The sequence below is a fragment of the Hippopotamus amphibius genome, chromosome X (assembly GCF_030028045.1).
Source record: "Hippopotamus amphibius kiboko isolate mHipAmp2 chromosome X, mHipAmp2.hap2, whole genome shotgun sequence".
Taxonomy (NCBI): Eukaryota; Metazoa; Chordata; class Mammalia; order Artiodactyla; family Hippopotamidae; genus Hippopotamus; species Hippopotamus amphibius.
In genome coordinates, this window is record NC_080203.1 from 15451849 (window position 1) to 15523937 (window position 72089).

General features: G+C 39.0%; 1 protein-coding gene and 1 long non-coding RNA gene across 2 annotated transcripts; one reads left to right on the forward strand and one right to left on the reverse strand.

The window, feature by feature from the left end:
• Nucleotides 1–5383: 5383 nt before the first annotated feature.
• LOC130841296 (uncharacterized) lies at nucleotides 5384–24474 on the forward strand. Its single transcript, XR_009050217.1, has 3 exons — nucleotides 5384–5579; nucleotides 6267–6414; nucleotides 24345–24474. It is a non-coding gene; the product is annotated as an uncharacterized LOC130841296 (long non-coding RNA).
• Nucleotides 24475–34788: 10314 nt separating this feature from the next.
• On the reverse strand, nucleotides 34789–35817 carry LOC130841374 (putative MAGE domain-containing protein MAGEA13P). The gene has a single exon (XM_057717557.1). The coding sequence runs from the start codon at nucleotides 35815–35817 to the stop codon at nucleotides 34789–34791; it is 1029 nt and encodes a 342-aa protein (XP_057573540.1).
• Between the last annotated feature and the right edge of the window lie 36272 nt (nucleotides 35818–72089).

The following is a 72089-nucleotide window of genomic DNA, read 5'->3' on the forward strand; positions in this document are numbered from 1 at the left end:
GTTCTGTGGGCCACTCTAGCAAATTAATCAAACCAAACCCAAGAAGGAGGCTGTGGGAACCTCTTATTTATAGCCAGTCAGTCAGAAGTACAGGTAACAACTTGGATTTGAGGCTAGGGTCTGAAACCCAAGGTGGGGGGTTGTTGGAACCCCCAGTTTGTAGTCAGTTGTTCAGAAACACAGGTGATAACTGGACTTGTGACTGTTGTCTAAAGTTGGGGGGGTGGAGGGCGTTTTGTAGGACTGAGCTCTTAACCTGTGGCGTCTAATGCTATCTCTGGTAGAAATGGTGTCAGAGTTAAGTTAAATTCTCAGACACCCTGGTGGTGTCGCTTCTTTGGTGTGGGGGGAAACCCCCTCCTCTCCCCCCGCCACATTGGAAATTGAGCCTTAGAACACCAAAAGAATACTTCTTGGCCTTAATAAATGTATTAAGGGCAGGGAACCAAGCATATGACTTTGGTTCACCTGAGTAAAGATTCCCAGACATCAGGGATTCATTAAGGATGAACTGAAGCCCTGTTATCTGCACTTGTAGGATGCTGCAGTTTATCAATGACTTCTTGAGCATTTGGGCTCCTATGGTGGTTCTTTTGAAGAAATGTACCTTGTTTCATTAAAATCTAGCAATTCAAATGATTATTGATCAATTTTTTTTACCACTCTATTTTGGTTTATTTTTGTGGGGGCTAAGACCTTCAAAGTAGACCTTGCTTCACCCATACATTTGAATATGCCATTTAATTAAAAGTTGCAGCCTTATATAATTATCTCTATTTTGACAGATGCAGCAAAGGCTCAGGAAATTTAAATAACTTGCCTAAAGTCCACACAGGTGTGTGAGTGTGTGTATACTGATCTTCCTGAAATTGATTACTTGCCTGCCCAGATGACTATCACAGGCATGACCGTGTTGGATTCCAAGTCCTAGTCTCCTAAGAAGCTTCGCTCATTGCTAGATCATTAAATAGCGATGATAAGGAGATTTTAATCTTTATTTTCCTTATTTTTAAGTTTTTACATAGGTCTTTTTTGTAAAAGTAATACATTATCATAAGGATAAAAATTCCTACAGTGTAGACTATTATACAACGAAATGTAAGTCTTCCTCTAATCCTAATCCCTACGCCTTGAGATAGCCACAACACAACCACCATTAATGCTTTCTTATCTATCCTTTGAAAATAGTTTATGCATAGAATACCAGGAACTACACACACACACACACACACACACACACACACACACATTATATACGTGTTCCACAAATGGAAGTATCTGTACTTTGATGTTTTTTCACTCAATGATATATCTTGGAGGCAATTCCTTATCATTATAAACATACATATTTACTCCTGTTTGTTTGATTTTTACCAACATTTTACAATTAAATCTTTGAAGCACAACACAAAAAATTGAAAGAATTATACAGTGAGTGTGAATATACACATTATATAGATTTTAGAATTAACAGTTTACAATACCTGTTTTATCACATATCACATATCCATAAATCATCTTATTTTCTTTACTGCACTTCAAAATGAGTGGCAGACATCAGTTCACTTCATCAAGAAACACTATAGAATGCATATCATCAACCACAATTAAATGTTTGTTTATAGCTCTTTTCTTAAGGTGAAATTCACATAAAATGAAATGCAGAAATTCAATTAGTGTTGATAAAGGAATACACCATGTAATTCAAAATTCTATCAAAATATAGAAATATTACCATCACTCCAGAAATTTCCCTAATGCCTCATTTCCTGTTGCATGCCACCCACACCCCCACCAGAGGCAATGTTCTGATTTTTTTTCACAGTAGATTAGTTTTGTCTGTGCTAGAACTTCATGTAAGTGGAATCATATGGTATGTAATGTACCTTCTTGTGTAAGGCTTTTTTCATTCTGCATAATATTTTTGAGTTTCATTTACATTGTGTGTATCAGTAGTATGTTTCCTTTTCTTGTTAAGTCCTACTCCATTGTATAAATATGCAGTATACATTATTTTACATTTATGTCAATGACCTATCTCAAATTAACTTTTGTTTACAATGTGAGGTAGGGATTGAATTTCATTGTTTTTCCATACAGATACCTAGTTTTCTCACTACCATTTGTTGAAAAGATGTTCCTTTCAACATTGGATTGCTTTAGTGACTTTTTGAAAAATTAAATAATGTTATAAGTGTGGGTCTTTTTCTGGACTCTGTTTCATTAGTCTTTATGACAGTACTATACTGTCTTGAGTAATGTTACTTTACAATAATCTTTGAAATAAGGTAGTGTACATCTCCAAATTTGTTGTTCTTTTTCCAGCTGCTTTCACTGTTCTAGATCCTTTTAATGCATTATACATTTAGGGAATTGTTATCATTTTCTACAACAAAAAGCATGGTGGAATTATGTTTGAGATTGTATTGAACCTGTAGATCCATTTTCAGATTACTGAGATCTTTAAAATATTGTCTTCCAATTCATGAGCATAGCAGATGTCTCCATTTATTTAGGTCTTAATTTCTCTCATCACTGGTTTGTAGTTTTCAGTATAGAGGTCTTGTACATCTGTTGTTAGATTTACTCCTAGGAATATAATGTTTTTTGTTGCTGTTGTAAATTGCATTGCTTTAATTTTAATTTGCAATTGAAGCTGTTTCATATGAAAATATAATTGATTTTATATGTTAACCTTGTATACTGCCACCTTGCTAAATGATATAAATTAGTTCTGGTAATTTTACTTATACATTCTTTGTGATATTTTATATATACCCTAATGAGATCTAAACCTAAGATTTTTTCTTCTTCCTTGCTGATCTTTGTGCCTTTCTTTTCTTTCTTTCTTTTTTTCTTGCTTTATTGTAGGGGCTAGTACCTCTAGGAAAGTGTTGAATAGATGGTGAAAGTGGCTATTCTCCTCTTGTTCTAAGGGGAAAAGCATTCAATATTTCACTATTAAATGTGATGCTGAGTCTAGGTGTTTTGTAAATGTCTTTTATCTGAATAAGAAATTCCCTTCTATATCTAGTTTCCTGAAGGTCCTTATACTGGGTGGGTGTTGAATTATGCCACAGGTGGTTATTTCCTTTATTCAATACATATAGCAAATTACATTGATTAATTTTTGAAATAAATCAATCCTATATTCCTAGAATAAGTGTTCTATGGTTATGATATATCTTTCTATGTTTTTGAATTTTATTTTCTCAAATTGTCTTAAGAGTTTTGTGCCTGTATTCATGAGGGATACTGGTCTATTAGTTTCTTCTTTTGTAGTGACTCTCTCAAATTTTAAAATTAGGTTTATGCTTTACCTTACAAAATAAGTTGTGAATTGATCCTCTATTTTTTGAAAGAATTTAAGATTCATGCTATTTCCTCCTTAAATGCTTGATAAGATTTATCAGTGAAACTATAAATGCCTGAAGTTTCCTTGTGGGGTAATTTTTAAAATATAACAAATTCAATTTCCTTAAGATTTATTGTGTAATTTAGATTTTCTGTTTTTTTTTGTAATACTCCTTTATTGAAGTTTATCTTATCTGATATTAATATTGTGACTCCTGCTTTCCTATGCATACTTTTTTTTTACTGCAATTAACCTATGCAGACTTCTATAGCATGTGTCTTTTTTCCATCCACATTATTTCAATCAATTTTTGTCTGTAAATTTAAAGCGTATCTCTAGTTGATATCACATACTTGGTCTCAGTTTTTATCCATTCTGACAACTTCTGCTTTTTAATTGGAGTGTTTATGTGCCATCAGCACTTACTGTAAAATTTGATAGAGTTAGATTTAGGTCTATCATTTTACTGTTTATTTTCTGAAGTCTCCATTGCCGTTTATTCTACCAATCTTCCTTCCCTTCCCCCATATTGGGATTAATTGAATAGTTATTTCTAAAAATCCCCTTTTATTTTATCTTTTGGCTCTGTAGCTATATCTCTTTTATATTTTTATTTTAGTGTTTCCTCTAGAGATTACAGTATACATCCTTAAATTTTAACAGTCTGCTTAGAGTTAATATTTTATTGCTTCATAGAATATATAGAAACTTAGAGCTGTATAGGTCCATCTCCTTTTCTCATCCTTTATGCTACTTTTTGTCATATTCAGTGTATATTTCTACTCAAGACAATGTATCATCTGTAAGAAAAGTTGATTTTGAAATAATTTTTCTTTACATCCTAAAGAAAAATCATTTCAAAATCATTTGAAAAGTGACTTTATAGGTTCCAAATGTTAGTAGATTACATATGAGCATAGTGAATCTAAGAGAGGCAGTATCATAGGATCATAGAATGCCAGAGCTGGAAGGGATCTTAAAAATCCAGTCCTCTCTTTTCCCAGAGGAGCACTACTGGTATTTTGAGGGAGACAATTTTTGCTCATGCACTTGCCTGCTAAATGCCAAAAAATGCCACCATACATTTCCCAAGTCCCAAATGGGGGTATTGTATAACCCTTAGTTAAGAACCATTGCTCTGTCATGACCTATATGGGAAAAGAATCTCAAAAAACGAGTAGATACATGTATATGTATAACTGATTCACTTTGCTGTACACCTGAAACTAACACAACATTGTAAATCAGCTATATTCCAATAAAAATTAAAATAAAAAGAACCATTGTTACTAAATAACCACATTGTCCAGATGGAGAAACTGAGATTCAGGGAGGCTAGGTAACTGGCTTAAAGTTGAACACCATTTTTTTTTGTAAAAGAACTGTAACTAAACCTTGGTTCTCATTTCCATTCTCTTTTAATTGTACCATGCTCTATCTGAGATCGGGCATGAAAAATATCTTAACTCTAACTAAAATGTAAAATAAACCAGGAAATATTTTTATTTCTTGTGTCCTAAATTAGTACCATCATCTGTTGGAAAAATCACCCTAAAGAAATTAAGAGTTGGGGATTCTGGATGTGACTCTAGTATAAATTTCATGGATTTTCCATAGCTATTTAACCATTGCCTAAGAGTTGCATTTCCTGTTATTCTCTCTGCTAGACTGATTCAGCCACATTTATAAAATGCTCCACGTAAAACCTTCACAAGCAAAAGGCCCAATATAATTTCAGTAGGACAATTAGTATTTTATTTTGGTTCTGTATAAATATGTATACATTTCTATTTTTAAATTCTGAAAAACTCAGTTCTTAGTATTGTTTTCTAGAGTTTAGTGAGCATGACTACCGTCCTCTGCTGTGTACTGTCATAAGTATAACAACTCAAACAGCTCCTAAAAGCAGCTTGAAAACTCGTTCCCACGATTGTACCGCCTACACACAACTCAGCTTGTCTGTACATTCCCAGTAGGAGGCAGGTACTTAACTCAGTCCGTGCAAGATCGGAACCTGTTTCAGATCAGCAATGTGGTGAGCAGGGCAGGGGGCGTGGCTGTATAATAACCACAAAGAAGATGAGGCTGTGTTTCAGAATGCCTGGGAAAAGATAGAATACCAAATCTCGAATGGGAAAAGGCTAAATATGTACCAGACACTGAGACTGTGCTTCTTCCTTTGGACAAGACAAAGTTTAGATGGGACTGAAAACAAAGCCACAAGGTAAATATATGAATCGAAACATTTAGCAGATGGATGGGGCAAAGGGGGTTCTGAGTGGGTGTTGGCAAAGATTTTCATAGTTCCTGGATTCTATCCAACCAAATTGACGCTGCTTAAATAGGTAAGACTTTCTTTGTTAGCATTTGTTAGTAATGAACAGGAAATTTTTTCACTAGGGTATTTCATCACTAGGCTGCATTGGATTATTCTTTTTTTTCATATAACAAATATTTATTGAATACCTACTATAAGTCTGGTATTGCTCTAAAATGCTGTAGTGAGAATGACAAACACCATATGATCTCACTTATATGTGGAATCTAAAACAAAAACCAAACTCATAGATACAGAGAACAGATTGGTGGTTGCCAGAGGCACGGTGTGGGAGGGTGGGCTAAATGGGTGATGGGGTCAAAAGGTACGAACTTCCAGTTATAAAATAAGTAAGTCATGCGGATGTAATGTACAGCATGATGACTCTAATTGATAATACTGTACTGCATATTTGAAAGTTAAGAGAGTAGATCTTAAAAGTTCTCATCGCAAGAAAAAAAAATGTAACCGTGTATGGGTGATGGATGTTAACTAAATGTTTATCGTGGTGATCATTTTGCAATGTATACAAGTATTGAATCATGTTGTACACCTGAAACTAATATAATGTTGTATGTCAATTATATCCATTAGAGAAAATGCTGTAGATACCACAAGGAAGAAAATGAAAAGAAAAAGGAAAAGAAAAAGAAAGAAGACCTTACTCCTCTGAGGCTAACACTCCCCCCCACCCCAGCCACAACTGGGGGTACAAAGACAATAGGAGGGATAATAAGTACAGGTAGGAGAAGTTAGGGAATCTTCTCTGATAGAAAATTGTCTGAGCGGAGACATGAAGGGAGTGGGGAGTGGTAAGAGGTGAGGAGCGCTACCATTACCACGGCTCCTGTCTAGTTACAAATGTATGGTGAGATTGATTGTGTGATTTTGCAAGAGGACGGAGGAGGCTATGGGTAAAACAATTTCTCATTGTTTTAGATCATCTTATGTGTCCCTTTCTTTTCCAGTACTGACCCTCTGTTCTCTTTATCCCTGTCTTCCCCCACATCTCGCTGTTCAATCTCTTCCCTTTTCTAGAAAATTGAATTTAGCAGACATAGCTGAATCAATCCAGAAGCTAAAGCAGACATTTGTAGAAAATAGATGCCAGTTCAGGGTACTGAGCTTTTAAGGTGGCCAAGTTGCATCCTCAAAGGCAGGGTCAGGATTGTTATAAGAGTTATAGGTTTCTCATTTCTCCCCAGAAAATGAATCCAGGCTTCTCAGCTCCTGAAGCCTACCTCCTATAGACTCTACGAATCTTTTCGTATCAGCTGTGATCTTAGACTGTTCTACAGAGAGATGGATGTCTTTCACAACAGTCTGCTTAAAAATGATCATCTCTTCTTCCACAATTCCAGACACTGACCTCTGACCATGATCCCCTGATTTTACTCCGCTCCAGTGGCTTGAGAACTGCTGAGTTGAGCAGCTCCTTAGGGCGCCATTAACATTATATTCTATATATGCTGTGTGGAAAGTAAATTACAGTAGTCCAGGGAAAACAGGCTGATGGCTTAGACTAGGGGAAAAGCTGTAGAAAGGGAGAAATATGGAGAGAGTCAAGAAATATTTAGCTGGGGATATTGACAGGACTTGAGGATAGATTAGATAACAGATGTTGAGGGAGAAGGAGATATTGTAGATGACACCTAGGTTTCTGACTTACCGAACTGAATGGAAACTCTTCAATGAGGCAGGGCATGTTGAAAGAGGACCTAGCTGGTGGGGGAAGATTATAAGGAAAAATTGAGTTTGAAATGCCTTTGAAAAATCGAATATCAAATAGAGGAAGAGATGGGTTTCTGGGGGTCAGAAGAGAGATTTGCCTTGGAACTATAAATTTTTGGAGTTGTCAACATATAGACATTTAACGGATTTTTAGACATCAAGGGAAGTCCCTAAACAAAGAATATAGTGTGAGAAGAGATGTCCCCGTAACTGAACTGCAAAGCACACCATTATTTTGAAGTCAGGTTGTGGAGGAAGGCCAACAGAAAACACTGAGTGGGATGGAAGGAAAACCAGGAGAACATGTGGTCACTCTCAATCTCTTATATTCTGATTTGCTTTCTTGAATGAGAAGAAAAGGGATGCAGTTATGACTGGGGAGTGTATGGGGACTTGCTCAGAGGAACGGAGTAAGTATGGAAGAAGCAAGTCGAGAACTGCTGCATTGTCATACTATCTTTCAGTACGCAGATAAATATGAAGTCTTTTTAAAAAATCTCTTTAACTATAGCCAGGAAATTTTAAGAATATTGAGACAAAAATGTTTTTTTCCAAGTTAAAGAGGAGTAACTTTGGAGGATGAGTTGGTGGTGGGAGGGACTATGGGATTTAAAGGGATGGACTATATAGTATTTTAATGACATTGCTGAAACATGAAAACTAAATGGTTTTAAAACAACTTGTCCCTGTAAACTATCTCATTAATATTTTAACCTGATTCCATGTTGACTGGTTAATATTTTGAATTAATTATGTTAAATAATATAATTTTTTAAAAAACCCAACTTATTCTTAAGTCCCTTTAATTCCTGGAAATATTCTAGCCCATAGAGGAAAAATATTCTGCAGTTTGATCTCAGCCATAACTGGCCAATATGTGTCATGGCAGGAGCTGTAGGTAACAGCTTGCAGGGAAGACAGTACTATTGAGCCAAATGCAGTAGTCAGGGTGGGGGCAGTGAAGAGGCTTTTATAGCTCACACTTAGTGGGAAGTAATGGGCTAATATCATTAAAAAATTGCTGAGAATGCATTTCTTTTGTGCTTTTGGCTGCTAATCAGCTGGGGCAGCCAGTTGTCTTTGATATATAGCCACTCTGATCTCTGTGGTAGCTGTGACTACAGATACTTTGGAATGAAGAAAATTACCAGTTCCTGTTCCTAAGGACAAAGTAGTGCCAAAGATGGAAGTTTTGTTTTGTATCCAAGAAAGGAAGGTGAGAAGGGAAGGGAGAGTGATTGGTTTCCTGGTGCATGGCCAAGAAATAGTTCATTCCTGACATGAGTATCATGTACAGAAATTGCCTAGGATAATGTCCGGTTCTCACTGAATGTTCAATACATGTTGGCTGGAGTTGATCTTCTCTTTAACTCTTTCCGTCACATGGAATAATTATAATTAACTCATTATTTGCATTGGTATCTGGCATACTGATACCAGATCATTAAATGAAACAAACAGCAACTGAAGAAGTGGTTAAATATTAACCTTTAAGTCCATTATTCTGCATTACATTGTGTGTTTGTGATTTATCTTACACCAATAACTTAGGTCCTCACAAGTCTTCCGACAATCCTTCAATACTTCTTAGTAGGCAATTGAGTCGGAGGGTTCTGCAAGGATAATAATATTGACCGGGTGGTGTCGAGAAGCTGTTTATCTTTACTGAGACAAGGGCAAGAGAAAATGGATTTCAATTGTATAAATTAAACACCTCCTGTGATATCAGATAAGACTTATTTATATAGATTGTTTGAAACTGACACAATATAGCGAGATTAAACTTCCAAAAGCGTAGCTCTGATTTTATAATTCGTACTCAGTAACCTTCAGTGGCTCCCCATTGGCTGGAGAATGAAATTAATCCTTTAATCTGGCACTCTGCGATTTAGTCTACCTTTCAAGGTTACAGATGCTGATACTTGACTGAAGCTATTCTTCACATGTTTCCTTGTCTTTCCATCCTGGGATTTTCCCTCCTGCTATGCCTTCTAATGTGTATGTCTTCCCTCACACTCTGGTCCATTCAAATTTTATCCATTCTTTATGTTAGACTGGGTTCAAATGTTACTTTCTTCAGTAAGTCATCCTTGATTCTTTCAGAATAATCACATTCTCTTTCTCCAGAAACTTTGATGGGTCTTTATGGTGCTAATACAGATACGTTGACCATCTCTTTCTGGCAATTCTCAAACCCCTAAAGCTATGAAAATAGAGAAATTTTCAAAATCATTAAAAAATGAGATCTGACCTGAACTTATTTGGTAGTAAAATTTAACCTGAAGTGATGTGAGAGTCTCTCTAGTCTTTATTTATCTCAGTTTAGTGTTAATAAACATTTATTTCGGTTCAGAAATGTGTTTGATAATGGGCTACTCTCCAAAATCCCTCTCATTGTGTTATTTAATATGCAGTATATGGGTCTTATTACTGTTCTAAATCTGAAAATGTATGAATCCTGAAATACAACTGTTTCCAAGGCTTTTGGGTAGGGATTGTAAACTTGTTTATATTTATATACAGCTACCTTTTTTTGTTTTTGCTACCCAATATCTAGACAGCCACTCTCTTCTGAGAGAACCTGCCATTGTGTGAGTCTTGGTGGGAATTAGGGCTCCATCTCCATCGTGGATTTTGAAGTTACCTGGTACTTCAACCTCTTCTTTCCTGGCACTTGGTCGTGGATGTATAACCTAGGTTTTGCCAATTGAATGCTCCCTCTTGGGACTTGGAATTCTGAGAGTGATGCAAGGAAACAGAGAAAGTTAGAGATTATTCATGGAGGCGGTAGTCAAGTGACCTATGGCAGTGCTGCCAACACCAGCTATTCCTGTGGAGTGACTTGGGCTATATATCTTGCTGCCTAGTTACCTTTGGTTCTTGACTATTTTGAACGTACTTTGCCAGATTTCCTGTTGATTCTGTGAACTGCCCAGTATCCTTTCAATAAACTTTTCTCCTTAAGTTAGCCAGAGTTAGTTTCTGTTATTTGTATTCAAAAACCTTAACTGATTACAGACTATCTTTTCCTTCTACCTTCATCTGTCTTAGTCAATTCAGGCTTCTATTAACAAAGCACCATAGACTGGGTAGTTTATAAACACAACAGAAATTTATTTCTCATATTTCTGAAGACTGGAAGTTCAACGTCAGGGTGCCAGCATGGTCAGGTTCTGATGAGGACTCTCTTTCAGGCTATAGATTGTTGACTTCTCCTTGTATCCTCACATGTTGGAAAGAGAGCTAGCTAGATCTCTGGCCTCTTTTTATATGGGCACTAATCCCATTCATGAGATCTCCACCCTCATGACTTCATCTAAACCTATTACCTCCCAAAGACACCACCTAATAAATGCCATCACATTGGGACTGGGGTTTCTACATATGAATTAGGGGGGGGCACAAATATTCAGTCCATAACACCACCCTCATCTAGATTTGTATCTTTGTGTACTCAAAGCACCTAGTAATAATAGACAATTGATCACTTTTACATATGGCAGTGACAAGATCATACTGGTATTTTAGAAAGATCACTCTCTTTGATGTACAGGAAACGGGGTAGAAGAGGAAAGATTGGAATATTCCAGTTGGGAGCTGAGAGTGTCATGATTAACGTAGTGAAAGTGGAGATGGGGAGAAGTTTCACAAATTTGAGAGATGTTTTAGAAAATAGGTCAGGATTTGATGATTGATTGACCATGGTGGAAAATGAATAGGGAGGAGGAGAATGACTCCCAAATATCTGGCTTGAGTCACTGGTTGGATAAGTGTGCTGTTCAAAGACCTAGGAACAGTAGCAGTTTGGGGGTGGTGAGGAAGAGAACTGGGTCAGCTGGCAAAGTATTGAGTTTCAGGACCAACGGACAGGTCCTGTAGACAATGACTGATAGGTCTAAAGCTCAGTCAGAGTCAGAGATTAGGCACCATCACAATATTGATCCATGGGAGTAGATGAAACCTCCCAAGAGGTTAGTATAGATTGAGAAGAGTATAGGACCTAGGACAGAGTACTGAAGAACATGGAAGTGATCAGCTAAAGCCGAGGAACCTTCAGAGAGGGAGCAAGAGAGGTAGGACCACTTCACTATGTGTTGCGACTATAACAACCAATGACACATGATCTTTGTCTTCAAAGGTTGGAGAAAGGGGAGGGACAAGCACATCGACGAATGCAACAAAATATGCTGAATATTACATCAGGGGTATATTCGTGCAGGAGAGACGAGTATAAGGAGAAGAATAGTAATGCATGGGACACGTCCATTATTTTGAGGTCTAGTTCACCAGTTATCTCTATGGCATAGTATATTCATGGGTATGTGTGTAATGTCACATGACCAACATAAGACTACATACTTAATATTAAGATTCCTTTGGTTGGATTTCCTTTCAGCATCTCTTTGCCTGTTAAGCAAGATTTTCTTTCTCTACTATTTCTTTTAAATTGCTTTGTGGTGGTAACTTCTTTCAGGTCAATAGAGACTTTTTCTTTTCTTTTTTGCCAGTGAAAGAAATCCATGGGTCTAGTTAAAAATAGTCAAATATCTGATAATTTCTCCAAAAAGTTTCTGGATACTTTATTTATTATCATTACAATCTGAAGAGAGAGATTTTTATTTCATCTGGACGTGCCTGAAAGTGGCTGAGCATGAAGTAAGTCGACCATCTTCGTCTTCTTGGCTTGCTCTTGGCTGTTGATTTTTTTCTTTTCAGCAGGAAAGATTTTAAAGCACAAAGAACTCAGGAGTGAAAAGAGGCACTCTGGTTTCTAATTCTATCTCTGCCACTAGTTAAATTTGTAACCTAGAAAAGTTACTTTTGCCCTCTGGGCCTTGGTTGCTACTTCTTTACAAAGGAGCTACTGTCTGTTCCAGATACCTCACAGATTTGTTGTGGGAATCAAGTGATAAATAGGTGTAAGACTCCTTGGATAACATAAAGGTGTTTGTGGCAGACACTGGTGCTCTCCCAGTTTTCCACGTGATCCCATATATAGCCTAGCATCTTTTTAGTTGTGTTGGAACCATATGAAAACTGGCTAATGGGCTGCGAGTGGGTGTGACACATGTAACTAACTGCTAATTCAAAGCATTAAGAGTTGGTAAGCCATGTCCAAGCTCTCTCTTCCCTTTCTTTAGTAGCCAGGGAGCAGATACATGGTAAGGACAGAAGGAGCATCAATCTGTGAATCACTAAATGGCGGAAAACCCCACCTCCTAAATGACCCCCAACTGACTTTGGATGAGTGAGAAATAAATTTTTGTGTCCTCAGTCTCTGAGATTTGGGAGCTATGTGTTACTGAAACATATCTAAACCTCTTCCTGGTGAACAGTGTCACAAGCAGAAGGCATGGTTACTAGAGATTTTCTGTGGAAGTCTGTGGGAAACTAGAGATATGGAACTCTAAACAGCTTTTGATGGTGCTCCCTGCAAGAGGCATTACAGGCTTTATTGTTTGTTTAGCAAAGACTCTTCATTTCCCATTGTCTTTTCAAACCATCTCAAAATTCAGTACTCCAGCCAAGTACCCAGCTCGGCAATGGGTCCTCTTTTGATGCTAAGGCTAAGAGCTCACCCCTGCCATTGCTTTCTGTCTTTCAGATTGTTCAGACCAACCAAAAGAATGACAATTAAGGTAGAGACTAGCAGCCTGGTAGCTGCTCCACTAGGGCCAGTGGAACAGAGACAGACTGGGACAGGATTGGGAGATCTCACTCCGTTTTGCATAGAAAATCCCCCTTTCATTTCCTCTTTGATTATTTTCTCCTCTTCTTGTCTGCTTCCTATTATTCTGCCTTCTATTTACTCTTTTTTTTAAATCTTTATAAGGAGTCAACTTCTTTTTTTAAAAATTTATTTTATTTATTTATTGGCTGTGCTGGGTCTTCGTTGCTGCACACGGGCTTTCTCTAGTTGCTGCGAGCGGGGGCTACTCTTCATTGTGGTGCGCAGGCTCCTCATTGTAGTGGCTTCTCTTGTTGTGGAGCACGGGCCCTAGGCACGTGGGCTTCAATAGTTGTGGCACATGGGCTCAGTAGTTGTGGCTCACGGGTTTAGTTGCTCCGTGGCATGTGGAATCTTCCCAGGGCAGGGCTTGAACCCATGTCCCCTGCATTGGCAGGTGGATTCTTTACCACTGCGCCACCTAGGAAGTCCTCTATTTACTCTTTACTCATAAGATTTCCTTATTTATGTGAGTGGCCACTCTGTGCTCAAGGCTGTAAGAAATACGGAGCAGTTTAAGGTATCATGCATCCCTTTAAGGGGTTTATAATACATGGGGGAAACGAGCTTTCCACACAGCAGTGAAGACCAGTGTGAAATTATGGAATTCAGTGCTAAACTGAGAGACACAAATTAGAAGTGCTGTAGGCGACAGCAGAGACAGAAAAATGCAGATAATTTGGGGTGAGGGAGAACTTGGAACCTGAGGGCTGGGCTAGCAGGCTGTTGCAGTAATTCAAGGGTGAGGGGATAAATATTTGGAAATGGGCATAGAGAAGGGAAATAATTTGGATGAAAATGACAGTCATTTTGAAAGAAAATGGATAGGGTCGGTGACTGATTGAAATGAGAGCTCTGTGAGTAGAAACTGCCAAAGATGATTCAAAGTTTTAAGCCTGAATAGCTTAAGAGAATAAAAGTGTTATTAATGGTTACAAAGTTATTTGGAATAGAACTGAATTTGATTGGAAGAGGTAACTATGGAAAAGGGTGTTCGCTTGTGGATATAATTGCTTGGGGAGGAAAGTGCTCACAGTTCAGGAAGACACGTCTAGTATCTGGGCAGAGCTATTAGCCCTGAGACTCAAATAAAAAGATCCAGTGGGAAATGTATATGATATGCGATGCATTCCTTAGTACTCCCAACTTGGGAGGATGGGATAGAGGATAAGGAGCTCAGGAGAGAGACTGGTAAAAACCAACTGCGGATGTTCATTCACTCATTTGTTCATTCAACAAGCATTCACTACGTGCTAACTGTGTGCCACATATGTTTGTTAAAACATATCAGTTACTCAACAGATTGGTAATTAAGATTTGGGTTAATTTTACTATTTCAATGCTTCCAATATGGAAAACAGGCACAATTGTCAAATCAATACACGTATTTGGAAAGTTGTTTTATAGGCATTCTTTCTATTTACAGCCTACCTGATGAAAGACAATCAGCACAAAAATTCTTTCGTTTGAACCATAAGATACTAGTTGTCTTGAATGAGGTAGCTTGTTGAGTCTATAGCTATGGCTTTAATACTGTTATATTCATGCAGAAATAAGAGTTAGTGTGCCACTTACATACTTAGTGTTTATGACCATTGCAGAGAAGTCTGGTTGATACTAGGCCTTTTCAACATCTTCCTCTTTATTGTCAACAAAGAGGGACAGCCATTTTAGTGGTGAAAGAAAAGTGATAGACCCTACACACAGAAGATTAAGTTTTATTTCCAATTCCATTAAATACCTTACAGATATGTAAGATCTTTTGAAGAAATACAGATATGTAAACCAAATGTATTTTGACATTAAAATATATATTAGCAGGGAATTGAAAATCTATTTCAAATTCAATCATCTCCAGTCCTCACTTAATTTAATGTAATTGAAGAAGAAATGTTCTTCTGTCAATAAAAGCCTTGGTTTCACCATCCATAAGATGAGGAAGTTGGACTACTTGATCATGAAAGCAATTCTTGCTCTGACTTTCTATAAATGTGGAGCCAAATCTAGAATCATGGACTATTTTGAAGTTACAAAGCATTGCTGCTAGTTAATATGCACTCCCACATAGCTTTTAGTGATAGCCACTTTTATTTTTTATTTTTAATATATTTATTTTAATGTATTAATTTATTGGCTGCATTGGGTCTTAGTTGCGGCACACAGGATCTTCGTTGAGGCATGCGGGATCTTTTGTTGTGGTGCACGGGCTTCTCTCTAGTTGTGGCGTGCAGGCTCCAGGGTGTGTGGGCTCTGCAGTTGTGGTGTGTGGGCTTAGTTGCTTGACGGCATGTGGGATCTTACTTCCCAGACCAGGGATTGAACCCGCATCCCCTGCATTGGAAGGCAGGCGGATTCCTTACCACTAGACCACCAGGGAAGCCCCAGTGATAGCCACTTTTAGAAGACCATTTAATATTTGAATTATCATGACCACAAATTTTGAGGCAGTTTTTAGCTAAAAATCATGAGGTCATGTTAGTAATCAAAATGGTTCTGTAGGGGAAATAAGGCTTACTTTCAGCAGAATGGTGACAAGAGTGCAGGAGCCATCAACAGAAATAAAGAGAAAAGAATGGTTCTTAATAAACCAGGTTCTCACAACAGCCCCAAAGATTATGGGAGGAGAACCGTGGCCTAGCAAATTACCATGTTTAACTCTAGGTTGAGATACAGTATTTTGTAAAATTTTCCTTATGGCAGAATTTGTTTATAGTTACTCTCATGGTCCAACTGCAGTATTTCTTAGATCACAAGTCCTTTTGTAATTAGTTTTCAAAACTCCAGGCAGTATATATGGCCTCTTTATTGCAGAAAGCTGAGTTTCCTGGCAATGAGTTTCCAAGGGAATGCCCTTGGAGTTGTTTCTCCAATAGTGGATGTGTGGAAATACACCGATTCTTTCACTTCTGCCCAATGGCTCCATCACAGTGCAACTACCTAAGGTTGAGTGGAATATTGAACCAGACCAGAAGCCTTGGTTTTCTTAGGCAGTTTCTAACCAATCAAGTCAGTTGGCCATATCAAATAAGGATTGGTTGTCTGAACTATGAAATCTCTTCTAGGAAACCTGCTAGGATTCAGATATTTTCCATATATTTAAGGACCACTTTATAGATAGGAATGGAGGCAAGACATTTGCCAGATTGAATTCATTGTAGCAGTGAATATGTTTGTGATGAGATCAATAAGATACTTTTGCTATTTACCTTGACTAAAGCTTAGCTCCTTTAGTTAATAGTGCTTTATTGATTTTATGATTATTTTTGAAACAGTCTGTGTTTAATATCAGTGTTTAATTTATTTCCACAAAATGCAAAGTTCACCCTGAAAAGAAATTTTACCATGTTTGAACATTAGCTAAAACTAACACAAATCAAGTATCCCTGTGCTAAGAAAATAACTCCTGGACAGAGGGGAAGCTTTGCGCTTCAGCCAGTAAATCCTGCTTCCTAAGCTATCGTGTGCATAAGGCTTTCCCACACATCTCCCGTTGCTACGGAAACCTCTTTCAGGGTCTGGGCTCTACACAGCTGACTCATTTCAAAGTCTGGCTCTCAAACCTCTCAGCTCACAGCTTAGGGAGACAAATGGAAACAAAGAAAAACAAAGAAACAATAAAATATCAATATAGACCAGTTCATTTAAAAAGTTAGTAAATTATGTGTCTTGACATATAGGGAAAAGGCAAGGTGGTGCAAATCCTCAGTTGCTACGGACTGCAGTAAATATATCCCAGAACAATTTATAGCCCACAGTCTGTAAAAAGGGCTTTCTATCCTTTGGACTTAGTGACACAGAAGAAAACTGAAGCTTAAAGAGATCCTCAGTGGCTCCCTTATATCAAAACAGTCCAACCAGATACATGTGAAAATACAAGCAAAGAGCATGATCAGCAAAGCAGTTAGCATCGGATGGGAGGGCGGGAAAGAAGGGTAAGGGCAGAGGTAACTTAGAAAACCCCAAAGTAGTCTTAGGAAGTGTCCAAACAGAGCTTGAAAGTCTATCTGCCAAGAATGTCCTAAAGGAACCTTCTTGCTTTGATCTCTGTCTTTGGCCCTATTAAGTCCACATATTCAAGGAATACACACAGGCATGTTTATTAAATGGGCAAATGCTACAAATCTAGGAGACGGATTTTAGGCCAGAAGACCTCAACATTCCTTTGGAATCTCAGACTAAGGGAATAAATGTCCCAGCACTCTCACTGATGTCAACTGGCCCAGAATATATGGTGAGATTTTGTATATTTGTTACGTTTACAACTGGTAATTGCAACAGGTAATAATGGAACTTTTTAAGGAGTCTGAACGCCTTATAAAAGTGATTTAGTTTTATAAATTGAGAATCAACTTTAGTTTGGTAGTGAGAAACTTACTTTTGAAAACCCAGTATGGTAGGGATTAGGCAAAAATGCTGCCAATCGGACATGTCTTCGCATTTTACTGAGGGAAGAATTGCTTAGCTTCAATGAGATTATTTATATTGCCTCATCTTGTGCCTCTGAAAGTACTGATCATAATATAACTCAGGTGAATATTTAAGTATGTCTTTGTTTTATTTACCAATACAAATTATTACTGTGACTTTACTGTGGGAAAACGCAAATCAATAATACCTGCCAGTAAAATAGTATCTCGGTGAAAGGATGTGGAAAGAACCATGAATCAATGTATACTGAGTCTGCAAAATATCTTAAGCATTGCTACCACACAGGCAGAGTGTGGTAAGCAGTAAGCAAGGTTTGTATTAATACTTTAATAAAAGTTACGACTCTTGAGAAGTCATTTTGTTTGTGTCCAGACACATGCAAGGATAATTGGCATGTCCAGTTTATTGTGGTACTTTCTACTCAGTTCATTCAATGCATTGCAATGAAATTAATGAATTTGGTTGATGAGCCTTGAAAGGCTAACTAGGCTGGTAGATCAAGGGAATGCTGTTGAACCAATATGTCTGGAATTCAGCAGAAACAAACAAACAAACAAACACATTGCAGTAGGCAGAATCAAACATGCTCACATTCTTTTTTTTAAAATATTTATCACAACAGTATTTTATTTGTTTATTTATTTATTTGTTGGCTGCGTTGGGTCTTTGTTGCTGCACACGGGCTTTCTCTAGTTGTGGCAAGCAGGGGCTACTCTTCATTGTGGTGCGCGGGCTCCTCCTTGAGGAGGCTTCTCCTGTTGCAGAGCATGGGCTCTAGGCGTGCAGTCTTCAGTAATTGTGGCACATGGGCTCAATAATTGTGGCTCACTGGCTCTAGAGTGCAGGCTCAATAGTTGTGGCACATGGGCTTAGTTGCTCTGCAGCATGTGGAATCTTCCTGGAGCAGGGATTGAACCCATGTCCCCTGTATTGTCAGGCAGGTTCTTAACAACTGCGCCACCTTGGAAGTCCAAACATGTTCACATTCTAAACACTAGAATCTATGAATATGTTAATTTACATAGCAAAAGGGACTTTGCAGATGTGATTAAATTAAGGAAATGCAATGCTGAGATTACGGTGAAAGATCCAGGTGGGTTCAATGTAATCAATCTTATAAAAGGAAGGTAGTAGAATTAGGGTCAGAGAGAGAGAGGGGCTGTGATGGTGGAAGGAGAGGTTGGAATGATGCTCTGAAGATTGATGAAGGGACTTTGAGGCAAGGAATGACAGTATTCTCTGAAACCTGGAAAAGGCAAGGAGATATAGTCTCCCCTGGAGTCTCTAAAAGGAATGCAGCCCTGCCAATACCTTTTTAACTGAGTCATGCACACTTCAGACTTCTGCTGCTGAATTTTAAGATAATAAATTCGTGTTGTTTTAAGCCTCTAGGTTTGTAGCAATTTGTTACAACAGCTATAGTAACTAATACTGATACTCACTAAATTAGGTAAAGAGTTTATAGCTTTAGAAACAAGAGGGAGAAATATGGACTAGATGACAGGATAGGTAAGTGGCATCACACCTGGTGGAAATATACGCAAATATGAATGGAGCAATGTTAACGTGGCTAGAGAATGCCTTCACATGCTAGCTGGCTTTGTGCTTGGCCTTGTCCCTTTCCTCAGTTTCTCTGAAGACATAGAAGGCAGATGGCTTAGATGAATCTCAAGGGAATGATGCTGAATGAAACCAGATGATCTCAAAAGGTTACATGCTGTATGCATTTATATACTTTTCATTTTTTATTGTGATGAAATTCACATAACTTAAAATTGACCATTTTAAAGCATACATTTCAGTGACATTTAGGACATCCACAATATTGTGCAACCACCACTTATATCAAGTTCCAAATCATTTTCATCATCCCAAAAGGAAACCCTGTATCCATTAAGCAGTCATTCCCCACTCAACTTTCTCCCAGCCCCTGACAAAACCAATCTGCTTTCTCTCTCTATAGATTTACCAATTCTGGATATTTCATACAAATGGGATCATGCAACATGTGACCTTTTGTATCTGGTTTCTTTCACTCAGCATAATATTTTCAAGGCTCATCCACATCATAGCATGTATCATTCCTTCATTCCTTCATTCCTTTTTATGGCTTAATTATATCCCATTGTATGGACATACCACATTTGTTTACTCACTCATCCACTGATGGACAATTGAGTTGTTTCCACTTTTTGGCTATTGTGAATAGTAAGGCTGAGAACATTTATGTACAAGTTTTTGTTTGAATATTTTCAAATCTTTGGGTATATACCCAGGAGTGGAATTGCTGGATCATATGGTAATTCTGTGTCTATCCTTATTCCAGCACCACACTGTTTTGATCATTGTAGGTTTGTACTAAGTTTGAAATTGGAAAGTGTGAGCCCTGAAATGTTTTCCCCCAAAACTGTATTGGGTATTCAGGGTCCCCTGCAATTTTATATAAATTTTAGTATCAGCTTTTCCATTTCTGCCGAAAAGGATGTTGAAATTTTAACAGGATTTCATTGAATCTGTAGATTGATTTTGATAGTATTTGAATATTAACAATATTACATTTTCAACTCCATGAACATGACATATATTTTCATTTATTTAAGTTTCTTTAATTTCTTTCAGCAACATTTTATAGTTTTCAGTGTATAAGACTTTCACCTCTTTGGTTACATTTATTCATACATATTTTATTCTCTTAGATGTTATAATAAATGGAATTTTCTTAATTTACGTTTCAGATTGTTTGTTACTGGTGTATACAATTACAACTGAATTTTTTGTGTTGATCTCATATCCTGCAATTTTGCTGAATTTCTTTTAATAAATTAATATGTGTGTGTGTGTGTGTGTGTGTGTGTGTGTGTGTGTGTATTCTTTTGGAAAAGAGTTTGCCTAAAAAGTCATATTAACTTATTTTGCCTGTAGATCTCTGAGGCTATTTTTCCTCTGGTGATTTTTTCCAATGTGAAAGTTACATTCATCTCATTCTCAGATTAGTTTAAAAGATAAATTATGTTAGTATTGAAACCAGCACAGATCATCATAATGTGCCCTTCCTCTCCACTCCACTATTAACAGTAAAGCCTTCTTCCTGATGCATTAGTGTAAAACAAACAAACATCATAAAGAAAGTGGTTCTTAATGGTACTCTCTGAAGACATAAGGTCTAAAAAAATAATGTTTAAAATACTTCTAGTTCTCTAAAACAAAAGTGAAGCAAAAAAGTGGGAAGAAGTACTATAAGAAGTACTATGGAGGAGTCAGAAGAAAAAATATTTTTAAAAAATGATTTGAATAGACACTTTTCCAAAGAAGACATGCAGATGGCCAACAGGTACATGAAAAGATGCTCAACATCACTAATTATCAGAGAAATGCAAACCAAAACTACAATGAGATATCACCTCACACCTGTTAGAATGGCTATTATCAAAAAGACAAGAGATGACAACTGTTTGTGAGGATGTAGAGAAAAGGGAATCCTCATGCACTGTTGGTGGGAACGTAAATTGGTGCAGTCACTGTGGAAAACAGTATGGAGGTTCTTCAAAAAATAAAAATAGAACTACCATATGATCCAGCAATCCCACTTCTGGGTACTAGTCTGAAGAAAATGAAAATACTAATTCTAAAAGATATATGCCACCCAATGTTCATTGCAGCTTATCTACAAATGTCAAGATATGGAAACAACCTAAGTGCCCACCAATGGACGAATGGATAAAGAAGATGCTGTATATATACAATGAAATATTATTCAGCCATAAAAAAGAATGAAATTTTGTCATTTATTTGCAACAAGGATAGATCTGTAAATCTTTAGAAGACAGATTTAGGACCTACCACAGCTCCCCAACATTGGAATTAGTGACCTTTTTTCCCCTCCTAGTCACTGCAAATAGTGGAAATGAAAAAGCTGTTAAATCTAGGAAGGTAAATTGACATATAGCAAGGCAATATGTTGATTATTTAATTTTGTAAGTGTTCAGAGAGGGAGGAATCCATGTTATACTATACCCTTTGAAAAAGATTTTATGATGTGAACTGTGAACCAAGCAGTGAAATTAGAAATGGTTACTTTGACAGTGATAAAAAGTAACTAGGCTATACATTTTCATAAACATATGTGTGTTAATGTATATACGCACAGGTATATGTTTGTGTGCATATATATGTATGTATATATGTGTGCATATGAATTATATATATATATAATTCTCAAATGTAGACTTTGAAAATTGTCTCTCTGTAAATGTTAAGCAACCTCTCTGAGTTTAAATTTCCTCAATAATGAAAGGAGAATGATCATATACCTAGTTCATAGGATTTCTATGAAAATTATACAAAATAACATGTAAATTGTTTAGTTCTATGTCTGGCACAAGTTCTCAATAATCCACCTATATGCTTAGATGATATGTATACCTTACAGCCTTGATAGGCAATGAAAGACTCAGCTTTATATAGCACATAAATGTTCTTTCTCTCCAAGTTAAACCGCTCTTCATATGAACCTTACTTTTTCATCCACATTACTCTATACATTGCCATTTAATTGAACAAGCTCCTTGGCTACCTAAAGCTATGTTACAGAGTAGAAGTTTTAAACTGGATGAAAGGCCAGAAATTCCCTTTTATAAATGCTGACATTGGCTCAGATAAGTCATCTTGTTGATGTTTGGCCATACCTTGTGATGAGAATTATATATGCATTCCACAAAAATGTTGACTGTTAGCTTTTTCTACACATTGGCCTATTTCTAGCTACAATATCTTATGTTATATTGAGGTATATTAAATATGAAATAATTCCACAAATAAGGTAAAAAAGGACCTCTATCACATGGTTTGTAGTAAGTACAGTGTCCTGCCGTGATTGTGTATTCATTGTACTGAATCTTTTTATGGCATTTTTTTTTATTATTATTTTTTGGGGGGGTACACCAAGTTCAATCATCTGTTTTTATACACATATCCCCGTATTCCCTCCCTTCCTTGACTCCCCCCCCCTCGAGTCCCCCCCACCCTCCCCGCCCCAGTCCTCTAAGGCATCTTCCTTCCTCGAGTTTTATGGCATATTGATGAGCCAGGATTAGAAAGAAGTACACTGAGTGGCAATTGTCCTTCAAGAAGACTTTTAATTCTACCAACTGCAAGAAGGAGGGATAATGGGACTTTCCTGGTGGTCCAGTGGTTAAGACTCCATGCTCCCAATGCAGGGGCCCGGGTTCAGTCCCTGGTCAGGGAACTAGATCCCACATGCATGCTACAACTAAGACCCAGCACAGCCAAATAAATGAGTAAATAAATAAATATTAAAAAAAGAAAGAGGGCTCTTAATTGGTTATAGTTGTAACTCTATCTTGACTATTCTCAAATCTATGTTGCTGACATAGAATACTCCGCTGATACCTACTTGGTCATTTCCATTTGGCTAGTCCACTAGCACTACCAGCTAAATAAACATGCCCCAAGTATAACTTGTCATCTTCCCTGAAAGTTTTGCCCTTTCTCCTACATTTTCCATGTCATACATCCTGTCACAAGGACAGGATCTTTGGAGCCATCTTAGACTCCCCCTCTCTTTCAATCGCCCATTTGGTCAACTACCTAAACTTCTGGATTTTACTCCTGGAAGTTTCTTCCACCACTTTATTTCCATCTCTCCCAACTGCTGCACTACTTTAAGCTCATCACCTCTCCTGGATTAACCTAACATTAGTCTGTCCCTACCCTTATTTACTTCAATGTATGATCCATATGATGTCAGAATAACCTGTCTAAAAAAGAAGTCTGGGGAATTCCTTGGTAGCACAGTGGTCAAGAATCCACCTGCCAATGCAGGGGATGCGAGTTTTATCACTGGGCCGGGAAGATCCCACATGCCGTGAAGCAACTAAGCCCGTGAGTCACAACTACTGAGCCCGAGTGCTGCAACTATTGAAGCCCAAGCGCCTAGAGCCTGTGCTCCACAACAAGAGGAGCCACAGCAATGAGAAGCCTGCACACCACAGTGAGGAGTAGCCGCCGCTCACTGCAACTAGAGAAAGCCCTGTGCAGAAACAAAGACACAATGCAACCAAAATAATAATAATAATAATAATAATAATATTCTAAAAAAATTAAAAAATAAAAGAGAAGTCTGACTGTATGACTCTTCTGCTGATGACTTTTCAATGGCTCACTACTGTTCTCAAAACTAAGTACAAGCTGTCTGACTTGGCAAACCTAGTTTTTCATGATCTTACATCTGCCTACCTTTCCAACTCCGTCTCTCACAACCCCTGACTTTGACTTGCAATTCCAGCAACACAGAAATGTGTTCAGTTCACGCAAAGAGTTGCCAGGTTTAGAAAATATAAATATAGGACACCCAGTTAAATCTGAATTTCAAATAAACAATGAATGCTTTTTTAGTATGAGTGTATCCCATGTAAGGTGCTGTTTCTTACCTTTTCGTTAGTCCATGCCATCACATGTCCCTGTAATGCACTTGCCAATTTTAAGATTCAACTCAATTACTACCTCTTGTAGTGTACCCATCCTTCACACTCCTTCCCACCAATCCTGAATGAATCAGATAGCTCTCTTATGATCACATACTGTAATTATTTTTTGTGTCTTCCTCTGTCACTGAGATTCCTTGAGGGCAGAGACCACATCTTATTTGTTTCTGTATTGCCATTGTCCAGCTTGGTGAGAGATCCATAGTAGATAGTTAGTAAATATTTGATGAATAAATGATTCTCCTGATCCTAATGGTTATATTTTCTCTTTATACCCAACAGGAAGAATATTTTTACCAGTGCACAAAAGAAAATGTGAAGAAAACCCTTCCCAAAATAGAGCCCCAAACTCAAAGTTAATAGGACAGTATATTTTCCCCTAGAGATTGAAAAATTAAATTTAATAGAAACAAATTTTTCTTTGTTTTTTTTTTTAACATTGTGAAACTATTCTATTTCATGAATTTTCAGCAGCTTCTTTGACCTCAAAACTATACGATGTAGTGGCTCATATTATTTGATTTTTGACTTATGCTCCTGTAAATCTTTAAATTTATATATTTTCCATATTTCAAAGACCTATGGGCATTGGAAGCTGACAGACGTAATCCCAGTTAAGAACCTAAGAAGGAACTCACACTAACACTTTGGTAAGGTACAAGTTTATTTGCCTACTGCGTACATTTTATTTCACTAAGGATAAGTTTTTACTTATCACTTGAAAAAGAATGTGTTTGAATAACCATTAAAAAGTGAGTCAGCTGCAAATTTGATATTCGCTTCTATGCTCGTGGAGAAGACAGGTAAACACATTCATCAATCAGTAAGCAAAGGTTAGTCATATGGAGAATCTGAACACTGGGATGAAATTTCTGCTACCGGTCTACCCTGTTTTCAAAGCATACTCTTTAGTAGTTCATTAAATTATGCAATGATTCTTAAACAGTATGATATTCTCTAGTTTTAGTCATAGAAATTGCAGCAACATTTGCTTTATACTGTGCTCAAGACATCTTGCTGCTAGGTCTGGCTGCTGAACAAATACCCGAAAATGGAAGGATCCTGGGTTTCACGGGTTGCTTAAAAAATATATGGATGGGACCTGAGGGTGGGCATGTTAGTTTGCTAGGGCTGGCCAAAGTACTAGAAACTGGGTAAACTGGGTGTTTGAGATAGTAGAAATTGGTTCTGGAGGCTAGAAATCTGAAATCATGAGGTCAGCAGGGTTGGTTCCTTAGGAGGATTCTGAGGGAGCATCTGCTCCGTGCTCCTCTCGTAGCTTCCAGGGATGGCCAGCAATCCTTTGTAGTCCTTGGCTTGTAGATGCCTTGTTCCAATCTCTGACTCCACCTTTATATGGTATTCTTCCTGTATCTGTGTCTTCACATCATTTCCTTTAAGGACACCAGTCATATTGGATTCAAGCTCACAATAATGACTTGATTACATCTGCAAAGAACCTATTTCCAAATAGTCACTTTCACAGATACTGCAAATTAGAGCTTCAACATATCTTTTGGGGGGACACAATTCAACCCATAACAATCTTCCCTTTGTACCCCCCAAATTCATATAACTCCCATGTACAAAATACATTAATCCCATCCCAGTATCCCCCAAAGTCTTAACCCATTCCACCACCAACTTTAAGCCAAAATATCATATAAGTATAATCAATGAAAGTCCCAAATCTTATCATATAACGCCATTTAAATAAGTTATGGGTGAGACTCTGAGTATGGTCCATCTTGGGGCAAAATTCTTCTCCGTCTATAGACCCGTGAAACCTGGAAAAGAAATTATCTGCTTCAAAGATACAATTATAGAACAGGCTTAAGATAGACATCCTAGGAACTTCCCTGGTGGTGCAGTGGTTCAACGCTTCCACTGCAGGGGGCCTGGGTTCCATCCCTGGTCAGGGAACTAAGATCCCGTATGCTGCGTGGCACGGCCAAAAAAAAAAAAAAAAAAAAAAGAATCAATATATTGAAAAAAAAATAGACATCCTATTCTAAAAGGGAGAAATTGGAAGAAAAACAAAGCTGCCATTAAAGTAAGTTCACAGCATAGCAAGGCAAATTTCACTAGGTTCCAGGGCTTACGAATAATTCTCTGTGACTTGATGCTCTGCCCTCTTAGCCCTGGGCAGCAGCCCTATCCTCTGGAAACAAGGAGGTGGCCACTCTGGCCCCTCGGCCTGTGCTCTCTCTGGCCTTTGCATCTATGGCTCTGCCCTTAGAGTCATGCTTCCTTCACTTTGTCCCACCTCTGTCCCTATCAATCTAGCCTAGCAATGCCATGTTGGTATACTTCTCAAAAACCTTTTCTGTCTTTCATGAATGTCAAGGGAATTCACACCATTTGACATGGGGTTTCTCCCAGATCTTTCTGGGATCACCACATTCCTATTGCTGACTTTTGCTGAGATGGTTGATTGGATCCACAAAGCACACACCTAATCAATTTAGCCAAGAGTTGTTCAGCCACACCCTTGGCCTTGTTTCCAGATCATCATATCAGATAGACTGGGAATTTTCCAAATCATTAAGTGCTGTTTGCTTTTTGCTTAGTAATTTATTCCTTAATTTATGTCTTTACTCTTGCAGGCTTCTTTCTAGTTGTGGCGTGTGGGTTTTTCTCTTCTCTAGTTGTGGCGTGCAGGCTCCAGGGCACATGGGCTCTGTAGTTTGAGCACTTGGGCTCTCTAGTTGAGGCACAGGAGCTCAGTTGTTGCAGCACTCGGGCTTAGTTGCGCCAAGGCATGTGGGATCTCAGTTCCCAAACCAGGGATTGAACCCACATCCCCTGCACTGCAAGGTGGATTCTTTACTGCTGGATCACCAAGAAAGTCCCTACTCTGACAATTTAATATGAACAGTAAAAAGAAATCAGGCTGTATCTTCCATACTTCAAAAATTTTCTCAGCTAAATATGCAAGTTTATAGTTTATAAGTTCTACATTTCACCCAACAGCAAAGCACAATTCAAACAAGTTTTCTGCCACTTTGTAACACGGACTACTTTTCCTTCAGGGCTCAATAATGCATTCATCATTTCCTTTTAAGTCCTCACCAGAAGTGCCTTTAAGGCTCATATTTTTACCATCCTCTCTTAAGGTCAATCTAGGCCTTTTTTAAAAAAAAAATCAACAGTTAGGAATTCTTCCAGCCTCTACCCATTATCCAATTCCAAATCTGCTTCTATATTTTAGTTATTTGTTACAGTAGCAACCCACTTCCTGGTATCAAAATCTGTATTAGTTTTCTTGAGCTGCCAAAAGAAAGTACTACAAACTGGATAGCTAAAAACAACAGAAATTTATTGGCTCACAGTTCTAGAGGCCAGAAGTCTGAAATCAAGGTGTCAGCATTGTTGGCTTCTTGTGAGTGTTCTAGGGAGAATCTGTTTCATGCTGTGTTCTAGCTTCCGGTGAAGCTCGTGATCTTTGGTGTTCCATGGGTCATAGGTGCATCGCTCCAATCTCTGTCTTTGTCTTCACATGTCATTTTCCCTCTGTGTTTGTGTCTTCACATTGTTTTCCCTCTTTTGTAAGGACACCGATCATATCAGGTTAGAGCCCATCCTAATGGCTTGATTACATCTGGAAAGACACTTTCTCCAAAAAAGGTCACAGGTTCTGGAGGTTAGAACTTCAACATATCTTTTGGGGAACACAAACCCCAAACAGGGAGGAATCTATCAGCCTTCTGAAATTATAGACAAAATTATGAGATTTATGCACATAGGAGGGGATTTTTTGGGCAAAATTTCCCTTTTCCCCTACTTTCATCAGATTCTGAAAAGGATCTGTACTCCAGAACATTAAGAGCCACAGTCATAATGAAAGCAACATTGAAGGGAAGGGCAAAAAGGATGTCCTTGACAAAGTTCTGTGGTGTTCTTTGAAAGCTGCTATGTGACTTCAGAATGAGTGCTGTATTTCCAATTCATGATTCAAGAGTTTCTCCTCCCCTGACTGTGAAGAGCCAAGTAAGGGAAAGCGAAAGGCCGACCAGATTCTTTTAACTGCAGGCCGTGGCTTCAAGTGCTTTGCCTTTCTCCCATTCATGGCAAGCAATTATTCCTATTTCCTTGTATATCTTCAAGAGATTACTCCAACTTCCTGCCTTAACAATATGGATGTTGTGATATTTAACTATACTGAAAAAATAACGAAAATCTTTTAAACTGCAGAATCTTTGCTGAATAGAATGTAATGCTGTTTTATGAGCCCAGCCCAACTTAATCACGCTTACCTTTTAAGTCACACGTGCTGGGTGCCAATTATTCTACTTCCACAGTATTGGTAAATTCCAAGAGATTTGTTGAAATAAATGCTTTGGTTTAAAAAAGCATGAAAACCTTGTAAAAATATATAGCAACCAGACATCTAGATATATGATTCAGAATAATTAGGCAGAAATTTATAAGATTCTGATTTCATACTAATTATCAATTACATTTTAGGTTCTAAGTTGCTAAGTAGCAATTACTTATAGTTTAAAACACATATATTAAATGCAAATATCTATTCCATTAACAACTATTTTAGCCCAAATTGAGCAATTTGGCTGTCTTGGCCATGGTAATGGTTAAACCAGTCATTCATGTAGATAAAGTATGTGCTAATTAGGTTTGCAGATGACACTAACTAGTAAATTTGCTAGTACATTTAAATTGGGATTTAAATTCAAAGTGACTTGAATACTTAGAGAAATGGTCTTTCAGAAATAGAAATTCAATAAATATAAGTGCATGATCTGGCACAGTTGGCCAGAATAAGTAGCTGACTCTTAGCTACCTCCCTACTTCCTGCCTCCAATCCATTCTATCCCTCAAGATTGTCTTTCCTCAAACATAGCTCAGATCATGTCAGTATACATCTCAAAAATCATCAAGGCTCTCCATTGCTCAACACATTAGGTACAAACTCCTCACTCTAGCATTTAAGGCCTCAATATATATATTTTTAAATTTTATTTATTTATTTTTTATTTATTGGCTCTGCTGAGCTGCGTGGGCTTTCTGTAGTTGCGATGAGCGGGGGCTACTCTTAGTTGCGGTGCGCAGGCTCCTCATTGCAGTGGCTTCTCTTGTTGCAGAGCACAGGCTCTAGGCCCGCGGGCTTCACTAGTTGCAGAGCATGGGCTCATTAGTTGCGGCTCATGGGTGCTAGAGTGCAGGCTCAGTAGTTGTGGTGCATGGGCTTAGTTTCTCCGTGGCATGTGGGATCTTCCCAGACCAGGGCTTGAACCTGTGTCCCCTGCATTGGCAGGCAGATTCTTAACCAGGGAAGCCCCTCAATATTTTTTTAATATCATTAATGTTCCCAGATATTTGGAAATTAAATAACACATTTTTACTAACCCAAGCTTCAAAATAAATTATTGAAGGAAATTAGAAAATATTTTGAACTGAATGAAGATCTAAATACACCATATCACAATTTTGGGGACTTGGCTAATGAAGTGCTAAGTGGGAAACATGTCATTAAATGCTTATATTAGAAAGGAAGAAAAGACTCAATTTGATAAATCAGCTCCTACCTTGAGAAATTATAAAAGTAAATTAAACCCAAGGCAAGAAGAATGATAGCAATAATATAGATAAGAGCAAAAACCAATGAAATTGAAATTTGAAAAACAATAAATAATGTCAGTGGAACAAAAACTGATCCGTTGAGAACATCAAAGAAGCTGAAATATCTGAGAATTTTTTAAAAAGACATAAAACAATGGTTTTGGACACTGTCTTAGTCAGCTTAGGCTCCTATAACAAGATACAATAAACTGAATGACTTATCCACAACAGAACTATATGTCTCACAGTTCTGAAGTCTAGAAGGGTGAGATCATGGTACTAGCATGGCTGGGTTCTGGTGAAAGTCCTCTTCCAGGTTGCAGACTCTTAACTTCTCAGTAACCTTAAGTGGCAGAAACTGTACATATAGAGAAAATGACATATAATCTAGGAGTTTGCAGAAAGGGCAAACATGACAGGATACTTATAATCATATAAATGAATAAATGTCTTATAGTAGTAACTTGTAATTGTTTAAAAGTGTAGAATAGTGATCAAATTATTTAGATCTAGAGCAAATGCATATAAAGGAAACAAAGTGATAACGTGGGAAAATTAGGAACAGTTTTAATTTTGCAAGAGGAAAATGCTAGCCAATTTTTTAAATGATATTGGTAAAAAATAGTATTGGCAAAGTTACTGGTACTTATTAATTCACTTACATCTTTATTATTTTTTTTTCTTAAATTTAAGTATAGTTTCACCTGCATCCATTTTTTTGGAGAATGTGAACCTACATTTTAAAAATGGAAAAATAAAAGTATTGTAAGATTATTCGATTGCAAATAAATAATGTGTATATATTTTACAATTGAAAAATCCATAGAAATATATTTGAATCAAAATCACTTGGTAAAACTCAGGGACTGATTAGTTCCAGAAAGTCGGCCATGGTCCAATAAAGAGAAAATGTTCACGTGAGGAAGAAAGAAAGGAATAAAGGAAAGTAAACAACAAAGTACAAATAATACAGTGATGACAATATCCTAAGTCACACAAGTAATATTGAATCATATCAATAATCATTAATGGCTTTGTTAGGGCAGTGTGTGAATGAAACCATTAAAATAGTGGAGTGTAGAAAATGAGTACATGAAATACAGCTAATGACAAAGCACACAACATATACAGTAGAGAAGATTGTCAAAATTATCAATTACAGCACTTTTTACATGATATTTACTCTGTGAAAGATAATCATGTGTTGAGAAACTGTGTGTTGATAATAGCCTGTGAAAGAAAATGGTAAACATTCTAATGAAAATGTTGCGTCAATCATAAAAAAAAAGTGCATTTTCAGACACAACTTGGAATTAATGCAGTAATGACTGAAGAACGTATTTTTAAAATAACATGATTTATTTATTCTGAGCTCTGACAAGAGACATATAAACAACACTCATAGTAATGAATGTGATAATTATAATTCCTCCTCCGTAAATTGCCTGAATACTGTCCTTCATATAAATATTGGATCCAATCGTATCATGGAGAATAGGATTTAGATGTAAATATAATTTTCCCTTTTAAAATATAAGTTAATACTTTTTCTGGATAAAGGGCTTTAAAAAGGAGATCAGTTCTTATCTGTGCAGCACTGTCTTTGAAAGTATCAGGGAAGTTGGATGGCTACACATAGCTTACTAATTGGATTGCATTTCTTTTTCTTTCTAGTCAAACAAGCAGTAGGCACTCCAGAGGCTGGGTAAAATGCAGCAAGAGGTTGATTAATTTTTTGCAAACAAACCATCTAGAGGATGTGTATTTATTTTTGGCAGTCAAAATCACATTTTAAAATATTTATAATTATAAAGGTAATTCATATGTTTCAAAAATGTTGGAAATTTTTCAAACCATGAATAAGAAAATAAAGAAATCAGTTATATTTCCACTAACAGAGAAATACATTGTTGACATTTTGCTGTATATTCTCCTAGCTGTATGTATGTCTATATTAACATAAATGTGTCCCATAGCCTTTCAATCCTGGTTTTAATTTGAATAAGATTGAAATTTTGGGACATTAGTCATGCCTAGCAAATTTAGATTTAAAATTTGGATTACAGGACTTCTGCTTCTGGCCACAATGGAATAAGAGGAATTGAACTCCTACGTGATATACCTAAAAATACAGATGAAATATGTGAAACAATTTTTAACTGATTGGACATCAGGCCATGAAGGACAGTGATCTCTAAGAAATGGAAAGCAAATGAGTTAAGTTCTATGATACCCCAGTTTATTGCCTGGGAAGATAATGCAGGCCAATCCTCTATCCCAGACAGAAACTGGTGGCAACATAGACCAGCAGTCATAGCCACAGGACACCCATCCTCTAGTGTCCCAACAGCTCAGAATCCGTGGATCATTTTCAATGCATGTCCACACCCAGGCCTTTAGCGGCAGAGCCTCTGAGGTGATTAGTCTCAGGGATTGCCACTCCAATTGCCCCCTCCTTGCGGCTGTGCACTGCCTTCCACTCTTCATTGGTTCCCCTGGCCCATCTCAACTGGCACATGTTGGTCACCAACCCCACCTAGTCACATAGCCCCAGTTTCTATGGAGGCATCCACTGTACACAGGGGCAACATCCCAGCCTCCAGCAGGCATCAAGACAGCTCCCAGCCCTGGGGCACTGGCAAGGGTGCACTGGACCACTAGAGGTGTCAAGAAATGTGGCTCACCCAAATGATGCAGGGGAGCAGCTGTGCTCTTCCTGACAGGACATAGAGGCAACTCTGAGGTGGGGGTGGTATTTGGCACGTTGCTGGTCCACTCCTCCTCCAATTGACCTACCCACTCAGACCACACTGGAACTTCTAGCTGGTCATGAGGATGCCGAGATTTCCCAGCCTATTCTTACAAGGTGTCCAATATCACCCACCCAGATTCCCCACCATCTCTCCTTCTGGACCCTGAACTCTGGACTCAGAGTCCTGACCACCAGCCTGCCTGGGAACCTCTGGACTTGGTTTTGTATGTGGTCTCTCTCCTGGACTCTAGCAATCGCTCTTGCCAGGATGCTCTCAATGACCCTCACTGACTGAAAGTGTCCTGTCTGGTCTCCTTCCCTGGGTCCTGGTCACTCTGGCCAAATCCTTGCTTCTCAAAGTAGAGGGGGAAAGGTCCTGCTGACATTTCAGACTTTTAAATCATGCCCAGAGGAATCTCTTTATTCAGGACATCACTGCAAAAATCCAGCTTTATATGAGTGAGGGATTAAGTTAATTTTCTGCTTAACCTAATGAGAAAATATGAGACACAAATTAAAATAACTTTGATGCAGTATTTGGGGCTGTTCCACTGGGAACAGGGCACAGTGTTCAGAGAAGAGAAAGTGACGAGCTGGTCAGCAGGCCAGGCTCCAGAGTCGGACAGGAGGGCACGTGAAGGAAGACCAGTGGAAGGGTATGTAATGCAGGAAAGTGCTGGACCCAGACAAAAGTGCCAGAACCTGGGCAGTCAGCTCTCAAGGAGCTCTGGGACTCAGGCAGGAGGACCAGAGGTAAATAAGCCCACAGACAATCCCCAAATCCAATTTGATTCTCATCATCACCTTCCTTCTTTAGGCCTGCTTTTAGTACCTTGGACACAGGGCCCTTCTTTTTGTTGCCATAATGCAGTACTTGGAAGAAAAATGAACTTAGAGACAAAAGGTCTGCCTTAGGCTGGGAGGAGTGGGGACAGCCTGGACCTCGATGACTTCAGAGGGATCCAGTCCCAGCTCTGTCACTTACTGGACACGTGATATTGGGTCCGTGGCCAAGTGGCCAATATGAGCCTTAGGTTCTTCATTTGTGAAGTGGGTTTAATAAGCCCTGACTTGCAGGACTGCTGGAATGCACTGGGTTGGCCAAAAAGTTCATTCAGAAAAAACCAGAACGAACTTTTTGGCCAACCCAATATGTAAGGTAAGTCAAGCACATGGTGTGGCATTTAATGGATCTTTAATAATAGCAGTAATTCTAATATGATTTTGACCCTAGACTCTATCACTTTCTCCTGGGATTGTGTGTGTGTGCTCTATGGCATCTCAGAGAATACACAGCACTCTAGGACACAAAACAAGCGAGCCCCAAATGCTCCTTTTTAAATAAAACTCAGTAAAATTTCCTTCCTAGTGGATATAATCTTTAATTCGGATAATGGGAGGTCTTCAGTGGGAGTTGAAGTTCAATTGGGAGTTGAATGCAACTCAGAGCTCCCAGAATTTGAGTCAAGGACTAATTCCTTTCCTCCCTCCCAGCTGCTCTTCCATCCAAATGACCATTTTATTCATTTTACCCCCACCAAAAATCTAGCCCTTGCTTACAGTTGGCCAAATTACACTCAAGATAACTTAAAATGTCCTCTCAGTGGTGTGGGCTGTGGCTCACCCAGGCCAGGGAAGAAGTGTCAGCCTCTGGGCACTACTTCAAAGAAATATCAGCTTTTCAGGAAATCCTTGCAGATGATGTGTATAGAACACCAAGTCTGTGCACTGTGTTCAGCGGCATGGGGATAGGAGGGCAGGACACCTGCCCCACCTGCTCCAGGTGGAGACTAGGATCTGTTTCTCCATGATCCCAGAGGAACTGCCAGGAGCAGTTTTCCATTCTAGGCTTTTCTCTCACCTATAAGATCCATCTATAAGCAGAAATGAGCCAGTGAGCCAGGACTCTCATTTATTAAGATTTAATTTCTCATACACTGTTTAATTAGCCAAGCAAATCCAGGTGTATGTCTTTAATTTCACAAAACAACAGACTTTATGGGATACAGGATTCTTAGGATGACCATCTTTTACATTTTTTTCTTCTATTTGTTGATTCCATCTATTTTATTGCTAGGCTCTTGCATGTTTCTAAGGAAATTCCTATTCCAATGCCATGTTATCCTGTTCTAGATCACAAAATAAGATGAAAGATTTCCCAATTTGTTTTACAGAATAGCAAAATTCTTATTCTAAAACCTGAAAAACATCACTAAATATGTGACCAATGTCATTCACAAAACTAGACTCTAAAGCTAAAAGCCTTTTAGGAGGAAGAACATTTGAAAAATATCAAAAAAGGGCAAAAGAAGATAAAATCTGCAATTCAGCCCTCCACTATGTAGAACCTTAATTGCCCTCTTCAAACACAGAGTGGAGAATCTTCCTCTGACTTCACTCAGAGCAGGAGAAGCTGCTGGACATGACACTGGAGCTTCCACTGGCCATGGCAGAATCATCATCCTCGCCAGCAGCTCTGGCCTGGGCTCTCTCTTTGTCATCTCTCAAAGCTTCTGCATAACAGCATGAGAAGGCAGTGGGGCTAGCCCCAGAAACCTTGGCAAAAAACTCTAGAACTTTCATCTTGCTGGTTTCAGCATAGGCCCTGGGACCCCACAGGAACTCATAGTGTTGAGGATCACTGTTGGGCACCTGCTGGTACTCCAGGTACTTTTCCTCTACCAACTCTTTGGTGATGAACTTCTTGGGCTCCCCACAGATGAAATCCTTCTGCCCAACATACACCCCGACCATATTCAGCACTCTCCAGATTTTCTCCTCGGGAGCACGGTTGCCCTCCAAGAAGATCACGCCCAGGACAAGCATCAGGAGGCCGGTCTTGGGCATGCCCTGGTCATCACTCAGCATCCCATCGTAGGTGAGGTCTAGCATCTTCACAAGCACATAGGAGTGACTGATGGGGTCCACTTCCTTCACTTCAAAGCCAAAGACAATCTCCATGTACTCACAGACTCTGAGGAAGATCACAGGGAAGAGATGCTTGTACTCTTTGATGACATTCCTCAGCATTTCTGCCTTTGTGATGGGCTCCTTTGTTACATACTTGGCACTCAAGAACTGCATCAATTCAGTCACCTTCTCGTTTAGCATATCAACAAACAAGAACTCGGAAGCCTGGGAGGTGCTTGGATCCTCTTCTTGGCCACTGGAGCCCTCATTTGATTTGCTCAATGGAATGGCTTCAGTGGCAGTCGAGGAGGAGCAGGCTCCCTGAGAACTCTGGGGAGCACTTTGTGTTCCAGCAGCAGGCACAACCTCTGGGGTGCCCTGGATCAAAGCAGAGAGCGAGGAGGCGGCAGCCTCAGCTACAGGAACCTGTGCATCTGCCTGGCTCTGAGCCTCTTTTTCAGCCTGAAAGCCTACTTCAGATTTGTCACACTGACTCTTCTGACTGTGAGGCATCATGACCCGTGTTGAGGGCAGCAGGTAGGGGTGTGGGCAGGAGGTATTGATGGGGGCCAATTGATCTGAGGGAGAGAAAAAGAGTGTGAGAAACTCAAGCTGGTCAGCTCTGACCAAGGCCATCTTAACAGCTCTTCCCTTAGATAGTGCTCTTGGTGGCGGTGGGGGTGGGGTTCCTGTCTTCCTGACCAGTCTGTGCCTTAAGAACCAATGGGAGGACCTGAGAAAGCTCCTCAGGGTGTAACCAGCCCACTCAGCCTGCAGATTCCAGGTAAGACAGTAGTGTGTGCAAGGTTAGGCACTGTGGTGTCACTTCTGTTCTGGTGTGGGTGGGTCCACTGGGAGATATTCAAGGTCCTCACCTTGATGGACTCCCGGCCCTGCCTGGGCTTTCTCTGCTCTGCTGACCCAAGGACACATGTCTCAGACCAAGGCCCTCACCCTTGGGATTACTTGAATCCCTATAAGAGGAGTTGAGAAGCACCTCAGGCTGGAGACTGCAATCATAATCCTGCCCAGCAACCCCCAGCACCGAGAGGGGGAAGCCCAGACTTTGTGATGTCCCCACCATTCCAACGTGGATGGTCCCATCAATATTCACTCACAGTTCTCATCTTTCTCCTAGCCAGGCAGGCCTGCATCCCACCCCTCTGCTGCTCTGAGACAAAACTCAGAACAAGAGTTCACATTCCTCAGACCAAGAAGAGGAAATAAAGCTGCACTGGATTTGGCCACACCTGCCCAGGGCCTCCCTGGGGTGACAGTAAGGGCCAGATGAACTCTGGGGATCCCACTCTCCTGGAATAGGGAGGTCATCACAGTCCCTATCTTGAGGCCTGGCAAGGCCTGGGACTCCTCCCTCTGTTGACCTGAGGTCACCGTCCTTAAACCAAGACCTCACTTCCCTGAGATAGCAAAGGAGGAAGTGAAGGGGTACTACACTCAACCACCACGCCCTGGGTGCTCTCATGGCTGACAGCAGGGGCATCTGTTCTTCAGCAGGGGCCGGGCGCCACCACGTTCTCCATCTTCCAGTTAACTCCTGGCAGAACCTGAGACTCATCCCTCCACTGCACTGAGCCCTGCGAGACCAGCAGGTGGAAGTGCGTTCTTCCCCTTCAGCTGACCTGCGGCCGCATCCCTGAGGCCCAGGCTCTGTCTCTCAGAGACCAGACAAGGGAGCGGGGTGGGGGGCGCAGGGGACTGGAACAGCTCTACCTGGGGGTTTCCCCGGGTTGACAGCAGGAGCAGGACACGGCCAGAGACCCGTCTCTCCACAGCCTCCCTGTCCTACCATGTGTGTCCACACCTCCACTCCCGGCAGGGCTGGGGCTCCTCCCTCTGCGGATCCGAATGTGAATCCCTCAGACCACGATGGCCATCTCACAGGGACCACCGATAAGGGCAGGAGGCCGGGCCTCTGCCTGGCAGGTCTGCGCGGTCTCCGGGGCCGATAGCAGGGGTGGTGCGGTGTCTGCACAGCTCCCTCTGCGTCCTGGCCTGCCAGCCACCCTCTGTCCTCCCGAGGTGTCCACACCCATTCCTGTCGGGCCCAAAACCCTCCTTTACACTGACTTACGGGGGCTTCCTGCGTGTGAAGGCCACCATATCCCAGAGCCTCTGGGGAAGGGGACCGGGAGGATGGAAGCGGCAGTGGCACCCGAGCACCGCCTGGGCCTCTGAGGGGAGAGAAGGGCAGGTCCCCGCGGGGCCTCCTGGTCCTCTCAACCCACCTGGAGCTCCTCACCTTCCAGCCTGGAGGGCCCTTCAGACCGAGGCTCTCACGGCTCTGAGACCCTCGGATGAGGAAATGGGGGAGACAAGGGAAGATGGGCCTGTTGGCTCTTCCCGGGGTCACCGGGCTGCCAGGAGGGAGCAGAGGGAGTCCCTGTGTAGGTTCCGCCAGGCTCTGTGGTGGCGCACCCACGACCCCTCGCCTTTCCTCCCGACAGGACCGCCCCTTTCCCTTCAGGCCCGGCTTCCGGGAGCGCCTGGAAAAGAGAACAGAGCACTAGGGGCGCCTCTGCCTGACGGGACCCGGGCCCCCAAAGCTGAGCGCAGGGCCTGAACAGCATCTCTTCCGCGGTGGGTAGCTTCCGGCCCCGCTCAAGGTAGCCCCGTCGCCCCTCAGGCCAAGGCCTCTCTCCCCGGAGTGCAGCCCCACCGCGTCCTGAGGCAACGAAGGGGCACCTCTCCCGAGCACCGAGCACCGCGGCCTGAGTCCTCCCAGGGTCATGGCGCGGGCGGAGCGGGGTCTGCGGGGCTCCACGCCTGCGGAAGGTCCCCTCGTACATCCTCACAGTTTCACAGTCACCCCCGACGGGGCGGCCTCCCTCCCCTCTTTGCACCCGAGGCCGCCCCCACCCCCAGCCCACGGCCACCACCGCCCTGGGGGGCCAGACAAAGAAGTCAGGAGACAAGGAGGGCCCCTCCCCATCCCCCCCGCCCCAGGTCGGCTCAGGGCTGAGAGTTGGGCGGTGCGGGCGTCCGCGGGCCCCACGGTCCGGACTGGGAGGCCCCCTCAGCCCCCCATGAGGGTCCCCCTTCACACCCGGCAGAGCCGGGACACCCCCTTTTCTGCCCCGAGTTCAGCCCCAACGGACAAGGCCCCGGGCCCCGACCCTCCCTGCACGGAGGCCCAGGGAAAACACAGCCGAGGCCAGGCCTGGGCTGCCCCGGGGCAACGCGCAGGGCGGGACGGGAGCTGCGGAGAGACCCCCTGTCCCCCCACCCCGGGCCTTCCTCCCCGGCCTCACCTCTGCCTCTGCCACGCGAGTCCAACCGACCAGCTCGAACCAACGACTTCTGGCTCCCTCAGCTGCCAGGGCGGAAGTCAGGACACCTCACATCCGGAACGCTTTCCGTGGGGCCTCCAGGGGAGAACCGCAGGGGCAGAAGGGGCCACCTACGTAGGCTATAGGCTGAGGGGCTGCCCTCCTCCCTCTGGATCCTCACCTTGACACTGGTGGGGCCTGGGCTCCTCCCTCTGCTACCCATCAGAGGAATCCTGCTGGGAAAACCCTTCAGGTTTCACCTTGATTCCTGTGCTGAGTGCCCTGCCTTGGTCCACCTGAGACCTCACCCCTCAGATCAGGAGCCTTCCCTCCCCAAGATGGGAGTGAGGCGGGGCCTCCACCTGACCGGCCTGTGTGGGGTCCACCAAAGCTGACGGGGGGGGGGGGGCGTTCTGCTGCATGCCTCCCTGTGTGTTCTGGGTTGGGGTCACCATCATCCTCCACAAGACCCGCACCCCCTGCCTTCACAAGGCCCTTCTCTCCCGAGATGCCCACCATAGAAATGAAGAGGGTACGGGTGGTGGCACCTCTTCCTTACACTCCTGCTTGGGGCCTTGAGTGCATTTCCCCTCTGTCTGGGGTGGGCGGATAATTCAGCCTTCCATAAGTGTCCTCACCTTCATGCTTAACAGGGCCTAGGGGTCCTCCCTCAGCCGACCTGAGTGCTCCCCCTCACATCAAAGCCCTCACCTCCCTGTAAATGTATCCCATCTCTTGGTGGATGTCAGGGTCTGCCACATCTGGCCATTGTGCCCCGAAGTCTCCCAAGGCTAACAGCTGGGGTGGGATGCGCCTGGGGACCAGTCTCTTCTGTGGTGGGAGTTCTTCATCCTCTCTCAGGATCATCAGGTTGATTCCTGGCACTGAGTTGGCCTTCTCCCTCTATTGACCCAAATCCATCTATATCAAACCAAGGGTAGAAGACAGCAACCCAAGCTTGTCACCGTGGCACAACTTTAATGAGTTTGTTTATTATTTCTAACAGTTTTGTTGTTGGTTATGATTTAGGGTTTTCTGTATATGTGATTATATCATTTCAACTTGAAGAACTCCCTTTAGTATTTCTTGCAAGGCAGGTCTAGTGGTAATGAGCTCCCTCAACTTTTTTGTCTGAGAAAGGCTATGTTGCTTCATTTCTGAAGGACAGCTTTGCCAAATATAGTATACATGTTGATGTATTTCATAATTTTTCTTTTAATATCCCTGGGATCAGAAATAATGATTCCTATATCAGAAATGAAATGGGAAATGTAATTCTGTCTTCTTTCCTCTTGGTTAGCCTGACTAGAAGTCTATTAATTTTATTGATCTTTGCAAAGAACCAACTTTGGGTTTTGTTGATTTTTCTCTATTATTTTCCTGTTTTCAATTTCATTGATTTTTTTTTTTTTTTACTCGTTTTTCTCTCTGCTTTCTTTACAACTTTGTTAAGCACATATTCACTTAGGTTAAAATATATATATATTTTAATCTCTCTTTGGGCTTTTTTCTTTAACCTACAAATTATTTAGAAGTATGTTATTTCATTTCCAAATATTTTGGGGATACACTAACTACCTCCTTGTTACTGATTTTTCAGTTTAATTCCATTGTTTGTGAACAAACCATATAATTTCTATTTTTTTAGGTTTGTTTGATGGTTCTGAATTTGTTCTATCTTGATAAATGTTTTATGTCACTTGAGAGTAATATGTATTCTGCTGTTGCTGGTTGGAGTATTTTATAAATGTCAAGTAGATCAAGTTGATTGATAGTGCTGTTCAGGTCACCTGTTTCCCTACTGATTTTCTGCCTGTTTGATCTATCAATTACTGACAGAGTGGTATTGAAGTCTCCAAATATAATAGTGGATTTGTCTATTTCTCCTTTCATCTCTATCAGATTTTGCTTCACATATTCTGACACTTTGTTTTTAGTTGCATATGCATTTAACATTTTTATATCTTCTTGAAGAATTGACTTCTCTTCATTATGTTGTGCCCCTCTGTATCCCTGATGATTTATCTTGTCCTAAAGTCAGCTTCTGTGAAATTAATACAGCTACAACAGCTTTTTTTTATTATTGTTAATGTGGTATAATTTTTCCATATCTTTACTTTTAGTCTATCTGAATCTTTATATTTAAAATGAATTTCTTGTGGACGAAATGTGAATGGATATTGTTTTCTATCACTTTGACTGTCTGTGTCTTTTAACTTGTGTATATAGAGCGTTCACATTTAAAGTGATTGTTGATATAGTTGGATTAATATTTACTATATTTGTAGCTGTTTTCTCTTTGTTTCATTTATTCTACATTTCTTTTTTTTCTCGACTTTTTCTGCCTTCTCTGATTTTGAGTATTTATTATGATTACATTTCATCCTCTCTTTTAATCATTCCATCTCTTAGTATATCAAATATACTTCTTCCCCCCCAGCTTTATTGATGTGTATTTGACATATAATATCATAGGTTAAGGTATACAGTGTAATACTATGATATACATATATGTTGCAAAATGATTACCGTGATAAAGTTTGTGTAACACATCTGTCACCTCATATGCTTACAATTTTTTCTTTTTTGGTTGTGATGAGAACTTTTTTTTTTAATTATTTATTATTTTTTGGGGGGTACACCAAGTTCAATCATCTGTTTTTATACACATATCCCCGTATTCCCTCCCTCCCTTGACTCCCCCCCACCCTCCCTCAAGTCCCCCCCACCCTCCCCGTCCCAGTCCTCTAAGGCATCTTCCATCCTCGAGTTGAACTCCCTTTGTTATACAACAACTTCCCGCTGGCTATCTGTTTAACAGTTGGTAGCATATATATGTCTGTGCTACTCTCTCGCTTTGTCTCAGCTTCCCCTTCACCCCCCGCCCCCTCCCAAACCTCGAGTTCTCCAGTCCATTAAAATCTACTGTTAGCAACTTTCAAATATATAATACAGTACTGTTAACATAGTTACCATGCTGTGTGTTACATTCCCAGAACTAATTCGTCTTATAACTGAGTTTGTATCCTTTGACCACCTTTACGGATTTCCACACCCTTCCCCACCCTGTCACAGCAACCTCCAATCTGTTCTCTTTTTCTTTGAGTGTGGTTTTTTTGGATTCCACATAAAAGTGAGATTATACAGTATTTGTTTTTCTTGATCAAACTTTTAAAAAATTAATGGTTTCCCTAGTTTATAATATTAAAAATTTTTAAAAATTCAAGTTCACCTTCAAATAACATGAAACTGCTTCACATATAGTGTATATGTTTTAATTAAAGAGCATTCCCAATTCCTTCCACCCATCCCTTATGACATTGCTGTTATTCATTTTTTATGCATAGGCTATAATCACCCAGCACATTGTTACTAGGCAGTTATCCGGTCAATTAAGAATAGGAAAAATAAATCATCTTATTTCTTCTTCATGTTTTGCTTCTCTAATGCACTTCCTTTCTTTATATAGATCCAAGTTTTTGACCTGTATATTTTCCCTTCTGCCCAAAGAACTTTTTAACATTTTTTTTGCAAGGTACATATATGGGCAGTGAATTCCCTCAGTTTTTGTTTGTGTGAGAAAGTTTATCTTCTCTTCACTTTTGAAGAACAATTTTGCTGGATATAGAATTCTAAGTTGGTGGATTTTTTTCCTTTCAATACTTTAAATATTTCACTTCACACTCTTTTTCTCCATAGTTTCTGATGAGATGTACACTGTAATTCTTGCATCTGTATATTAGTTTCCTAGAGTTGCCAAATTACCACGAACTGAGTGCCTTAAAACAAATTTATTCTTTCACAGTTCTGGAGGCCTGAAGTCTGAAATCAAGGTTTTGGCAGGACTGCTATCTTTCCCAAGGCTCTAGGGAAGAATGCTTCCTTGCTTTTTCCATTTTCTGGTGGTTCCAGTCCTTGTCTTGGAGCTGCATGATTCCAATCTCTGCCTTCATCTTCTCATGACCTTCTCTTTTAGGTCTCTCCTTTGTGTATTCTGTATCTTTTCTTATTCTTACAAAAACGTTTGTCATTAGATTTAGGATCCATCTAGATAACCCAGGATGATCTCATCTTGAGATTCTTCACTTACATTTTTTTCCAAAGGAAGTCACATTCGCAGCTACTGGGGGTTAGGACTTATATAAATCTTTTTGGGTACCACAATTCAGTCTACTAAAACCTCTTTCTCTATAAATAAGATGTTTTACCCCTCATATTATCATTTATTTAGGTCTTCTTTAGTTTATATCTGCAATGATTTTTAGTTTTTGGTGTATGGTTTTTCTATATCTTTTGTCAGATTTATCCTTATGTATTTTGTATTTTCTGATGCTATTTTTTTCTGATGGTATTTTAAAATGCACTATTTTTCATTTCAGTTTGCCATTGTTCATTGCTAGCATGTAAAAATAAAATTTATTTTTGTATATAGACTTTGTATACTGCAGCCTTGCTAAATTCAAATATTAGTTTTTGAAGACTTTTTTTTTTTAAAAGATTGATAAAGTATTCTACATATACTATCTTGGAGTCTGAATAAAGATATTTCTAAATCTCCCTTTCTGATCTGGAGGCCTTCTCCCCCCTCATGTTGCACTGAATAGAACCTTCAGTATGGAGTTGAGCAACCCTTCCCTGCTCTGGGTGAGCACATCAGTTTAGATGGTAATTTCCTGAATGCAAACACCCAGAGGAACTTTCAGCATGTTAACATTTGCCTCCTCACCATCTACACTGAAAAAATCTAAGCCTGAGTAATACACTTTCTGAGTTGAACATAACCCCTCAGATTTAAAACAAGAGTAGAATACTCAATAGGACAAGTTTAATTCACTAAAGCCTTGACAGAATGAAGGCAGTGATTTCACGCTAGAAACAGAGAACTGAGAAGAGCAATGTGGACATTGCGAAGATGAGGAGAAATGGAAAAGTCACCTGTAATAGCCAAGAAGTGAATGGTCTTCAAGGCATATAAGGGAAATTTGTAGGAAGGAAGTGAGACAATTCACATATCCACCAAGACTTACATATTAAATATAGTCACATTATATTAGAGGGATTTTAGGTAAGACATCTAAAATAATAGGTCTTGCATGGTGAAGGGTGGGAGAGAAAGAACAGAATGAATCACTGAGTGTAGTGGCTGTGGTGAAAGGCTTGGAGGAATCGCCCTCTCTGGTGTGTTGGCTGTCACAACTGATCATGGGGAGATGAGGAAAAGTGGAAGGTCATTTTGGGAAGGCTCTTTAGAGGTGCTAAAAATAAATGCTCCCTTTCTGCAATTAGAGCATTTTGTCTTCCAAGGTCCCCTTACACCCCCACTCCAAGGTATCAAGAGTGGTGCTTTTTAACGTCCAAACCACCCCAGAGTTACTGTTGCTGGGGAAATTCCTTGGTGACTAAAGAAAGCCTAAGGGTATGGTTCTTCATTGTCTTGGGGAGGGATATATAGGGAAATGACAAAAAGTATTCAAACATTCAGAGAACTGAAACCTTTGCCATTTGGCTCTGGTGAAGTGTATAGTCAGTTTTAGCATGCACCTGAAAAGGTAGAACAAAAACATTCATGAATCATGATTCTAAAGTTTTCGTAAGTTTAAAAACTAAACACTCTATCCTACTGAATTGGGGAAGTCTTTAGCACTTCTTCAAATAATTTAAGGTAAATAATTAACATAGTTATGAAACATGTTTAACAGTGGGAATTGTGTTAAAGCTTAGAAGAATTAAATCTATTTACTATAAAAATGATGCTCTCACTGTGTAATATTTTTAGACAATTGACACGCTTCAAACAGAAAATAAAAGTCACATGCATTCCCTTTCCACTCACACCCTCAGAAGTTACTACTGTAAACAATTTCTGTATATTCTTCCAAAGGATTTTTATGTGCATACTAACATTTATGTGAAAAATTTTAAATTGTTACCTTGTTGGACCCACTTTTCTGCATCTTGCTCTTTTATTTAACATTAGATCTTGGACATTTTTCCATGTTAATGTATACTGTCTATCACTTCATTTTCATTGGCTAAATAATATGGATCTTTAGGATTTTTCCAGTTTCTTACATTACAAACAATACGACAATAAACATCCTTCCATCTTAGTGTACTTACATGACAGTTTTTGTAGGATAAGACTCCATAAATGGAATGGCTCAATTAAAAGTATGTACAATTTATAATTTGTTAGTTACTGTCATATTTTCCTATAAAATGGTGCCAATTTATATTCTCACAGTGTTCAAAAACACTTGTTTCTCTTACATTCTTGCCAACACATTTTAATCTTTGCCAATATGACTGGTGAAAATCTTAAAGTTTTAATTTGCCTTTTCAATTATTAGTAAAGATTATTTTAAATGCACATTGGACAGTTTTATTTCTTATTCTGTAAAGTATTTTTCATTTGCTTGCCTATTTTCTATTAGGTTGTTTGTTTCTTTTCTTTAGGAAACTGTAGTTCTTAATATAACATCAACAATGATAGGTAACATTTTTAAAGCACCTGACTATGTGCCAGGAATATTTTAAGCACTTTATATTCATTATTTTATTTATTCTTCACACTGCAATTCCAGAATTTAATGCCACAGGTCATGTTACTCCTTCACCTCAAGGGGCCACTCCTCCTGCACAAAATGCCTCAGGACCTACAATGGATAACACTTCTCAGAACCTATAGATGATAGCTACCACACATAGCCCTTGAATACTGATTGAATACCCCAACCAATAATCAAAAGTATGAGATAAATTACTGAAACTTTTAGCAATGAAAATAAAGCAATTCTTTAAGCATAAAAAAAAAACCCCAAAGGGAAAACAGTATATTATCTGTATTCATCCTGACAATATAACTGAGGAACAGAATGGTTAAGTAACCTGCCCAAGGTCATATAGTAAGTGGCTGCACTGGAATTTGAGTCCTGGGAGTTTGACCTACAACTTACTCTCCTAACTGGAATTACACTGAATTTATAGAATAATTTGGCAAGAATTGATATCCTTACTCTTTTGAGTCTTCCCATGACCACTGCTCTCCATTTATTTAGATTTTTAAGATGACTTTTGATTAAAATTTTATAATTTTGTATATAATGGTCTTGCATAACTTTCATTGGATTATTTCTAGGTATCTAGCATTTTTGCTGCTAGTATAAGTGATATTTAAACATTTTGATTGCACTTATAACTCTTTGTTGCTAGTGTGTAGAAATAAAATGAATTTTTGTATACCGACACCACTTTCAGCAATGTAGCTGAACTCTCTTGTTAGTTTCAAAATTTTTTGTCTGTTTGTTCTCTTGGTTTTCTATGTAGATAACTTGTCTTGATTAATACCAGACCTATTTCCTTCCTTTCCAAGCCTAACACCTTTGGTTTCTTTTTCTTATTTATGGTGCCAGGAACTCTAGTGCAGTGTTGAATAGATAGGATGCTAGTCCATTTCTTAATAGCTAGACTCCTATAGATTCACAAGGAACATAAACATATTAAAGATATGGTAAAGGCTTGCAGTTGATACATCTGCTACCAGTTATATAGCATTACTATGTTTCAGTTACTATCTAAGTGCTTTATAAGTGTTAGTTCATTAAATCCACCTAAAATTCTGTGAGGCAAGACTAATATTACCTAAGGCACAGGGAGAATATGTTACTTGTTCCATGTCACATGGCTAGTAAGGGATGGGGTCCACATGGTATGGTTCTAGAGTCCATCCTTTTAACTACTACGCCAAACTGAATTAAAGTTTGATTCAAACAAATTTACTTTAAATAGCAGATGGAACTGTAATGTCACTTGCCTATAGTAAAATACAGTTAGTGTGGGTCACATTTATTTTGAGGTTGTGAGAGAGATATAAACCATCTTAAATTATACCTGTATGGAAATATAAAAAGAGGTCCCCACTAGCTAGTTAATATCTCCATGTTCCTTTGCCTTTATAATCACATGCAGACAGTGTGGGCTGGGTTCTCCAATAAGGTGAGCAATTAAATACCAAATGGTCATCTAAAGTAGAACAATGATCAAGGAATGGTGAGTAAATGGCTTAGTGGTGTATAATAGTGAATAGTGTATATTTCCCTAAAGAGTTTGTAATCAGGACTTTTACATACAAAGTCTGATTAGTGTAAGAAGACTCACATTGGTATTTCCAAAATTGGTGTGAGACAGCAAGCAGATTTTTTTGTTCATGTATAATTACACTTGGGTAGTATTTCTAAGGTAGAGAGGAACATTTCCCTATCCAGATCCAGTCAGAAGCGAAATGTCAGTGCCCCTGGTATGGAATGAGTCCATTTGATACCTCTGTAATGGCATGGTAAGTTAACAACTAACAATGTGAACTGGCTTGTAGGAGCTCTGAGCCATATGATCCTTTTTTTTTTTTTTTATAAAACTGATGAGTGACAATGAGTGGGTAAAAGTAATGCAAGTTTTGTTTTGATACATTTTCTCTGTAAACACATAAGATTTCTACATAGGTGACATTTGCTGTCACGATGGAGTGTAGCACTTCCTAAACTAATCTGATGCTAGTGTCATGAGAGGTGGCAATAGGTGCTGTGTGAAAAAAGGAATTCGATAATGAAATTAATTTAGCCTGTGTAACCTACCCTACAACGCGATCACACTTCTGCCCTGTGTGAGATTATTCGGGATGTAGATACTTAACGGTTGTTCCGTATCAGCACAATTTCAGAGATCCCTCTCTTTTTTCACCAAACCCCCTTACAATAAATATACCTTAAGAAAAATGAGCGTGTTCTTTGTATTTTATTAAGATATGTGTTGCCCTAGCAGAGAAGCTGAACATGTAAACCAGCAGTAAAAATACTGTGTGATAAATGACCGACTCAAGTAGGTAGCAATATAAATATATAACAGACAAGGGAAACGTAAGTCTTCTGGGGAATTTGGGAAGGTTTCATAGAGATGGTGGCCCTTAGGTTGAGAATAAAAAGATGAACAGGAGTTTTCTAGGCAATCACGGGTCCTTGCAGATATATGGTTGGGTTAAGCAAGGTGGGTAGGGGCAGAATCAGATTCAGGAGGAGGGCAGACAGGCGGCTGCATGGGGTGTCAATCTGTTCTGGGTGCTAAAAGAGTAAAGTGTTAAGTAGTAAATGACACCAGTTAATTCATGCTTCTATCTACAATTCATTACATAACTGGCAAAACAGAAATCGGACCCCCTTTGCCTGAAATATTCAGTACCTCAAGTAGAAATAAAAATATCCCTAGTGGTGCTGACTTCTCATAGTTGAACTGTTTTTTCAAACACACACGTGCAAGTTGCAGGCTTCAACTACAGGCAGGTGGCACAACTAAACCCAAGACCAGGCAGAGGACAGTCACCTAAATTCAGCAGAAAAGTATAGGACTATTTATTTGGAATAAGAAATTTCATCTAGTAGCTACATTTTAAATGGTTCACTATGCCTCCCAAGAGGTTGTCAGGATTTGGAAATTGTATGGAATAAATTAATGTCATAAATCCTTTACCTTAAACATAAAGAAGCATAAAATTTTATTATTAGAAAATTCATATCTTTCCATCCTCACTTTAAAAAATGGCTGAAGAAGTATGTACTGGAATATCAACTTGATTGGGTGCCAAATTAGTAGCCCTCTGGGGAGTACCACTTTTTATCATTCTGGCTTTGAGTATAGGGGAGTAATGAGAGATGAGGCTACAGAGATCAGCAGGGGACAATAACTAGCAGACCATATAAGCAACGTAAAACATAAAATTTATCTTATGTGCCATTGGGATCCACGGAAAGGATTTAGCTAAGGATCGGTGTAATCCCGTTTATGTTTCAGACAAATCACTCTGCTAGTCATGCAGAAGGTAGCCTGAGCAAGGAGAGGAGGAGGATGATTAAAAGCAAGAAAACTGCTTAGGAGGCTGCTGACATAGTCTAGGTCTGAAATGATGAGGTATTGAGCTAGTCAGTGCTTGCAGAAATGAAGAGGATATCAGAGATTCAGAATCTTTTTTAAGAGGCAGATGCCACAAGACTGATTGGGTGTGGGGGATGAAGTGGAGGTGTGAGTCCAGAAAGACTTACTCATCCATTCATTCAAAAAGTATATTAATCTCCTACTTTGTGCCAGAAATGGCTAGAACCTAGAACTCTGAAGGTAAGTAAAACACAATCCCTATTTTCAGGTGAAAGAAGTAGAAATGCATATAAATGATTATAAAATAGCATGATGGGACTATAGTAAAATTATGTACAAGCTGCAGTGGGGCATGAAGAGGAGGAAATGATTTACTCTACCTGGGAAACTTGAGGAAGGCTTCAGAGAAGCGGTAGCACTTAAACCGAGCCTTCAAGAACATACAGGAGTTGGTTGGATGATCATGGATCATCCTGGTAAAATCATTCCTGGAAGAGGGAGCTGTGTGTGCAAAGGCTCATAAGTTTAAGAGAACATGACCTTATTTGGTAATGAAACGTCAAGTTTTTCAATCTGACAATGTGAGTGAATGAGGGGGTGAGGGATGAGAGAGGCCATGAGCAATTAATAAAAGATAAGGGTGAAGAACTAGAATGGCTAGCTCATAAAGTGCGTTGGAAAACCCCATGCTCATGAGTTTGGCCTTGTCCTAAAAGCCAATGAGTAGTCACTGAAGGCTTTAAAAAAAGAACTGACATTGTCTGCATTGCATTTTATTCTTTATTATTTTTTAATCTTTGAAGTATTGTTAACTTACAATGTTGTGTTAGTTTCAAGTGTACAGCAAAGTGATTCAATTATACATACATATATATATATTCTTTTTCAGATTCTTTTCCCTTATAGGTTATTACAAGATATTGAATATAGTTCCCTGTGCTATACAGTACATCCTTGTTGGTTACCTATTTTATATATAGTAGTATGTATATGTTAACCTAAACTCTTAATTTATCTCTTTAGAAACGATTCTGCTCTTTGAAACAGACAGAGTTCTGAGAACAAAGTTGATCCTGTTTTTTGGTGTGTGTTTCTATAGTACCTACTGTTTTATTACTTATCAGACTTGAGTCAAACTGAAAAGATTTGAATCCTGGACCCATCAGCCACTTACCATTTGACCTTGGGAAAGTCATTTTACCATCGAATTTTTTTCCTCTTCTGTTAAATGGGTATATTAATAGTGCCACCCACATTGGGTCCTGGTGGGGATTAAAAGAGATAATGTATGTGAAATGTTTGTAACAATGTCTTAAATACCATAACCACAAAACAAATAAAATATTATTTTTGCTTGTGTGTTTCCAAGACAATCTACCCTACTAGACTTTGACCTTTCCAGGAGTAAGAGTTATGCATATTTTCACGTTTCCAAGCCCTGGTATAGTGCATAGTTATGGTGGACAAGATGACATGCCACCCAGATCCCCCTTCAGTGAACGCTTATTCCCCCAGGTGTTGGGAGTACTGTCAGCAGACAGCCTTCAGTTGTCAGCCCCTTCAGGAATCACCTCAGCTACAAAGAACTGCCTTGCTCAAGGTCACATGGCTTCCCAAGATGGTTGAGACACAATGAGTATTTGATTTAGAAGTATACAGGCCTGGTGATAGTCATCCTTGAGGGTGGCAACTCTGAAGAGCAACTATAGCTTCAGAGATCCCTGTGGGGTTGGACAAGGCTATCATTGGACTGCATCATAACTTGACCTCTCCCACTGCCCACTCTTGCTTCCTTTCTTCTCCCTTCCATAGATGTTTATCTCAAAGGCACTCCTTAGTAAACATCCTGCACATTGACATCCATGTCAGAACTGGCTTCCTAGGGAATGCAACCTACAATTGTGGCATTTGTAAGGTAGTCAAAGGTTAGTCAATGAATGAATGGATGAATGCTCATCTCATTTCTTCTGCGAAATATGAAAATCATGGACTTTGTGTGTTATTTAACCTTTCTTCCCTTCATCTTTATGGTGATGTAGTAAACAATGTGCTCTGAGAGGGGACTATATATACTCTTAAGTATGTGTATCCAGGAATAAATTATACTCTGGCAGAGCGCAAATTTTCTGTGCCAAAAGTATTTCTGTTGGCTTCTTTCCTTGTAATTAAACCATGTTCATCCTTGAGGATGCCTTAAAAAGAAATGCTTGGATTTTAAGAGAACTCTAATACAATGTGAAAGGAAGCTATGTTGATAATGTCTGTTTTAAGAGATAGTTAATGCAAAAATCTTTTAAAATATTACATAAAGTAAATCAACTCTACACCATATGAAAATGTAATCTCTTGTTTCTTCATGTTTTGTTGGTAGGAAATAGCCTTTAATTTCTTTACTTTATTCATCATGTTGTTGTATATAACAAGGTTTATATATATATATTTTTAGAAGTATATACAAAGAACTCAGTTCTAGCGCGGTAGAACTGACCATAAATGCATGGGTTTATTTCTGAGTTGTCTATTCTTTCCATTGGCCTACATGTCTGTTTTTAGGCCAGTACCATACTCTTTTGTTTATGATCACTTAGTAACATAATTTGAAGTCACATTCAACATACTTTTATTGCGTATGTAGTTAAATCAAAAAATAATACAAAAGTTGGGGACCTATCCTTTCATTCATGGAGCTCACAGTCATTGGGACATGGAAAAGTAAGAAGACTACTGCAATCCAGTATAAGAGGGACTATGAGAGAAGCTGGAAGTGAGAACAAGAGGCTTTGATGCCCACAACATGTACAACTAATTAAGAATGGAGTAGGGAAAACATGCTAGGATAGCTTACTGGGGAAGGTGGTGATGACCAACCCAAGGTTTGCACGACCATTAAGACTGAATCAAGAGAAGAGACAGGGAAAAGACCGTTCAGGCAGAGGGATCACTATGTGTAAAACATTGAGCTAGGACTAAGAGGGAGTCAGGATGGGAATTCTGGAAGTAACAAAACAAACAAGAACTTCAATGGAATAGAAAAGTTTATTTTTAGTCCTAATGTGATATCTCATCACCTCATTGAACAATTCATTTTGGAAGTCACCTCTATATAGATGGTATATTTCTTTCACTTTATAATTCATACATTTCCCCAAAGTGTGATTTCTGAAATGTTTACTATCAATTCTATCCATTTGAGAAATAACTTTCAAATGGTCCAGCTTTTACAAATATCTACAAATGGAGATTAATATAGCACTGATGTGATAGTTTAACTATATATTTAGTACTGAACTTGGCCCAAACCTGGGCATTTCGAGCTGACTCTCTTCCCCATGCACCCTGGGGCCAGCATGCCATAGTAATGGAAGCTTGCAGCTTTCTGAATAATAGCACATGGCAGCACCACTTAGGTAAGCACAGAGATCTCATAATTTAAAACTCTTCACCCCTTTTCTAAAACATTTTCTATGGCAGCCCACTGCTTTTAAAAATAAAGCCCAATTTCCTATGAAAAACATTCAAAACCTGGGACAAATTCACCCCAAACTTCTATTCCAGGCTCCTTTCCCTGCATTTTCCCTCCCCTTCATATCCTGAACGCACCAGCCATGCCAGAATTCCTTGCCATTGCCTGAATATCTTCTGTAGAGCTTTAGCTTTGCTCATGTATCCCTCTGCCTAGAATTCCCTTCCTGACTACACCCCACCCCTTTCTGGCTCCCTTCCTTAATATTTAATGTATCACTTTTCTTTGAGGAGCGCTTATCATCTATTGGACAATGGCGATTAATACTGAGTCCAAAAGAACTGGGTTCATATTGAAGCTCTGCCTTTTTTAGTAGCTGTGAAACCATGTACCAGTTAATTAACCATTTTAAGCCTCTGTTCCCTCATCTGTAAAATGGGAATAATGATAATACCTTTGTCATAGGAGGGTGGTGAGGATTAAACGACATAATTACCATAACACCGTGCCTGGCACATAGTAAGCACTCAACAAATGTTAGTTCTTTCATTAGTATTTCTCTAAGTGTCTCTCTCCCTGTTTGGACTTGAGTCTTCCAAAGCCATGTCTGGATGATGCACACAACACTTATCATGGGTGTTGCACCTAATGAGGATCCAAACTCAACAAATCAACAGATTTGTGAATAGAGGAGGATTTGTACTGAGTCAATTGTTTGTTCTTATCCAAACATATATCTGACTATAAACTTATAATTCTCTTAGGTTTCACAGCATTTCATAGACATGGTATTATCTGAGTGTCATGTGACTTCTTGTGGCGTTTCAGATGATGAAATACTGTTAAGTTTTTTTTTTTTTTAATAACAGAAGGGTATTTGTAAGAAATTTCAATTTTAGATAAATTGATTCTTGTTTTGCATTTTTTTCCAGTATTTAGAGTTCACTGAGTGAAATAATTTCCTAGTCACAGTGGAATAGAAACCCATAGTCAAACTACAAATTAGAGTAAAATACTAGCTTCTTGATATATTTGCTCAAAATGCAATTTTCCTTTGCTCCCAATATAATCTACTAAGTGAATACAGTCTAATTACATGTCAAATATTTTTTTTCTCTTTTTGTGACACACTGAGATATTTTTCTACCATTTAGTGATTATTTGAAATCTTGCCAACTAGGAATCATATACCAACTGCTGAACATCCTGTTCAGAGTCTCCTCAACACAAGAGGCTTAGGGAGTGTTTAGCTATACATCCATTAGAGGCAGATAACAATCAGAGGGAGCAGTGTACAAATGGCTAACAAATGCTTAGAGCACAGTTTCAAAAGCACAAAGTCATTTGTTTTTCTTATCAAATTAAATATATTAGTTATGATAATCCAAAGCATCATTTAGATAAATGTCTGTAGTTCAGGGCATATGTATAGGTCAGCACACCAGTATAGCCTTGTATTAGAAATGTATGTATTTACTTAAATTGCAGAAAGCAGAACAAAGGCAAAGCTACTAAGGCATTCAGTAGTCTCTGACTCTCATACTGAATCGGCATTTTTGGAGGTCATTTTGAGAGGGTGTAAAGGTGAGCCTCTCAAGTATAAGTTTGAATAATCATGACAGATTCATATTGATTTTGGAATTTCAATAGTCAGTTATTTCTAAAATTTCATTGTAGATTGTATTTGCTTCAGATTCCTCATCTTTCCGTATGTCTATGTTGCAGTAGTGTCCCCCGAAACTCAAATTTGAGTAGGATTATGTGATTTGTCTTGGACTTTAGAATAAGCTGGAAGCAACAGTGAATCAGTTCCAATCCTAGCCCCCAAGAGGCTTGCATTTTTCCACTTGCTCTTGGGTCTCTGCTGTTGCCAGGAGAACTTGGTGAGCTCAGGATAGCCCACTGGACCCCAAAGGAGGATGAGGAAAAGTAAAGCAGAGTTTCTACCACAGCAGAGCCTGGCCTAGATTAGCCAACTCCCAGGAGTCTGAACAAGCATATCTGATATTAGCAGAGCTGCCTAGTGTATCCCAAACTAGATCAAACAACCACCAGATGTGTGAGCAAACACATCTGAGAGAAAAAGAGCTTCCCAGCTGAGTTCAACATAGATAAACCAACCCTTAGATGTATGAGCTAGCAAAATTGAGATTAGCAGATCTGTCCAGCAGAGTCCAGCCTAGATTAGTTGACCCAGTGTTGTGAGCTAAAAAAATGCTTACCATTGATGCCACTGAGATTTTGTAGTTGTTTGCATGTTATTCTGGCTATAGTTAGCTGATAAGTTGTGTATAGACATATCAAAAATTTTGTAATATGATGTCATAACAAGAACTCTATTATTATGAGTGAAGACCAAACAGATTTATAGGTTATTACACAGATGTGTCAATCAGAATGATTTTATTTCCATCTCTCAGCCTGTCTACTTATTATAACTTTAAAGCCTAGCTATATTCTCTAATAAAAGTTGATTTTCAGGAATTAAACCAACTAAGATAATCTAAATTCAGAGTATCTGCATCTAAATTCAGACAGCAATGTTTACTGTTTTTAAATTTTTTTATTTTTTATTTCTTTTTAATAAATAAATTTATTTATTTATTTATTGGCTGCATTGGGTCTTTGTTGTTGCACATGGGCTTTCTCTAGTTGCAGCAGGGGGTGGCTACTCTTCATTGTGGTGCACAGGCTCCTCATTGCCATGGCTTCTAGTTGCGGGGCACAGGCTCTAGGCGCGTGGGCTTCAGTAGCTGCAGCACATGGGCTCAGTAGTTGTGGCTCATGGACTCTAGAGTGCAGGCTCAATAGTTGTGGCACATGGGCTTTTTTGTTCCGCGGCATGTGGGATCTTCCTGGATCAGGGATCGAACCTGTGTCCCTTGCATTGGCAGGCAAATTCTTAACCACTGTGCCACCTAGGAAGTCCCTACTCTTTTTTTAAATCACATTTTAATGTACCTAGTTGTTTACATAAAAGTAATTGTTAAGCATTGGGCCTTGGATTTCTCAGAGAGAGGCTATATGGATTTATTGGAAATGGTCCTGGAAACTATATTTATGTACATGTTCACACACTAACATGCAATTAGTATTTTACATGAAAGGGCTGGGAATGACCATCAAAGAGTGTTTCATGTAAGGCAATGAACGATCCAAACACAAACTTAAGAAAATTTCACTCACAACAACATCAAACAACAACAACAAAAACCCCAAATGCTTAGGAAAAAAATTTGACAGAAGAAGTGTAAGTCTTATACCTGAAAACTATAAAACATAGTTGAGAGAAATTAAAGAAGATTTAAATAAATGGAGAGCCATTCCATGCTCATAGATTGTAAGTTTTAACTTTAGGTGGCAAATTGATCTATAGATTCATTGCAATCAAATTCTCAATTGGCACTTTTGCAGAAATTGACAAAGTATGCCTAAAATCCATATGGAACTGCAAGGGACCTAGAATAACCAAAACAGTATTAAAAAAGAATAAGGTTGGAGGGCTTACACTTCCCAATTCAAAAGTTACTACATTAATAAAGACAGTATGGGAGTAGTATACAGATAGGCATATCAATTAATGGCACAGAACTGAAATTCTCAAAATACCTTTACATTTATGGTCAATTGATGTTTGTCAGAGTTGAGAAGTCAATTTGATAGAGAAAAGATAGTTTTTTCAACAGTGGTCCTGGGACAATTGGATAGCACATGCAAAAAAACAACAAAAAAAGAATTTATATCATTATTCCACACAAAACACAAAAAAGTGATTCAAAATATATCATACCAAAATGTGAGATGTAAAACTATAATACTTTTAGAATAAAATCTTTGTGTCCTTGGATTAGGTAAGCTCTTAAATATGACACCAAATGCACGATTTGTAAAAGAAAAGATTGATAAATTGCACTTTACGTATATAAAAAGTTTGTGTTCAACAGACAACATAGATAAAATGAAAAGGCAACCCACAAACTGGGAGAAAAACATTTGTGAGTCCTATATCTGCTAAAGAACTGGTATCAAGAATAATTACTCTTATAACTCCATAATAAGAAGGCAACCCAATTAACAAATGGTTAAAAGATTCAGATATTTCAACAAAAAAAGATATGGGAATGGGTGAATAAATACATGAAAAAATGCTCAACATCATTACTCATTATGAAAATGCAAATTAAAATCACAGAGATATACCACTAAAATGCAACCCCTAAGAATGGTCATACATTGCTGGTGGGAATGTAAAATGTTGCAGCTTCTTTTAAAAACAGTTTGAAAGTCCCTTAGATAGTTAATTATAAACATACCACACAACACAACAATTCTATGCCTAGATATTTATCTGAGAGATATGAAAACAAGTTTCCACAAAGACTTGTGGGGGAATGTTTACAGAAGTATTTTTTTCATAATATCTACAAACTGGAATCAATCCAAATATCTATCAGTTGGTGAAAGGATAAACAAAATGTGGTTTTATTGCAAAACTATTCATCAATAATTTTCATTCAAAAATAAATAGACTGCTGATACGTTCCACAACATGAATGAATCCCAAAAACATAATGCTAAGTGAGAAAAAGCCAAATGCAAAAGATTATATGTTGTATGATTCTATTTATAAGTAATTCCCAGAAAAGAGAAATCTGTATAGACAGAACAGTTCACTGGTTACTTGTGGTTGGGTCTGGAGGTCGGTATGGACTACACATGGACATGAAGGAACTTTTTGGAGCGATGGAAATATTTTAAAAGTAGACTGCAGGGATAGTTGAACCACTGTAAATTTACTAAAATCATTGAAATCTATACTTAGAGTGGGTAAATTTTCTGTTATATAAATTATACCACAGCAAAGCTGTAAAAAATGACAGGTAAAAACATGTGGTTATCTATGCTACTAACCCAAATCCCATTAAAAACAACGACAAAGAAATATATAAACCATATAAACCATATATAAACCATAACCATGAAGAGAACAGGAGAGAAGACTATAGCACAAGAGATAAACAAAAATCTGAAAGATTTATAGTAGATAGAAGATTGGTAAATGACTTAGAGCACTGAATTCTAAGGAACAATAAGACCTGATCTAATCTTTCTTTGTTAAACTTAAGCAAGGCTTTGGAGGCCCCAAGTACCACAGAAAGCATGGGTCAAGTTGAGGTGACATGAAAGCATCAGGACTGGTTAAAAATCTAAAAAAAAAAAAAAAAAAAAGCTGTTAGACTTCCTAGTCTCCTATATCAATTCATGTAGCCCCGTGTTTGTCCCAACAGATTGACATGACATTTATTTTCTGGAGAAATTATACATGCTAAAGAGGTTCTAGACAATCTGGTGTGATATTTAATCACTGGTAAGGTTAGAATAGTCCCCATTGATCCAATATCTCAAAAGTTTATGGTAAATTTTTAGGATGTGAATAAAAGTCACGGTTCAGTATAAACTGAAAAGTAATTTTTTTCTGTGACTAAAGAAATACTGATATTAGATCATCAATGGAGAAATGCAAATTTTTTTGGAGATAGACTTATCAGATTGAGGAAGTACCTTTCTACTGTTAGATTTCTGGGAGTTTTCTTTTTTATCATGAATAGGTGTAAAATTTTGTTAAAGGCTTTTTCTTCATCTATTGAGATGATGATATTACTTTCTTCTTTTGTCTGTTGACATGGTGAATTCCTCTGACTGTGATTTGAATATTGAACTAGCCTTGTATGCCTAAGGTAAACCCCACTTAGCCATAATACATTATCCTTTTTATATACCATTGAATTCTATTTTTTTGCATTTCGTGTCTATTTTGTGATTTGTTGAGGATTTTTGCATTTATGTGAAGGATATTATTGTGTAGTTTTCTTTTGCTGGAGTGTTTTTGTCTGGTTTCCTTATCAGCGTAATGCTGGTTTCATAAATCGATTTAGAAAGGGTTTCCTTTGTTACATATTTTGGAGGAATTTGTGTGGAATTATTATTCTTTCCTCAAATGTGTGTTAAGATTTGCCAGAGAAGCCATCTGGATGAGGATTTTTCTTTGTCAGAAGTTTTTAAATTACAAATTCAATTTCTTTGAATAAAAGCACTATTCAAGTTATCACTGTTTCCTTCAGTGAGCTTTGGAAGCTTGATCTTTTGAGGAATTCATCCATTTCATCTAAGTTGTAAAATTTATTTATTGCCACACTGTTGTTTGTAGTATCCCTTATTATACTCTTAATATTTGCATCATCCATAGTGATTTCCTCTCTCTCATTTTTTATATTTGTTATTGCTGTTTTTTTTTTTTTTTTTGGTCAGTTCAGCCAGTTTATCAATTTTACTGACTTTTTAAAGGAACCTACTTTCATTTCATCGACTCTGTTTTTTCTCATTTTCACTGCTCTCATCTTTATATTTTTTCTTCTCCTTGCTTTTTCTCAAATTTGCTCTTCTTAAGCTATTTTTTTTTTTTTTGGCGAAATCTTCGGTCATTGATGGATTTTTCTTCTTTTATAGTATAAACCTTAAATGTTATAAATTTTCCTCTCAGCACTGCTTTAGCTGTCTCATGAATTCTGCTATGCTGTGTTTTTGTTATACTTCAACTGTGAATATTTTCTTATTTCCCTTGTGATTTCCACTTTGACCTCTGGGGATTTTACAGAGTATTTATTTTTCCAGATACTTACTTTAATTCTGTTATAGTCAGAGCATATATTTTGTATAGGATGAACTATTTTAAATTTGTTAAGCTTTGTTTTATGTCCCAGAATATGTTCTATCTTTGTGAATGGCACTCAAGCACTTTTCTTAGCAATGCCTTTTGGAAGCTAAAGTTTCAAATTTTGATGCAGTTCAGTAGGAGTTGTTGATTGCCACTAAGTTGCACTAATGCTCTGCAGAGAGATAGTAAGAAACTTAAGGGTGGTTAACAAAGTGTTAAAGGACAAGTGTGAGAGCCAGAGAGTCTCCTTGGTAGCTCACAAAGGGGCCTGTATCTACTCCTGTGGGAGAACAGACACAGCTGAGGAATAAATTCAGGATCTGACATTTGGATCCTAGAGCTCCAGAGACATTTGAATGGTCAGCCAAAGTCAAGTCTGTTGTTGGGAGGGGCCCTGAAATATGAGGTGAGGACATCTGAGAAAATGTTCTTGAGGATTTTGGCTCTGTAGATTCCCCCAAATCCAACAGAGCTTGCAAGAGATGGCCCACCATTCTGGAATAAGAGCTAGCACTTCTCCCATGAGGGAAGAAATTGCAGTTTTCTCTGATGCAAGGCAACAGGTATCCCTCAACCGTCAGAGGTGGCTCACTTCCTCTCCTGGTTGCCAGGACAATAACGGGTTAAATCCCAGGGTAACCTAGCTCAGGATGTGGTGGGTCTGATAAGGAGGAAAGAGATTATACCCTGGGACTTCCCTGGTGGTGCAGTGGTTGAGAATCCATCTGCCAATGCAGGGGACATGGGTTCAAGCCCTGCTTGGGGAAGATCCCACATGCCGTGGAGCAACTAAGCCCGTGCGCCACAACTACTAAACCTGTGCTCTAGAGCCCATGAGTCACAACTACTGAAGCCTATGTGCTGCAACTACTGAAGCCCGAGCGCCTAGAACCTGTGCTCCACAAGAGAAGTCACTGCAATGTGAAGCCCACGCACCACAATAAAGTGTAGCCCCTGCTCGCCGAAACTAGAGAAAGCCCGCGCGCAGCAATGAAGACCCAATGCAACCAAAAATAAATAAATTAAAAAAAATTGTTGGCTTGTTTTAAAGTAAAAATTGAAATAAATTAAAAAAGAGAGAGAGACATATTATACCCTGAAGGGGCTGCAAGAATTTGTTAGTATGTCCTGTAAAAGCCATCGTACTCCCTGGGATTGGATTTTGAGGATGCTTCTACAAGAGAGCTGGAATTTAATACTGAGTTATCAAGAATTAACTGACTCAGGGCATTTTCTTAGGGCACAGGATTTAACACCTGGCAAGGACCCTTGCAAGTGGTACAAATTTATTTAGTGTGTCTCTTAGAAACCTGGAGAAAGATACATCTCACGTGGTAGGAAGTGGAAATGCCAGAGTCACTCTGGCAGTTGGTAGAGGAAAGAATAAAAAGGCTCAGGAAAGTGGGCATACTGTAAGGGATATATTAAGTGGGGCCATAAAACCCACCAGAGAGTTATGTTCCACAGGGGAACCCAAAGGACCCATCATTCACCAAGGACCTCAGGAATGTGCTAGTGAGAGGGGCACTAGCATCATTAAGTTAAAAGGTGGCTCTCTTCTACAGGCCAGGGATGATGGTAGAAGATGTCATCACCGAGCTTGGCTTTTTAACAGCTGTGGGAGTGACAGGTAATCAAGTAGTAGAGGCTAGAAGCCAGAGATGATACATTCTCCAATAAAGATGACCTTTAAAAAAAGAGTTATTCAGGTCATTCTGAGGCCCATCTAGTTTTGAGATCCACCATCTCTGGTGACTAGCTCAGTGTTCTTTCCATTAAATCATCATGGCTCGCTTGTTTATTTAGCTCTGCTCCTAAACAACAGTTGTTTTCCTCCTATAACAAAAGTAACTGTTCATTATAGAAATGTAGGGAAAGAGGAGATCAGAAAGAAAATAAAAGGAATCATTTTTGGTGTCACAAGTAACACTGAAATGAGCATTCTAGTAGCTAAATCTCTATAAATTAACATGATTATTTCATTCAGACAAATTCCTAGAAGCAGATTTGTTGTGTCCCAGCTAATGTATATTTTTAAGGTTTTTCGGTACATGCTGCCAAAATGCCTCCAGGGACTCACCAAATTACTCTCCCAATTTCAGCCTATCATTCCTGTTCTCCATTCCATTGCCAACACTAGTTATTATAATTTTGTAATGTTCCACAAGTTTAATTGAAAATTGTGTCTCTCTTTATATCACTTTATTATTTGTGAGATTGAACTTTTTCATGTTTTATCTTGTCTTCATGTTTGTTTGCCTTCTGTATTTCTTTTTTTGAATTTATATAGTTACCACTTTGGGGAAAATGTTACTCCTCTTCTTTTTGATTTTTAATAGTGGTTTATAGAGAATGTCTTTTTTTTTTTTTGATTTGTCATTTGACTTCAATTTTGTTCATAGTTTTTCCTTACATGAAGTTCTGTTGGTTTGCTGGATTTTTTAAAAAACATCATATATGACACTTTTCCTATTAAATTGACATAACATTGTAATCATACATGTATATCTGATATAGTCTTCAATATCTCTCAAAAGTCTCTATTATTTCAGTGAGCTGACTCCTTCTATGGTAATGCTATGCTTTTAAAATTATTTTTTAATTCAAGAATCTCATTTTTTTACACAATTTTCTTGATGGATCACAAATGTTTATTTTTCCTGATGAGCACAAGATTCATTTTAAGTTCCAGAGTAAATTTCACTACTTTTAAAATTGTGTTCAATGTATACAGTAATTTGGAAAAAAATGAACATTCGTGTAATCTTGAGTTTTCATATCTGGTAACATGGCTTCTTTTATTCCCATGCAGTTTTGTCTCTTTAAACAAGGTTTTGTGTTGTTTTAGTGTATTTTAACTATTTCTTAATAATTTATTATTAGATTAATAATGTATTTTATTTCTTCTTCCTTCCAACTTCACCATATGATTCTCTTCTTCACTAAAAATTTTGTTTCGTGGTCTTACGCTTACAGCCGCTTCCCTGGCCTACCAAATAAATATACCATGTATCTTTTGCCAAAATAGAAAATGGACAGATATATGGGAGAATTGAAAAAGAGGGAAAACACTGAGATAAATGGATATCCAAGGAAAGGATGGCTGTGCTTCAGGGACTTAGAGAGGATGCTTGATGAAAGTTTGACTCATTGATTCAATAAAGTAGTTTAATTGATTCTCAGGGTTTGGTGTAATAGATTGGTAGCTCCTGTCTCCAGGCAGTGGTTAATATAAGCCTGGCATTTCACTTCGATGATGAGGAAAAACTCCCTTCAGCAACTTGAAAAGCCATTTGGGCTCAGAATAGAGATGGTACCACTCAGTGTGAAAGTGTTAGTGGAAAGCAATCCTGGCTTCCATCAGAGATATCATTCTCATTAATGAGCTCGCGATCTTAATGGAATTGTACGTCATTGTATATGTTTGAGTGTATGCATGTGTTTTAAGGATGAAAGGAAAGAAGAATAAGGACACTTTAAATGTATACTAATTGTGATGGTAAGGGATGGGTGGTAACGTTCGAATTTTAGAAAACCTTACAGTAAAAGGACAAAAGTGATTAATAAATGAAGTCCTCTAGTGTTTCCTTCCTGCTTGCTAAAGAGAATTCTAGTGTGGTATGTGTCAGTCTCTTCTTTTCCTGCATCCTGGACAGACGGTTCTGCCTGATCAGATTTACTCTTGGCGTTTTGTGACATAGACTGAATCAAGGGTAAAGAGCAGGAGCATAAGACATTAATCAGAGGCATGTAGAGCGGAGACATGGAGGGTTTTTTAGGGGTTATGGAGAGAAGAGCTGTGATTTATGAAAGAAATGGATGAAAGAGAAATGGGACATGTTAAGTATACGTCAAGGAAGTGTTGATGCGGTTTATGAATCCCTGTTCACACTTGTGCTGGTTGTTCTCCGTTCGTTTTTGCTGAGTCATTCGCTACCTTTTGCTGCTCTGCTTAGTACCGCTGGAGGCTGCAGGTACTGCATGTGCTGGGTCTGTAGCTGGGGTAGGATCAGATTCAGGCAGTGGGAGGCACATGCATAAGATCAAAGGGTGGGAAGAGAGAAGCTGGGAAGGGTACTGATTCCTCTCCCCCGCGCCCCACACCCACCCAAGCTGGCTATGCTTTTGGTGGTGGCTGCAGTCCTTTACGAGAGCCACGATTCCTGTTGAGGAGCCCTTCTCCATGGCTACAGCTCTCACTGAGTTCTAGTAACACCACTTCCCTCCCCTCACTCTGTCAATCCTAAGCAGTAATAGCTTCCCTCTGTTCCTAGTCCCCAGGCACTTTACTATCGTTGTGAGTTTCTCTTACCCTGCCTACCCCTTTGTTAAAATGGGCCCTATATTAAACCTTCCTGACGTATACCCTTTGAGTACGCCATCTATGTCCTGCTGGGACTCTGACTGATACAGCAATGTTCAGAAATACAAGTAAGGACTTGGCTTATTTTGAAATTACTTTTGATTGTACGGAGTGTTTAGGGCCAGGATACAACTTTAGGAGTAAATCCCAAATAACAACTGTGTAAGTGTCTTACAATATAGGATTATTTCAGCCTTTTATATAAAGTTTTATAACTCTAACTAGGAAAGGGGCATGAGGAATGAATTATGTTTCTGGCAGGGTTTTGAGGTAATACTGCATAAATTTAGCAGATAAATAGACTCCATACTTATTGCTCTATCTGTAGGCTTCATGATCTTAGACATGTGATTTGATTTCCTAATTGCTCTGACTTATCTTAATGAAGTCAGCTAATGCTTTCCTTTAATTTTAGTAGGAACTAATTTTATTTCCTTCTTGCCTTTCTAAATTATAATTTCTCCTCGATCAGCAAAAAAGCTATAGCTGCCACACATGGACTGCCTAGGTCCCCAGAATCAGTATTTAATAGGTTTAATAATAGTGTATAGCTACAGAACATAATACTTATTACCAGAGATTCTGGTGCTCATAGCAATATTGTGGCAATGTTTGATTCCAAACCAACAATTCAGGAGCCACACTTATACTTTCAGCCCCTTGGGTAACTTTTTCTCCTTGTGATTGGTTGTTAGCATGGGAAAACCAACAAGAAGGCTCCTGAATAAATGGAAAGAATTGTGTCCAGTTCATGCTTGCCTTCCTTGGCTCTTCATAAATCGTCACTTCTTTCCGTTTTTGTACACGACTTCCTGCCTTTGCCCAATAGGTGCGTTCATGAGGAATTGCGTATGGGGAAAAGCCCTTCTAAAACGCACTATTGAAAGAAATCCTGATGTGAATCTTTTTATAGAGAAATCATTTCTAATTTATCTTCAAGCAAATTCAACATAGGAAATTCCAATTTTACATATAGAATATGGTGTGGTTGTAACATGTTTGCTTTTTCCGGGCACTCCTTGAAGCACCTGCAGAGTTGAGCTAGGGAAACAACTTGATTCTGATAAGCATCTGTAACTTTCAGCTATTCTCTGAACTAAATTCTTTGTAATGTCTGGGCTTTATGCCACTACTCCATTAGGTCTGTCTGAGAGAAAACTTAGTACTGATCCTAAGCAAGGTAAGTAGGGCAGCCTACTTGGCAACAGTGTTGCTCGCATCCATCTTTCTTGATTTTCCTCTTCTGCGTTCTCAAAAAAGGCTGCCCATACAGATTTTTAGCTAAGCTCCTCAATTCTTAGACTTCTCTGATCAGTCACTATGAGTCTTCATGAGTGGGGATCTTTATCAGGCAATTGGGGTGAAGCTCAGGAACTACGGAGCTTCCCATAGCATACCCTAACCCTGACAAGCCCATATCCTATCAAGCCCACCTGGCTGAAGTCTTCAGAGCAAAGAGGCACAGAGAAGACCAAGGAAACTTGAGAAGTCAGTACATTTTCCCTTCTATCTCTTGTAATGGCATATTAAATGTTCTGATTTAATAAATTATTTATTTTAACCTCCCTTCTATGTGCCCCAGATTGATATAGAAGAACCTTCCAGAGCCAGCAAGGCAGCAGTGGTTTATCTTTACCTATAATCTGAGAAAAAAAGTGTTATGCTTAGTCACCCTTCATTTTCTGGCCTTCCTAGGCTCGTATGTGTGTCTTTGACTTAAGCCCTTGCACTCCAAGAAGCCAAGAAAAAATGAAGGTAAAGTGGAGGGGAAATAAATAACCATTTACTGAGCGCCTATTATGTGCCAGAGCCTTGTGCTAGGGGCTTTGTATGTGGTATTCTAGTAAGTCCTCATTAAACCTTAGTAAATAGGTGCTATTACTAGGCCCATTTGACAAATGCGAAAACCAAGACCATGTTGATTGGAGTTACAGAATATACATTCAATGGCAGATCTGAGATCTGAACTCAGGTTTACCTGGCTCCAAAATCTGTGCAACTTTCATTGTACCACAGTACAACCCACTTTGTAAGTCACCCATCTCTCTGAGTTTCGTGTACATTCTGAACCAGGTCTTCATCGCTGGACAACAGTATATCAAACTAAAAAAGATGTTTGGTTATTATAACCTATCTCTCTGCCTCTTGGTAGGGTGGCACATACACTATAAGATGATGTACAGGAATCATGAACCTCCAAGATCCTCCTCTACTCGCTTATAGGAATGGATTTAATTTTCTATTTTAGAATCAGAACGTTTGCATTTTCACGCTACTTTTCTCACACTCATGCCTCCGATTGAACGGGTGAATGACTGGTGTTGGCTTTGTTCTCTGGTGCTCTCCTCCTCACCTGATAACCATGAGCTGGACTGCAAAGGCAGCAGGAAACTAGTTACAGCCATGTGACCAGAGACACTAAATGCTTTCAAATCTCAAGGAACCAGGTAGGATGTGGGGCTCACCCTGGGGTTTGTAAAACAGTGATGCCACTGCTAAGCACTTGCATAGCTGTTGCTTCAGCTGCTCCACCTACTATGGGTGCTGTTCAGGGGAGCCACTCAGCATGTCCCTGCAGCTATTTGAGATTTCCTACACTTCTTTTGGCTGTGTGGCTTTTTAAATTTTATTTATTTATTTATTTAATTGGAATATAATTGCTTTACACTCTTGTACCAGTTTTTGAGGTACACCAAAGTCAATCAGCTGTATTTATACACATATCCCCATATCCCCTCCCTCCTGCAACTGCCCCCCACCCTCCCCATCCCGACCCTCTAAGGCATCACCCATCATCGAGTTGATCTCCCTTTGTTATACAGCAACTTCCCACTGGCTATCTATTTTACAGTTGGTAGTATATATATGTCTATGCTACTCTCTCACTTCGTCCCAGCTTCCCCTTCACCCCCCACACCCCCCAACCTCGTGTCCTCTAGTCCATTCTCTGCATCTGCATCCTTCTTCTTGTCTTGTCACTGGGTTCATCAGTACCATTTTTTTTTTTTAGATTCCGTATATATGAGTTAGCATACTATATTTGTTTTTCTCTTTCTGGCTTACTTCACTCTGTATGACAGACTCTAGGTCTATCTACCTCATGACATATAGCTCCATCTCATTCCTTTTTAGAGCTGAGTAATATTCCTTTGTGTATATATGCCACATCTTCTTTATCCATTCATTTGTTGATGGGCATTTAGGTTGCTTCCATGTCCTGGCTATTGTAAATAGTGCTGCAGTAAACATTATGGTACATGTTTCTTTTTGGTTTATGGTTTTCTCTGGGTATATGCCCAGTAGTGGGATGACTGGATCATATGGTAGTTCTATTTTTAGTTTTTTAAGGAATCTCCAAACTGTTTTCCATAGTGGCTGGACCAACTTACATTCCCACCAATAATGCAGGAGAGTTCCCTCTTCTCCACACCCTCTCCAACGTTTGTTGTTTCTAGATTTTTTGATGATGGCCATTCTGACCGGTGTGAGGTAATACCTCATTGTGGCTTTGACTTGCATTTGTCTAATGATTAGTGATGTTGAGCATCTTTTCATGTGTTTGTTGGCCATCTGTATGTCTTCTTTGGAGAAATGTCTATTTAGGTCTTTGTCCATTTGTGGATTGGGTTATTTGCTTTTTTGGTATGAAGCTGCATGAGCTGCTTGTATATTTTGGAGATTAATCCTTTGTCCATGGTTTCATTGGCAACTATTTTTTCCAGAAATGAAAAAGGAGAAGTAACAACGGACACCACAGAAATACAAAAGATCATGAGAGACTACTACAAGCAACTATATGCCAATAAATTGGATAACCTAGAAGAAATGGATAAATTCTTAGAAAAATACAATCTTCCAAGACTGAACCAGGAAGAAATAGAAACTATGAACAGACCAATCACAAGTACGGAAATTGAGGCTGTGATTAAAAATCTCCCAACAAACAAAAGCCTGGGGCCAGATGGATTCACAGGCGAATTCTATCAAACATTTCGAGAAGAGCTAACACCTATCCTTCTCAAACTCTTCCAAAATATAGCAGAAGGAGGAATACTCCCAAACTCATTCTACGAGGCCACCATCACCCTGATTCCAAAACCAGGCAAAGAGGTCACAAAAAAAGAAAATTACAGACCAATATCACTGATGAATATAGATGCAAAAGTCCTCAACAAAATACTAGCTAACAGAATCCAACAGCACATTAAAAAGATCATACACCATGATCAAGTGGGGTTTATCCCTGGGATGCAAGGATTCTTCAATATATGCAAATCAATCAACGTGATACATCATATCAACAAATTGAAGGATAAAAACCATATGATCATCTCAATAGATGCAGAAAAAGCTTCTGACAAAATTAAACATCCAGTTATGATAAAAGCTCTCCAGAAAATGGGCATAGAAGGAAATTACCTCAACATAATAAAAGGCTGTGTGGCTTTTGATGTAGCTTCTGGGGTCTCCTGATTTTGGTGGAGATGAGCAGCCATGAGAACTCCATTCAACCGGCACTAGAGGAAGACAGAAGTGATGAGGGGAGGCTGCATGTGTTCCTCCTGGGAGTCCTAAGCCAGTGGATCCACCATGTTTTATTCTTAATAATTATTAATTCCTCCAATGAAACTTTAAAAAATTACTGAATTTTTATACACTGCATACATTTTATAGGTTTCTTGTGATCACTTTGTTAACTAAAAAGTTTTAGTCTGTTAATCTGCCTTTTGTCCCCCCAAAAGTACAGTAATTCTGTTTCTTGTTTGTCTAAGTATGCCTGGGTTTTTATTATAAAAATGTCCTTGTAGGAAGTAGAGACTCATATCATGGGCCTTTTAAATATTGTAATAAAGGCAAATGGATATATATTAGTCCTTTTTACTTATATGTACACATTCCCCAAGTCTTCTGTGGCTTATTAACTTTGTCAGTCCTTAAAGAACTGGCAGCATTGGGCAGTCAAATATAAAATAAGGAAGTTTCCTTCACGTGGACTCCCTAGACCTCTCCAGCAACCCTCTGGAAGAGGCCTTCCTGTCCATGAGCCTTGTATCTCAGGCAAAATCGTGAGAGGAAACTCTGTTTCAAAAATTCTCTTTAGAAGTAATGTAGCATAAATAGGCGCTGGCCAATTAGAACAGATGCAGACAGTAGGTAGGGCCATATGAGAATGTATCAGCTGAACGTCAGCCCTGTTGGGAGTTATTATTTTTCTCACAGGGATGTGTGACCAAGAGCGATTGAAGACACGCTTTAGCGGTCATCTAGTTAACTCTTTGTTTTCCATTATTAGACAGAAAATTGAATTTTCATTTCTCCCAAGGCTCTGCTAAGAGCTATCTTGGAGAAACTTTCACGAGTGTGAAAAATAAAGTAAAAGAAGATGGAGCTTTTAGCTGATTCTCTAGATACCTTTCTCCCTTATCACACTGCCTTATTCCCTGGAGATGCTATAAACTGGCCACTACTTCCTTGTAAAGTCCTTGGTCCTTTGTTCTTTTCTATAAAGTCCTCAGCTGGTGTTTATGGTTGTGCTTCTGCAAACAGGTGGCACGTGGATCCAAGTGCCAATGAGGAAGGTTTATGTGTCATTCAGTCTGTTCTCCGGCTGCCAAGCTTCAAATTACATGTGACAGTGCTTTGTCACTTGCCCTCATATTTCACCATATCTTTCAGAGAGAGGCCCCCAAGATCCCTGAAAAAGAAAAAAGATACTTGACGCTTCTTTGCTTTCAGTCCCCTCTTCATCTGACCCTCATCCCTTTTGCTCAGTTTCCTATGGGCAATACACTTCACAGGCAAAATCTCTGATCCCCTAGAATGTTCTTGCCTCTTCCCACCCCTCAAAGACTTCTTGCTGACTTTGTCTTCTAAGCGGTCAAAGCAAACCAAGAAATAGTTTGAATGAAGGGACGAGAAACCAGGTCTAAAGATGGCAAACAAAGGAGCGGTGCAGGGGAAAGGGCAGGGGGCTAGGAAAATGGAGTTCCTCTCTCTTATTCTGGAAATGTGGATGTGATTAGTGTTGAAAACTTAGAGATTTCTGTGACAGGGATTTGAGATTCTTACGTTTTTGCCTGTCTCTGGCCACAGCACTTTATCACTGTGAGACCTTGTCAGAGCTCTGTCCCTTGTATCATTTATAATCTAGTCCGTCAGCTGTGAGGTCTTGAAGAGCCAAACGGTTAACGTCATTCTCCAGCTCTGAGTCAATAAAATTGAGCCCTCCCCACCAATCTAAAAAGGTTTCACTTGTAAACTTTATTAATGCACTTAACAATTGTTCTCCTACTCCGTTTTGACAGGAATTAACAGCAGATATAGTTCAGGAAAGATTAACCATAACTACTGTAATAAGAATATGAATTGGGCACATGATATTATAATTCAAAGCCTTAATATAATGAACTACCCTCCTTGAGACTTGGTGTTTACCATGGGCCAGTGTTAACCCATTGTTATAAGATTAGAAAGAATAAAAAATAGGCAAAGAAAAAGGAATGTAATGATAGGAAGGGGCCAATGGGGGTCAAGACTCCAACCTCGGCAAATCAGTGACCTAGAGCTATCTAATGACTACGTATTTACAGTTGTAAAGGAGACCTTTATGGTGTGTTTTTCACTGAAGAGCATTTTTAGAACGGCTGACACAATTGTTTTCCTTTATCCTTTACCACATTTCCAGTTAATTTAATGCTATAGCTATAACTGCTTAGTACCATGAACTTTTTGACCTGGATATGCTATTCAATCATTCAACATCCAGTATGTAATACATTGAGCACATGTACCTTCTGTCTAGATCAGAATAGGCTTTTGGTGAGTTTTTGGGTCATTTCAAATATTTTCCCTCTCCTAATACCCCCCTAATTCCATCTCTAGATAAGAAAATGAGATTAGTGGTGATTTAGTGGCAAAGTCAAAATTAGAACTCAGATCTCCTGACTCCCAGAAAAGCAATGACCAATATTCCTTACCATATAGGCTCCAAGAAATAAGACCCTCAGTCTTCTCTGCAAGAAGTCTACTCAACACTTGTTGGTGTTTTGTATTTCATGGGAGATTACTATGCCTTCAGTAAGGTCTTTTAAAAAGAGGCTTCATAATAGCTGACAAAATTGCCAAAATGAACATCATGCAGTTATCTTGATAATGCATATGCTCTTGACTTTTCCTGTTAAAGCACTAATAAAAATAAACAAAACATTAAAATTGATAAGAACACATGTATGGATATTAATTAGACAACGTCCATGACATAAGAAAATGAAATATGCTTTTGATTGTAGAAAATATTTCTTTTGCCTATATGCACAATAAGATCCTTATTTATAAAAATATTAAAATTACATAGTTTCACCAAATGGTAACAGGAGTTATAACTGAGTAGTAGGATTCCAGGTGAATTTCATTTTCCTTTCATGCTTACATATTTTCCAAATGCTCTACAATGACAATGAATTACTCTACTGACTAGAAAAAGATTTGTATTTGCTTTGAGGTTTGAAATAAATGTATATCATGTGCAGGATTGGGAACCACTGAGCTATGTGCCCATCCATAAGTGGTTCTCTCATAGAGTGACTATTCTCATTTTTATGTCATAAAAATGAGGCATATTTATGTACTAGTACTTCAACTTTAAACTCATATAATTTGTTTTTACTCTTCTAGCACATACGTGGCCTGGTATCAGGCCATCTGTCCTGTAACTTGTGTTTAGGTTGTACAGTTCAAAGAAGTTAGGTCAACTACATTGACCTAATAAGTGTACACACATTGACTGTTTTTAAGAATTGCCTAGTTAGATGAATGTCCTTACAAGGAACCACTTAATCATTTTATTTTTCATACATCTATTAAGTTGGCACCAAGGTCCAAATGGAAACCATTTTTTGCTACGCTTCAGTGTTATCTGGTTTTAAGGAGTCTCTGGAGGTCTCTGGATAGATTTTGCTGCCAAATACCATTCAGCCTAACACTGCAAGTGAAGCACCGAACTCAGGGCATTTTGTCTGCCAATAGATTTCCGCTTGGAGTAGTATCCTATACATTTGGAATATTCTCAAATGAAAAATTTCTAATACTTTACCACAAGACCTCCCGGATGAATTCAACGTGGTGTTCTTGGTTCTAAAAAGTTGCATATGATCATCTTCACATAACTATGGTACTACAAAAAATTCCATACCTATTTTAATAAGTGTGAAATAAAAGAATAAGTGAAATAAGTAAATCGATTCAATGGACTCAATCTCTAGTTAACAGCTATTTACTGTATTTGTGTACTGTAGAGCTATTAAACAGTATTTGTATAATAGTGGTGTGGACATTGATGGCGGAGTTGATACTATAATCTTTGCCTTCAAGTTGCTTACAAAGAGTTTGGAAGAGACAAGAAACAGCCTCCCCGCACCCCCCCCCCCAGTATCTAATAAATGTGTACAGAAGAAGTGGATGAATGCATTTTAGATGGGAGTGACAGGAATAAAAGGGAGCCATTCTTCACACTGTCGCTACATAAAAGAATGAGGGAAATCAGTTAAACTTTTGCAGTGGTCCATGTCTGAAGTGATAAAGGCCTGGATTAGGGTGGTAAAAGTGGAAAATGAAGACATAAGAGTTCCAGAACATCATACTAAAGAGCAAACAACTGGCTCAGTGATTAATTGATGGTGAGGATAGGAAGGTGGAGGCATCAGAAATAGTTTAAATTTCCTCCTGGATAACTGCCACTCTGGCCTGTCCAAGGGAATGAACACTGAGAAAGCTGAGGGCTTGTAACCCAGCAGGACCCTGTGGGGCCTTCCCAGGACAGACTCCTTTGCCCCTATCTTCTGCTGTTGCTCCTCTCTGAAGTACCAAGAGAACGGTGCCTGATGGATATTCCTGAGTTGTTTTACAGATGCTAAAAGCATCGCCAAATGGAAGAAATTAACTACTTGACAACAATGAACACGTAGCCCCCAAACCTACTGGCTGCCTAAGGATTGATAATGTGACACCGCCCCCTTACCTCACCATCAGCCAATCAGA

Excerpts from the sequence above, each read along its gene's own strand:
- LOC130841374 (XM_057717557.1), bottom strand. The coding sequence starts at position 35,817 with ATGCCTCACAGTCAGAAGAGTCAGTGTGACAAATCTGAAGTAGGCTTT.